The 72,089-nt window shown below is 46.4% G+C and overlaps 1 long non-coding RNA gene across 1 annotated transcript; it reads left to right on the top strand.

The window, feature by feature from the left end:
- Positions 1 to 41,167: 41,167 nt before the first annotated feature.
- On the top strand, positions 41,168 to 44,235 carry LOC142587528 (uncharacterized). Its single transcript, XR_012829564.1, has 3 exons — positions 41,168 to 41,356; positions 43,109 to 43,318; positions 44,149 to 44,235. It is a non-coding gene; the product is annotated as an uncharacterized LOC142587528 (long non-coding RNA).
- The last annotated feature ends 27,854 nt before the right edge of the window (positions 44,236 to 72,089 follow it).

Here is a 72,089-nt window from a genome sequence, read left to right as displayed (position 1 = left end):
GTTGTAAGCGTGTTTCCAAATATTGTATGCGCGGTTCGCTTGACTTTGCGGAGTGCTTGTGGCCTCTGCCTTTCGGCGGTTTGAGCCACTGCATCTGGGAGTATGAGCCATAGCTGATATAGTTTGTTGTCGACGTTACGTGACGAACAAGTCCCGTGGTCCTTGCCGTAGGCAGCCTCGCTGTAGAAACAACTTGTCGCCTGTGGGAACCAAACCCGCATCAGCCGAAATAATATTGCATTGCTTTACGAATTCAGTTATGACGGTAACTCTCCCGCGTCTACATTCCTGGGTATTTAGGTATGTGTGCAAGATCTAATCTGGGGAATCAGCCAGCGCCGCTTAGTGCCATGGTGGCTGATGCGAAACACTCTTTTGACCAATGGCGTCTCGTAAACTTGCGTATGCATTGCGCATAAAATTTCGCACTGTTCCCACTGAAATTCGCCAGCTGCCTGCTCCTAAATTTCACGTAGTACGTAAACACTTCGGTCAAAAGTATTTTCCACATCCGCCGCCATGTTCATGAGTGGCGCTGGCTAACAGCCCCCCACCCCGTTTGATATTGCACACATATAGAAATTCCCAAAAATGTGGACGTGGCAACAGTCGCCGGCCTAGCTCAATTGTTAGAGCGCACGAGTAGTGCGGAGTGTGTGAGGTCGGCTCCCACAGGCAGCAAGTTCTTTTGAATGCCTAACTATTTTTATGGCTTTCCTACAAGGAAATTCGTCCGTGCTTATGTGTGTCACGTAAGACGAATCACTATAAAGCAAGGTGTATAGAACAAAACAAATTCGATAGGTAAAACTTTAGCGCTGGTGAGTTTCGAAACTATCACCGCGCGCATATATAAGCTTACTGTCTTACCCATTAGGTTAAGCACCCTCGCGTGCCGAAGGTGAATATATCTGAACCATATGAAGGTGTTGCACCGGCGGTCGAAAACAAATGTCAAAGGAAAATATTCCCTATGAAGGCTTTGTTAAAAGACGTGGGGATGGTGTAATAAAAGCGATCTCGAGAGTCCCATGTAGGACCGACTTGGAGCATTGTATACATCAGGAAAATTGAGACATTGCGAAACTTTCTTGCAATACACGCCACATTCCCGATGCGTTTGTGTGGGCGCGGGAGGCAGCTTCAGTTGCGACGTTCCTTCATTGACCCAAGTGCGAGCGATCTCTGAGGGTTCATGCGCTTCACGTCGCGCAACAGACTAATAAGAGGTCAGTCAGTGGGCTTGGATTATAATGAGTGATAAGATTTTATATGGGTCTCATCGCCGTTGATAATGGTTCCAGGTGGATGGATAAGGAGCTAAAGAGTCATAAGGCTCATAATGATCGGAGCAATTCTGATAATGTTAATAAGCACCGACCAGTGTTGATAAGGATCGCATGAAGTCCTATAGTGTTCATAAGGGCCGATAAAGCTTGATAAAGATCGGATCGATTGCGATAAGGTTGATATTGACGGATAAGGGGTTTGTAAGGCATGGATCAAGTCCAATAAGGTTAATAAAGACCGATAACGGTTGATAACATGATAACAGGCCGATGCCAAGGGATTCGTGCCGTGACTCCCGTCACCTACGAGATCGCCCCTGACACCCCATTTGCTTCCCAGTCCAGTGATACTGTGCACGTCACACGACTGAAGCTTTATCACCCTCCCAGTGATGCTACTTAGACGCTCCGGGACGTCGCTTCTGCCGCTGGGGGCTATGCTACACGCGTGTGGCATTTGATTGTTTGAACGAAGCGCCATCACCTGACAAAGCAGAAGGAAGAACGAACGGGGCTCGCGCGATGAATCTAACCGGTCAGCGCTGCAACCGCTTTTTTAAATATAACCTATAAGTAGTTGCTCGTCTTACTGACTCGTTCTTCGTGTAACAATTTGCTAGCCTCATCAGGTTTCATAATATTGATTGTAACAGGGGACTGCGTGGAGACGCGCAAGTGCCATAATGCTCACGCATAGTTATACAACTCCCAGAGGAGTTTGTGTCTGAATATTTAGAGCACAGCTCTTAGGCGTCCGCTCCTGGGGTGAGCGTCGGCGTTGTTCCTCGTAACAGAGCGAACGAGCACAGTGAAGGATGAAAGCGAACGTAGAGCAGAGCGGGAGATGAAAGAGGGGATGGCGGAGATAGTGCAAGAAGGAAAGCGGAGGACGAGGGTGCAGTGAAACCTTGAGGCGGAAAGCTGAAGGGGAGGGTATGGCGAAAGCGTGAGAACAAAAGCGTAGTGCCGCCTAATACGGTCTTTGGGGTGACGATGGCTACGATGCATTAATTGCAGTAGCACGCGTCCTGTCGTCCTTCTTGTCCGTGGGAATCGAGTGCTATGACCTCAGTTACTGCAATGAACTAACTAGCCCAAATATCTGCACTCGTGGATGGCTAGCAGATGGTGCCAGGGTGGCGCGTCTCGTATGTATGGAAAGCAAGCGCTGCATGAGCGGAGGTCTTTCTGCTGCGGCTGGTGTGTATCTTGACCACGCGTTATCCATGGGCTGCCTCTCGCAATCTCCACATTAGCGATGTGGTCGCGCCATGCTTCGCTCCGCATGCAACGTGCAGCACGAGATAGATTGTCCACGCCAGCCAATGTATCACGAAATGAAAACACGTATAGAGTTGCGTTCAAATTTCGTATTAGGGAGTATTGTAATTGTCGGGGCTTATTCTTCGTCCACTTTAATTTTTTTTTGTCTCGAGATTTCTATGCTTCAATTTAAATAAACAAAATTGCTGTACGCCTTCCTTTGTCCTATTGCTAGTTGGTTTTATGTGGTTGTGACTAGGAAAAAAATATACAGATCTTACTCACATGTTGGAATCTATGTGAAGCGAGACTCTGTAAGATGGTAAATAAATAATTGCGAACTAACGGTGATGTATACAATTGTCTTTATTTTCATGCTAATAAACAGGCCAAGATGCTTTAAGTAAGTCTGAGAGCCGATATTATATATTCGAGTTTTATGTAGCAATCCTACGTATTGGCACAAGCCCCTTCTGGAGGAGTGGCAAAGAACCAAGTGGAAGATACTCAACATGGGAAATCAGGTCTGTGGTATCCTGAAAATTTAAGACAGTGTCATGAAAGGGAAAATTGCCATCGACCTGAATGTCGCACGAAACTGCAAAGGAAACCCATGGGAATTTCTCATACAGAGACTCTCTGAGAAACTCGCACAGGTTTTCTTTGTAGCTTCTTGCTACAGTCGGGAGGATGAAAATTTTCTCTTGCATGGAAATCACTGAGTGGTTAAATCAAAGCAAATAAATGGTGAAACAATGCTTTTTATATATTTCACAATTCCCTTTAAAGATCGGCATGCTTTAGAAATTCCTGTGATTCAACGTTATATGTTCAGGTTTTAACTAAGAAATATTTCTGTTATGGAGAACATAGCTGGAAATACCGTTGAAACCTGAAATTTTATACGTGCCACTTCGTGGGTACCTTCATGTGCTGTTGCGTTTATGTTAGCATAGCGTATTTTTTTGCGCATGCCATGGCTTTCTTTCTTGGCCGTCCTCGAAAATGCTGCTTGTGCCCATTGAGATGTTACTCCGGGGCTGTCCTTCAAATAGTTTTCTGCAATATGGACATTTAGTTGTATAGGTTGTTTTCTGCTATTAGCTTTGGAAACTGTTTTTATGTATCTTGTCATTTCACGGTCGTGAACTGCTGATCTCCGTTTGTTTCACATATTCTCTTAAGCCTATGAACTTCTCTTTCTGATCTAACAGCTTGCCATATATTCAGCAAAAACATTTCCCACTTTCGTGGTTGGTGATTTTGGCAGCTTCCTTGGTCCTTACAGTAACGTGTGCAAGCCCTATGTAGGTGATTTAAAGCCTGAACTAAAGGCTGCTCTAAAGGACTGAACAGTTCCAACGCACTGACGCATGAGTTCTCTTACATCCTGATGGCTTTGCTGCGACGTGTAAGCTTGGTAATCAGCTAGTAAACTTGTTCGCTTCTATGTTCTATCTGAACCATCAGTCACCCTACAAAGCTGCTCAGTACTGCTATTACCGCCTGGCATACCTCGCCTGTCCAACCATCACCCTGTCTTTTTTCGGTTGTGTATTGCGAGTAAGATTAATGTGGTGTCACCATTGGCGCGTGGACGTTGTCATTGCTGCGTGATCCTAGTGCGTGTGTCGGCACTCCGTGTGTCAGAAGATGATTCTGCTACCTCATCCCGTGACTTAGGATGTACTCAAAGCCCGATGGCACGAGCGCTTTCGCCATGAGGGACGTGCACGGTAGTTTCGCTTTACGGAGGAACTGAACAATGCGCTTCAATGAATTCGCATTGTTCAACGTAGGGAGCCACTCACGTTCGTTAGCCGAGTCTATGTGAATCAATGAGGGCGCGATGCCACCTGTTCACACGACACTCGCCTCGTGTGGCGAGTATTGCTCTGGTACGAGGTCGTTCCGGCTGCCGATCTATCCTGTACTTACAGATGTGTGTGCTGGCCGCTTGGAAGAAACCAGTGTGGAGACAGTGTTTTCGTGAAGCCTCCCAGTTCTGCCCAGATTGCAAGGGCAGGCGACGTTCTCTTAGTATTTAAGGAACATTTTTCTCGCTTGCTTTTATCTGATGGGTTTTGTAGTGGAGAAGCTGAGTTTGATGCACACGAGTACAATCCTTCTGTGCAAGTATTCCAGTTGTATCTGAAGACTTTAACCATTTGCTATGAGCTGGAGTCTCGGTTGAAGAGTTTTATGGAACAGCGTGAGCCATGACTGCTGCTTCAGCTCCTGTTTCAGACGCTATGCCAGCAACATTTTACTACACTCTCTTTGCCGCAATCAAAGTTCCGCTGCTTTCCATTGTAAATGCTATCCTGATAAATGGGCTCCAGCCTGATTCCATCCGGGAAGGCCGCGCCGTACTCCTGTTGAAGCCTGACAGTGTTGCACCATATCGGCACTTGTGGCGCTCGATAACACTTCTGAATGCAGACTACAATTAGTTGCCAGTCTTCTTGCAAAATCATTAAACATCGCGTTGCCAATGATTGCAAGTTTAGCCCAAACTTGCAGTGTCGGCCGTTACGGTTTTAGGGTACTGCGTTGCTCCGGTTTTGCTGCAAGTTTTGTGTCCATGATAGAGCGCCATATGACAATGTGTTGCTTCTAGTGAGAGGCCTTCTTAGCCACTCTTTCTCCGTTACCCGTGGAATTCGAAAGTGATGCGCTCTATCAGCGAGCCTTTTCATACTGTATCCTAATGCCCTCTTGTAAATCATTATGGATCGTCGACCCATGCGTGGTTTCTCGCTTCCGGGTCTACTTGAGATCAAACTATCAATGCACGCAGGTAACGTCCTCCTTATTCTAAGGGGTGGCGATGGTAACCTAGGCTTTCCGAGGTTATTGAATAAATGTGGAGCCTTTTCAGGTGTTCGACTGATTGCGGATGAGGGTAATGCGATGCCCTCTGGGGATTATGGCACGAATCTCCCATGAGGCATTCAATGGATAGACGGAGTGAAAGTTCTGGGCGTCAGCTTTCTAACATTAGGCGATGAATCTTGGTATACGTGAACAGGCCTTCGTCAGATCGCGGAACGGCGACTAGAGGTAGTCGCAAGATTTCCGTTATCTTTTCCAGAGCGTGGTTCCATGCCAAATTTAGTATATGTCCTGTGTTGTTTCAAATGGCGCCCTTGGTCCGTACACCTAGATGTTTTTGCGTCAGTTTACAACTGCATGCGCGTCATTCTCTGGTCCAGAAAAACAGCGCTCGCATGTCGTACGGCCTTTCTGCTACCTTCAAATAAGGGTGGTTTCTGCCTTTTTGACCTCTGAAACATACGACGTATAATTGCTTTGCGCGGTATGCTAAATTTAATCACCAACAGGGCCTATCAGGGAAGAAGCCTACTGATATACTTTCCATGGAAACGCTTCATTTAAGCTTTTACAAGTTGATAATCAGTCAACTCCGTCTGCCGATGAGGCTCCGTAGTTTTACGATGACGTCATTGCAGCTAAACGATGCCTTGTAAATTTCTTCTCTGTTGTTGACACGAGGCACACTCTAGTGCCTTGACTGTGTGAAAAAGATTACAAGCGGCGGGCGTTGGCCTCCCAAAGCTTATCGCCAGGCGTAAGAAACTTCGCGTGGCTGCGCGGTTGGCAGCTTCTGCCTATGTATGACCGCCTCGCGGCCGGGGAGGGGGGAGGGGGAGGTAGGTTGGTGCTGTGTCTTGTGCCGCAGTGCGGAATCTAAGAAACGTTGAATCACGCTGTATTAAGTTGTGCAGTTGCATCACCTGTCTTGTGTCTTCTGAGCCGTATGTCCTCACTGCGTTCCAAGGCACGTACCAGGACACAGAATCAGTTTATTAACTTTCCGTCCTGTGTTAGAGCATTGGTAACCTGTAAAATGCATGGTTCTGAGAGGCCGGACAGAAGGAGCCATATACCCCCAGCTGTTGCGGCTGCACACGCTTGTCATTGAAAACGTCGAACAGCGAGCTTGCGGTACTCCGGGAGAAAAAGATTCTCCGACGTTGGTCAACACGCCTTGGGATAATGAGGAACAATCGTGTGTCGTTACCCATGTCGCACTATTCTTCAGACCAGGGCACTGCACACAATTGTTTGTGTTCGCAACGCCTTTCTTTGCCCGTATACATTTTATTCCTGAACTCTCCTTCAAACTATTGTGTGCAATATGGACATTTCGTGGTATTTTCATTTCTACTAGTGCTTTTAGAGAACTCTGTTTTCATATGAATTCTCATCTCCCGAACCTCTGCTGATTTTGTACGTTCTGGAAAGTCTATTAAACTTCTCTTTCGAGCCCAACAGCCAAGCACCTACGCGGAACTTGTACAAGTATGGAAAAAAAAAAGCCTGGCTTTAAGATCGGCCGCCATGCCTCCTCGCTCACTAAATATTGAAGTCACTGTTTGTTGTTATTTTTGCTGTTTTGTATCCGGCGATGCTTATTAGTGCGATAGGGTAGGTTTCTCGTTCATTTATTCAGACCATTATAATTCTAGTATCGTTGGGTGGAAAACTTGGCACAGGGATTGTATATAGAATTTTTTTTCTATTACTTTTTCCAAGAATAACACCTTGGCTCTGAAATCAAGAATTCTTTATGATTTATACTCGCACATTGAAGATTTTAGTACACACTTTTCTCAAAAGCTTCATAAGTCTTGAACTTTGAAGCATTGATTTGTTAGAAATGGGACGTCATCCATGCCGTTACTATACCCTTAAAAAAGGTGCCACGTTAGCCTTCTCATCCTACAAGAAAACTGGTGTAAGCAGCCATAACAAAGCGCATGCTTTCAACATGCCCATGCCGTGCTTTGTCCTTAGTTTGAATATTGTTTGAAAAGATAGTTGCCTAAAGCAAAGCGCAGAACCAGTTCTGTCAGTGTGGAATACTTTAGGCGATGGCAATAGCAAGAACAAAAAAAACATCACTGACAATTACGATACTCCCTAATGCAAAATCTGAGCGGAGTTCTGTACGTGTTTAGATTTCGCGATGTATTCAGGCAAAGAGTGAGAGAGACATGCAGCAGAGTTGGTGACCTGCGGGTCAAGCGGGTCGGCTTTTGTACGTGACTCGCCGAAGCTACCAATGTAATCAGTGGTGCCGCGTAGCTTCCAGAAAGTACTGCACAATTCGCGTAGCGCATGCAACAAGAGTACAAAACAACCGCAAACCACGACAATCGAAACAAGCGCGATCGAGGCCATACCAACCAAACCAAACAAGCGTGAGTGACATTTGGTGCGAGCAGAGAATAGTACGAAACGAACGTTCCACCTGGGACCAGTTACGAGTACGCATCGAGCGGCTGGGCGGATTCACATTACGCCGGTTTCCCGAACACACATCGCTGAACGGGGCACTCTCATTGGTCTGCGCCGTTCGCGGCTCGCGTTTTTCATATCCCGCTCCGCGTTCGCTCATTCACCTTTCGCTGTGCTCGTTCGCGCGGTTACGCCGCCAACGCTCGCCGCTGGAACGGACGCCTAGGAGCCGCGCTCTAAAATCCAGTGTCCACATCTCGATTCATATAGATTCATTACTTTTTTATTATTCGCATATGCTGGTGTTCTATTGTGGAATCCGAGCAGTACCGCAGTGATGTCTACTGCAGAAAAATGCGCAGACAGGGCTCAATATCTTTAAGACCTGCTGCGAAGTACATTGGTGTTACAGCTAATAGTTTACCAAATACGCCCCTCTACCAGTTAGGCACAATATTAATTAGAACGCTTATGCGTGTTTCTGCGCGGATATCTCCGAACTGATGCGAGTGATTAGCTACTGTTAAGCAATTATCAGTTCACTATTGTTCAGGTTCAATTTGAAATTGCAGTATCTGTCCTAAAGGTATTATTTGAAAACTTACGAGAAAACAAAGGCTACAGTGTTAATAACCAGTGACATCCCAATCGTTTCCTTGACTACATTGCCGCTGTAACTGTTTTATTAGAGCATTATTTTGCAGGGAGCGGAGTGAGGCTGCAATGTCTTGGGTTTATACGTCGTATGCGTTCTTTTGTCTCTTTATAATTTTCACTTAAGGGAAGTACACTTGGCTTGCAGATGCCATCTTTTCGAACCTCTTCTTTCTGAAAAATCTGGCACTGAAAACGCTGACTTTTGCGCTCTCTTCCTTTCAAGAAAATGAGAGGACGCAAAGTTGGGCCTACTTACATAGCAAACGCTTTGGGAAAGACACGCTTCGGCCTACAACTGCCCAGTGTCGCGCCCTCGAATACAAGCTCTATAATATGCATAATACAGTCATGCACGTAATCCGTTGGCAATAAGTATTTGCAGTGGTAAATAAAGAGTTGAGCATTCATTGCTATCCAATGCTAATTTGTTTGCCACGTGTTGCCAGAGTCCGCGTTCAAGCCAATCTCGTTCAACCATTTCAATCAGGTGTCGAAAATTTATAGTTGAATGCGTCTCATCGAACTGTCATGTCGTTCTTATGAGCGAGAAAGATAAGTGGATTTGAGGGGCTCAATTGCTGGTTACTAATTAGGAAGCAATGAAAACAGAAAAAGTGTCCGACAAGCTAATTGCTTCGTTTAGTTGAAATATCGCAGACAGCCGGCCAAAATGAAGCAAGAAGCTTGCCAATAGACTCTCGTATGTGATATGTCGTATTTCGACTCTGACCACTGGAGGCTGCCATAGTCGACACCCTCCCTATGCAATGATCGTGAAGAAGGGGTACCGAGGGGCGTCTTTCTTTTTTAGTCAAAACCACATGAAACCAATAGACAATGCTGTCGAAGAAAAAGATAAGGGAAATAACTGGTCTTTCAATTGCAATGTAGAAATTATCAGTTAAAAGGAAAGGAAAGCCGATGAAAAGACAACTTGCCCGAGGTGGAAGCTCAACCCGAGCCGCATTACGCGTGCGATGCTTAACCGATCAAGCTACTGCAGCGACAAACCAACCGCCTACTTTCTTGGGTATCTTGTGTCTTCGTACAATATTAGCTCTGCAAATGTTAGGCAGCACTATTCCTAACAGAGGCGATCAACGTGGAACTTTCTTTGAACCGCAGGCGTCACCTGGTGAATTACATTAGGGACAGGTATCAGCCAAGTGAACTCTAGTATGCCCTTTTCCTATACGTCTCACATCATCGACTCTGCCGAATTCGGGGACCTTACTGTGCTATGAGCAAGAAAGATAAGAGCAAATAAGAGGCTGGTTATTTTTGTTAGTCACTAACATACCAGGTGACCGACAATAAAGCCTGCAAAACATAGGGGAAAGGAATTTCTATTCTTCATTGAAACGCAGAAGTAAAAAGAACTAAATGAAAATTATACTGAGCAGTAAGATTGACTTGCTCTTCCGAACACACACTACTCAGTTACTTCACTTAGGGAGGCAGCTTTCGACTTTTGCGCCACTTTCCAATTGTTACGGGCACATTTTTATAACCACTTACTAAGTTCCTTGCTACGCTCCCGGAAACCCTATATTGATGATATGCGTGGATGATGCCACTTTCTTTAACAGCTCGAGCCGTCGTCAGTGACACTACCGTGGCCAAACTTCTCGAGATTTTCCGGAAGCAAGAGGGAAATCGCGTCGATCTACAAGGGGTTTCGGGCCATGTCCGCAACTATGAGTACGATCACGTCACAGCGTCGAAATTCAACGTGTCCCGACTGATCAGCCATCCTCAGTTTCGGCGCTACTGCCTTGCTGGTAGAGACGACATCGTGGAAGTCGACTGCACTTTTTCTGCCAAAGTATCGGCACTATGGTGGCTACGAGGTAAGGGGCTTTAGTATGTACTCCGTGGTGGAGGTTGACCACGATGTTATGTCATTAAAAGTTAGTACGAGCAAATTTGATGTAGTTACAATCCCCTCAGACTCGCGCCTGAGAAATATTGCACACGGATGAAAGCGCGCTCCGAATTTAGCATTTTCGTGGTGCAGCGTAATAGAGGAACGCTTTCGCAACTTACGCATGCAATCTAACTTTTGTGCTTTGTGTTCAGACAAGCACAAAATACAGCTGTACCAGTTGTTAAGCGAAATAATCTAATCTGGTGCTCTTGTAGTGCCTGTCGCATTTAATTCGTGCACGCAGGCTGATGGCAGCCGCCCTAAGTACGATTCCCTGCAGTTTTGGATGTTGGTTTTTCAATATTTTGTCCCGGAAGCGAATATCCTACTTTTCCCAGGGAATACGACATATGATTGCAAAAGCGTGAAGCACATGCAAAATAAGGCCAACACGAACTTATTTCGGCGGAGTTTACCTTAACCTGAAACTATTCCAATACTTTACCAAAACTTTACCTAAAATTACATGGGATACCTTGCAAGGTATCCTATGTACTTTCAGGCAAAGTTATGTACATACTCTGATGCACTACAGGAGGGTTGCTTTTCTTTGTGGATACACACATGTAAACGCTAATTAATACAATTCGCAAGTCCTCCATTCACTGCTCAATTCCCAGCCGTTAAACTTGTGGAGCCTGAAAGGAAAGCTCCAATGCATGAAATGTTTCTCGTCTATTATGCAACGCAAATCCCATCGGCTGCTCTGCTGTTGAGCGGAACATGACTTCTTTGTAGCTTTGCAGCTGAATTCACAGCGCATCTGTCGTGTCCATGACGCAGACGTTCATCAAGTAGGCGAAGCCACGGCGGTTTTATGCAGTTCGTGAACTCATTAAACGTGTGTGGTGCAGACCTTAAACGCCACTAAAACAGCGATCTCTGAGCCAAGGCCACCGTTGCGGCCCTGTGATTTTCGCAGCAGCAGTGACCTGTGTTGAAATAGGCACAGGTTTACGGCTGCACATTTGAGAGGTGCACTATTAGAACGCGTGGGTGCGCAGTCACGCAAAAGGAGTTTACGGCAGGAGCGGTTTATGGCTAGGTGCCTCACATACGGCCGAAAAGGAAAGAAAAACGGCATGGCTCGACATGACGGTGCGCATACGACTGTCTTCACGTCAATCGCACGGCAACATCTGTCCCATTTATCTCCTTTACAGGAATTGAACTGTGTTGCATACTTTCGATTTTCTTCACGTCACCTCGGTAACGAACTGCGCGGGTGTTATATCGACGGTGTTCTTGAAGCGGTCATAGTCAAGTCATAGCCATCAATGCTGATCCATCGCGGTGCCGTCGCTGTGGTAACGCACAGGTATTTCGCCATGTCACTTATCTGGACTGTCGTGGCTTCAGGCAACATGCGCCAGCGTATGCGTTCTCATTCGCTCGTGGCTGCTCACGCCTTGAACGATTGGAACAACGACTGAGGGCCGCAAACGTGCGAACCCAAGCATGGAACGAACACTTTTCACGCATTTCGTCTCGGCTTCGCTCGTGGGAGATTTCGCCTTGAGCTGCCGCATTAGTGCTCACAAAGGAACGGGCGCAAGCGTTTCCATAAGCGTATTAAAGCGAAGCTGCTTTACGAACCCTAGCGAGCTTCCCTGACCGCGACTGCCGCTGTCATGTCCAATAGGAGCTTGCTTCTTATCGCGTAGCACGTGCGTGCGAGAGCTTGTGCGCGCTCGCCAGTTTCCAGTACGCCGCGGGAGCAGGAACGACACTGGGAAAGTAATGCTATCTTCGGTTGGTCGTTTCTGAGCGCTCTGGAGCGCTCTCGCGAGCTGCGTTGTCTTCGGCTGGTTGAAAGAGGGTGCGCGCCCTGCGTTCGGCTGGTTCTTCTCGATTGCTTTCCTCTATCTTGGAGCGCTCTGAGGCGCTCCGAGCCCTGTCGGAGCAGTCATCGAGATTGAAACGTCATCGCAGCGCCGCGTCGCTGCTGTAGGCGACGGGCCACCGTAACCTTGGCAACCTAGGCCACTGCATGCTGGCGTCTCGACGAACGTTCGTCCCGCCGGCAAGTCTGCCGGTTTTTCCGGCAGCGCCGGGAGCTTTGGATAGGCGAAACATCGGACGTTGGCAGTAGTCACGTGGTTTCGCATCAGCAATTTGCTCCTCCGAGAGCGAGTCGCACGTTTGGCTTGCGCGCTTGTCCCCTACCTTTGAGCTCGGGAAACGACCGATCTACCCGACTCTGCTTCGGGGCATACAGGCGACCAGTCGAAGATACCATAAGTCTTTCGCATCACACTGCTCTCGCCATACATCTGTTCTCACCGTCCTTACCTGCAGAAACATCACCCTCACCTTCGCCACATCGTTTTGCCGATGTTTCACACTGCGCATTCGCATGAATTGCTCTTTGCACTTCGGCGTATGTTGCGAATGGTGCAGCGCATGCGCATTAACACGGCAGCGCCTGAACGTTGTGGCAAATAAGGTGCATACGCGTCAAGAATGCATGAGATGACAGGTTGCATACATGGTAATAGAGACGATGGCATGCGTCGCATTTGATGTTCTACATCATTTAGGTAAGCGCTTCACGAAAGCTTCAATTAAAGGAGATTTCAACGCGTGCGTTGGGCTTGCATAACTTTTTTCTCCCTAGTGCACCCTTGTCGATCGATACTGCTGTCAAAAAAGCTCAAACAGAGCCGAAGGGCGCCACTTGTTTGAGCCGAATTTCACGACAACCACACATGTAACCGTCATAAGTAAACACCGAACAGAATCTGCTCAGCGGGTAGAATTACACTGCATCATAAGAGGAAGCGTCAGGCACACCTACTTCTTAAAACCTTCGAAACAAACAAGAACGATGTGGCCCTGCTAGTCACGCCGTACTAAGGCAATCGCTGGCTGTGCTCCCTTATAAAAACGCTCGCATCAATTACTAACCGAATGCTACTGTCGTATAAAGGTTACACAAATAATGTGCCTCGGAAAGGTTGGCCAACGTTTGCATTGGTAGAGCTAGCTTTGTGAAAGGTAGGATCAACTTGGTAAAGGTAAATTCCCCTATCGGATCGTTGGCAAGCCTTTCAGAGGCGCTTTATCACAGCGTATGTAACTTCTATACCATAATGTGCTACTTCGTCTGAAGGCCTGTCCTCCTCTTCTGGATTTCGGATAACCGATATATAGTAACTGCTTGTGTGAAAGTTAACTAAGGTTTTAGTAAAATCAGTTAGTAATGGGGCTGGTTATTGCATTTACTACAAAATGGAGGCGGGGCACACGACTAGCAAAGATAGTCAGTTTACGAGCCCTAAGTAGTAAAACATCGGTACATAAAGGCACTTGGTGCCCACAAAGTGAGTGGGACTTGTTTTGCTTACAAGGGACACTTGTATTGCTAATAACTAATTAGGTCACGTCTATATTAAAAGCCAATTCTGAACACGTACGCGAAACAAAACGACCGTTCCCGGGTTGTCTAGTGATGTCTATAACGCCATTAAATAATGACACGCATGTAAGGGTCATGCGTGACAGGAAGGTTAGCTTGCGTGTAATAAACTGCACGGTAAAGAGAGTAACAAAGAACAAAGAGGAACAACACATCTCACAATGCATCAGGTTGTATGAGCCATTGCTTAAGGAAGTATGACCCATGCACAGACGAAGAATCGCAAGCGACAATGGTGGGCAGATGCTGCTAACAATGCCGCCGAGCAAAATAGAGACGCGGAACGCAAGCGACAACGGTTGACTGCGGGCATACCGTCACTGACGTCGTTCTCTCCGTCGCAGCCAAACGAGTCTGTAACCTCATTAAGAAACACAGAGACGTGACCAATACATAAGAAAACTTTAATTAAGCATCGCGATTAACCCAGTGATAAACACACGGGCCACACGTTTCAGCTTCGCTGGTTAACCATCTGTAAGGAGTGCTTGGGCGGTAATTTTTTGGTAATTGTTTAGAGGGAATAAATTAGAGGGAACATATCTGCGTTCTTTTATCTCACCCAAAAAGGCCATGTGGTATCAGTGAAGAGCCACGAAGCATCGGTGAAGACTAAATGGAGGAATGGGATATACGTTTGTTTTCCTTTTTATTGCATTCTCTTATCCTGCTAAATACCAGCAATGTTTTGCTCAGTCCTTCATCACACTTCATTCCTTTACCGCCCTAGCGTTAGGCAGACGCTGGCGAAAATATTGCTTTGTTTTCGAACGCCTCAAATCAGTGATAAATAAATAAGTCAACATACTCAGAAACACAAGGCAACACACACGAGTCGGGCTTACACAAACTCTGAAATGTACGTCATGTCAGGGCGTATTCCATTACTTTAGGGAACGCGTGTGCATTCCCGCACTGTCGTTTATCATAAAACCATCATGATCTGTTTGAGGGCGTCAGTTGTCCGTCTTTAGACATCTTGAGCGATTGCACACGCTTAGTGATTGCAATAAACTAAGTATGAAGTCACGCACTTCATTTTTGTTTTTCGTGCCTCGATCCTTTTCATGCCAGCAGTGGTGCCAACGTCGCTTCTCTGTCATGTTTCTCAAGAATCTAGGGTCCTCGAGAATGGCGCATTTGATAGCAGCAGCGTTCCTTTGGAACACTGAACTCCAAGAATCAATTTTGTTTGTGTGTGTGCGTGCTCCAAGCTCTTGAAATCCCTAACTTTATTGCAATAAAACGAGACGTGACACTCTATTTTGCCTACCTATATTTACAAAAAAGACCTTTAATTATTAGGGTAGAGGCTTGGGCAAGTTGGTCGTGGTTCGTAACGACGGTGTTATCACGTTTCAATTACCCGAATCAAACACCTTACGATTTCTTGATAGGAAGTCGTTATTCACGCCTACACACATTTGCTGGATGTTAGAAGCGGCAAACCACTTTCGCCTTTTAGCTCGCCACGCTCAAAGTTAGTTACGAGGAGCATCACTAACCTTTTCCTTGCCAACGCCCTCAAGACATCTTGCCCCCCCCCCCCCCCCCCCCACAATGCAAAGTAGTTTCATTCAACAGGCGAAGCGCCTGTTGTAGAAGCCAATTATTCAGTTCACTTCCTTTCTTCGGTGGCTGAACAGTTGCTCCAAGTCGTGCAACGAGGAGATAGGCCCGAGAAACGAGACATTTCTGAAAAGAACCGGCCTGTCGTTCAGCCGTATGTGCGCAGCATTCCGCACAGGTTGAAGATTGGCTAAGGCAATAGAGTGCACGGGGTTTTCTCGGCTCCAAAAAAACTACAGAAGCCATGAAAGCGAGTCACCGTACCACGCGCTAACTTTTCTTCGTGCTCCATGAAGCACAAGTCAGGTTTTGTCCCGTGCGTAGAAGGAGTCATCTACTCGATCCCACTCAAGTGTGGCGAGATTTATTTTTGCCGAACTGGCAGATGCCTGAACGACCACTTGCGCGAGCACCGAAACAACCTGTACAATGCCAAGATTCCCCATACAAGGTGCCACCCTGACTATCGTGGCATTCATTGCGGGGACCTTAAATGTACCTCATCCTTCATCAGCGCGGGGTAGATATTATGTTTGTACAATCTAGCACTCATTGGAGAAATCATGCAAGCGTAGTACATTCACAATCTAGGTGAGTGCCGCGTAAGCACCCTTTCAATTGATCGGTCACGACCTGAGAGCGATTACCAGGCCGAGCACATGGCAATCGGAGGCGCGTTAAGTGATTTGACTTATCAATAATATGCTGGTTCTGCGTATCCCTCTTTCTTGTGTGTTTTCTTGTTTGCCGCGTATATACAGGGCGTTCAAAATTAAGCTTTATGGTTTTCTTAAAATTAGGCACTGGGAGGAACGCGAAGTAAGTGAGTGAGTGAGTGTCAACTTTATTATGGAACGCGAAGGGCTACTTGTGCAAATAATTTATGCTTCCAGGGGGACGCAAAGTGAGCTGATAATTACCGCTGTCAGCAGCTCAATTTACTAAAGTTGAATTATTAACGTTTCTGTTTACTTGAGTAAGCGGGTATGCTTGCATTGAAACCATAGAACCAGCCGTGTTTCTACACAATATAAGTTGGAAGATTTCTTCTAGCGTGCTTGTGCTTCGAGATATACGGCCCCAAATTTTAATTGTCGTTTGCATAATTACGCATTCAAGAGAGTAAAGATCGGCGCAAAGCTCCTCCCGGATGTGACGCGGCTGTTGCGTGCAGCATTTAGTCTGACAACGAGGTGGAGGCATTGCAGAGATGACAACTGTCCCCCTATCCAAAAGTTATAGCGTCAGATGCTAAATCGCGTGTGGCACACGCCAATTCTTCTGTTGTTTTATGCAGATTTCATCACAAGCGTGGTCGTCTGGAAATTCCGCGGGCTGCAATGCCGTTTTCATTTTTCAATCTTCACACTTGTGTACTCCATTGGGCACATGTTGCAGTGAAAGGCATTAACACGTATAACGAAGTAACGGATGTAATGAAGTAATTTTGTCTTCCCCTTCAATTTCGTCATAAGGAGGTTCGAGTGTATTAGCGAACGCAGGCGGCCAAAGAATGGAAGGACCCACGACCGAACAAAAGGCTTTGTGAATTCTGCTCCATGGTGCCCAATTCACATAAGTTATTTTACGTAAGAGAGTTTTCTGATTCGCCAGTGTTTGTGCGCTTTCCATCAATTGTTTAAAAGACCTTGCAATATCTGCGTGTGCTTGTGTTCCCTTGTTCACCAAGTCGCTCACTTAGCGGCATGGTCATCACAACAGCGGCCAATCGGACAAGGTGTCTATGCATGACGACCATTATTTATAAAACAGCTTTTTACTCCGGTATAGGGCACGTATTCAAAAAACGTTCTGATTCTAGAACAGCCTGTTCTAGCCATTCGTAACATTGCCTGTTCGATGACCGACAATGGCAAACAACACTTGCGAACAAAAAGTTCTGTCAATACCGGGAAAGGTGTTTCTAGGACGACTGTTTTTGTTGTTACCAATTCCCTAAGTGCCTCATAGGTCGAAAAATCCGTCGTCCGGCGTTATTGAAATAAACTGACCGTCCGGCGTTATGGTACCAAAATTCAATGATACCAAAATTGATGCTGCCACTCGTGACCGTTGGTCGGACTCGAACCCACGACCTTTGATGGGAGTCGACGCCACCACAATTGGTGGGACGAAAATTCAGTTGCACCAAAATTGATAGAGCCGCCATTGAAGGTCTTGAATCCATGACCATTGGTGTGAGACGAACCCACGACTTTCATGTTAATGCAAAGTTGATTAAAGGGGAACTACGTTGTGGGGTGTGGCGACAAAATAAGGGTTAGCGAGTCAATGCGGATCTGCTCACAGTGGTCGAACGACCCTAAGAAAGCCGACAAACCGCATCAAAAACGAAAGTGAGTGCAATGGATGACCGTCCCTTGTTCATGGCTACCATCGTTGCGAAATACCGTGCGGCGGCCCCTCGTTTGTAAGCGCACAACAGTCTTGTTCCTAGCTTCGGGCGACCAGTTACAAGTTAGAGTTACAAGACTGTAGCTTTGAATTTACAAGGCAGGCTCGAAAGTATCATGTAACAGTGCGCTGACCTCAAACTGCTGACGCATTTACATAGTGCAGGTGGATGCGGACGAAAATAAAAGGAAGGCAGGGGTATCGACCGAACTTGTGGTGGGTCACCCGGTTTTACAACTCTTTACCGTCGGCGTCGATCACGACGCAAAGCGGTGTCGAGTGATGTGGTCCGCATTCTCCGCTTTTGTCTGTCGCGCAGATTGGCCTTATAATGAGATGATAAACCAAAGAAACCACCTGCTATAAAGATCGAAAAACCATCCTGTTTTCAGGAAGAAAACCTGACAGCAGTACTTTCTAAGCAATACTTTCTAACCAACTACTAAACGGAAAACCCCATTGGTATTTCAGACAGTTCACTATTTCTTCACATTCAGCGGGGAAAAGCAATTAATTATATTTGACAGATATATAATCGATAAAGATATTTTGCGGACCTTCGTATGCGAACTCAGTTGCTATCAGTGGTATCATACTAAATTGGCGTTCGCTTTAAAAAGAGTAGAGCAAACTATGCATCTCGATTCATAAGTACCTAAGTTACTGACAGCTAGCAAGGTTCTTCATAAGTAATCTGATTAGCCTCTTGAGCATGTGAAGCACTGTGTCTTTTCCCTAAGCTTTGGAAGCATAACAGCTTGTGTTAAATTTTTTCGTATTCTGTATTCGAATAGATATTTAGCTTTATTTTTTCTTGGTTCGATTCCAAATGTGATATTCAGCATTCGCACTCCTACTAATAACAATTAGATATCATACACCTTGATATTTAAAGTGCAATTATCGCAGCAACTTTGTTGTCAGCCACTTCTATGTAAATCTTTGCCGAAAAAATAACTATTTAGTAACAAATTCAGTATTTTGGACATCGAGGCAGTTGTTGCTGACGCATTTCCATAATGCGTAGCTTATGGTGTGATTTTTTTCAGAGCATGCAGAATATTTTATGTATTACCTGTGGGGACATCTGATACAAGTCTAATTCCTGAACTCGGTTACTAAAAGATGCACGAGAAATCAAGATAGTTAAGTGGCTAATTAAAAAGATCACTAATCAAGTTTTTAATTACTCTACGCCTAATATTGCAACATATGAATTAGAGCAAATTGTCATGGGGACATACGTTTCGCGATATTCATTCAGAAAGTATGGGACCAAATACATTGGCGTACCCGTTATCTTTTTACTACAAAGTTGCATAGGGTTAGCCGATGCGCCTGTCTGTCGCCTGTACGCAGAAATCTCCACGGGCGCAACGCCATGCGTATATGCGAAAAAGAAATTGAAAGAAGCACGCGATTCACTTCGTCCGTAGTGACGTCGTTGCTTTGCTTCGCAGCCAAGAGCGCGCGCAGAAGTTTCTCTCCGCCTTCAAAATGGGTAGGTCACGCGTCGTACGTACTCGTGAAGAGCAGGCAGCTTTTGATCAGCAGCGTCGCGAGTCTACGCGGTGCCGATGTTGCAGCCTGCGCGCAAGAACAGCTTCGTGCAGCCCAACGCAAACAGCGACGGCGTACCGAGGACTTGGTGGCCTACCGTGCCTCGTGTAATGAAACATCGAAATTGAACTACTGATAAACAGCGGGGCCAAACGTTTCACCTTCATTCTTGGGCGGTGATTTTTTCTTGAATCCACAAACAGACATTCTGGTCAAAAACTATATGAAATAACACTGCATTACGTAGCAAGTTTTACGGTGCAAATCTGTTATCACCGGAGCTAATGTTTTGGGGATATTGCCTCAGGTTACCACCGGCAACACTTCGTAAATTTCATCATGTACCGTAATTTAAGTGATTGGTTATGGAAGGTACTTTGTTAAACTTTATTCCTTATCCAAACATGCAATTCTGCTTATTTTACAAATAATCTCGGCCTCTTCAAGAATCCAGTTCAGCTATGCGAACTATGCCATCTGGCAGAAGCTATGTTTGAATATATTATATAGCGTATTAAAAAACGAGGACAACTAAGCACTTCTTGTGAGTGGTGATTGTGGGAGGATTATTGTTCATTTGAATGTCGCTGAACAGTTCTTCGAGTTAAGAACTACTCGAGGAAAAGCGGACGCACTGAGACGCTTGGCCAAAGCTTGGCGCCCTTACGGCTCGGCCTTACCGAGGCGCAGTTAGACCGCAGGCGTGAAAGAGCGCGTACAAGGAACGCGTGGATAACACAGGCTTTCGATAGCGAGGGTGCCGTGGGGTCGACAAGAAGCCCTCTCCCCTCATACAACACGTGACGCGCTATAGCAGCAGCAGGTGTTCCCTTCGCCCGCTCTGCTTCATCAACGCGCGATGGTGACGGAGCGTCGCAGCCAATGTCGGGTACCGTTTTTAAAGCGAAAGCATTACTGGCCTCGAACCTGCGATTTCGCCGTGGCGGTGCTTCGAGGAGGCAGATGACGTCACAACGCGCATCTCGCCACAAGTATTTCTCTCTCTCTCTCTCGCTCCCTAGTCGCTACTGCGCAGCGCATGCGCCACTAGTAGCACCTAGCCACAAGTGTTCCGCCGCTGCGCAGCGCCGCGCCTTTCGTCCGCCGCCGTTTGGTATGACGTCACACAGCGTTCCTCGTCATTGCGTTCGCCTCCGCTAGCTTCGCCAGCTGCGTCGCATGCCTGATAACATGTCGGAGGATTGAAAAGGAGAGCTCGCGTGGGTCGCAAGCACAATTGAGGCGGCAGTATGGACGGCGACAATTCTGATAAGGAGGAGGAGGCCTGGAATCTACATCGAAACGAGATGAAGAGGAAATAAATCGCCCAGGAAACAGAGAAACAGCGCACTGAACGACTGGCTAAACGCCGCAACATAGCTAGACAACCAGACTAACCTGGACTTGCAATTAAGATTAACCAAGGCTAACCATGCTTTGCCTTAGCTTTCGCTACGTATATCCGGCATAGCCGAGCTAAGCCACTGGCAATTTTATCCCTTGTGCAGACGACAGACGCCAAATTTCTTTCGCTTACTGGGTCATTTGGTGCATCGACACCAAAAGTGCCTTGCGCTGCCACTTGTTTCATAATGTGTCTTTTTTATGTCACCCCCTTTTATGTCACGATTGTATTATTTTCTTGCAGGCAACAGTGGTTCATTCGATGCCCACATCCAAGGCGTCGGAATGGTGGTTCGCTACGTCGTTGGCCACAGCGAAAGCGATGGAAGCGCGTGGCTTTGCACTAACAATGTCGACGTCTGTGGCGTGGGACGTCCCAATGTTACGATGAGAGTATATGACGGAAACCTCGACGTGTCAACTATACAAGCAGCTCGCAAAATGCTAGAAATCGAGGAACCGCGCCTTATCAGGAAAATCAAGGCAGTCCTTAGACGCGAAGTTCTTGCCTGTGGTGGCAGTTTGCCGTGGCACGAGCAGAACTTGCAGAAAAAACACGTCGTGCGGCGGATTGCTCTTCAACATAGCTTTGTTTAGTTCGGCTATTGAACCCGCTGTTATTCCAGAAACACAGTTGTGGTAGGTTGCGTAACTGAAGACATTCGGTGAAGTTTCTCTTTGAACAAGAGGAAGGCTTACAGATCTCTCGTGCGAAGAGCTTTCGAACAGAGTTCGCATGCAAGGACCCTTAGGTCCAGTGACTCACCGTTTAAGCACTCCGGCCAAAGCTTACGAGGGCGTCTGTGGCTGATGACATTTTAGTGTAGCCAGCGACAGCAAGTTCCGAGACCCGAGCAGAGGGAAACTACAGAACTGCAATTTTGATTTATCAATTTATCTGTTAGCCCGAAGATACTTATTTCACATTTATGTCATACTAGAGCCTTTGACGACTTTGAGTTTTGCATAGCAAATAGTTTTAACTTCCCTACTAAGTTGCTCTAATCGACAGTATCACGACCCTCTGTACTCGGCTGAAGAGCGCCGGGAATCCTTCTTTTTTGTTGGATGAGCCTGCTTGTGCACGCGGCCCTGTAATCGAATGGTGTGCCGAGGCGTCCAGCGAGGCGACAAGGTCGGCCGCCGGCGGGCATCTTAAAGAATTATTATAAGCCTAGAATGGGCGTGGCTCGTCGCAACCTCCTGCATCTGCTCACTTGTACCTAGAAGTGGGGAGCCAGCTGGTGTAGTACGGTGATGTACTGGGGTTCCAACGCAGCTAAGCGACCTCAATAAAAAGAGAAGAGGCATGTAGATACAGTTGGTCCCTCTTTTCCAGAGCGATCTTTGGTTAGCAACATGAAAACAACACTGAAAAGAAGAGAAAGACCGTTCTAGGTGGGGCCCAAAGCAGCTAGCCTTGTTTGGAACGCAAGCTTTAAAGCTCGGTAGGAGGGGGAAGCTCGCACCATTTCGCTTCCAGCAGGAGCTTCAAAGCTACAATAAGAGTTTCATTTTAACAATATTTTCGCGTCCATATTTGAGAAGTGGTGCTTTGGGCTTAGCTGTAAAGAAACAGCAGATCACTGCTGCGCAGACAAAGGTTGTCATTTTGCTTTCGCGATTACTACCTGTCTTTGATAAGGTAGATTATAAATATTTTGTGGAATCTTACTTTATGCGTCTGCCCTTTTACGTTGAAAAACATGAATATTCACTGGAAAAGCACTTAATAAACAAAACATTTTGTCATGGTCCAAAGCTGCTTGCACATCATAAAATATTAATGGTAAGAACTCTCTTGCTATGGCTATAGTTATGTAATTCTATAGCTTACATGATTAAAATTATGTAGTCAACGTTATTCCGCTTTGCAATTTCTGTTAACGTATTTTAGCGAACACACAGGAATAGCTATTGCATTCGTCAAACAGGCTTTTATTTTTCATCAATAGTACTTTCGAATAGCAAAATTGCCATATACTTTATTTATTTTTTTAGTGATTGATCGATTACACGGCCCATCCGGCCCATTAAGGCTCATTCACACCGGTGACTGACCGCAGTAGCGCGAGCAAATTCGTCGCAAAGCGACCAGTCGCGAACGGTCTCAAGCAGTCGCTATTCTCAAAAAGTGACTATATCGGGCCAGTCGCTCGCTGCTCAATTTTTCGGTCGTGTGACCGTGGTCGCAAAATGGATAAATTATTCAGCGGCGCGCCGAAGGTTGCGCTATCAGTCTTTTCACCTGGCGTCCCACTGCGTCGCGCCCAACTCAAAGTCCGCGCCACCACGGGCGACCACAAGACACCAATTACAGGCCAGCATAGTGATGCTGGTGCGCAGCAGTTCCAGCAACGTGTCGAATGTACGCGGTAACACTTGCCGGAAGTTAAACCGCAGTGAACGAAAGCACAAACATTACGAACCGATTCCAACGCCCCAACGCGAACTAGAAATTACAACTTGCTCTCGGTAATTCTCCTCGTCGTGCGCACGGAGTTCGGGCAGGACGCGGCCTGCGTTGCCGGCCACTAATAGTGAACGGAGGCACTGGGGCACCCACTAGAGCCGCTTTTTTCTTTGGAGGCTTCCAAGCTGCCACAGCTGACTCCACTTCAAAGCACATCAGCACAGAGAAGACGTCTTCCTCTTCGCTCTACTTGAAACCCATGGCTGTTGCCGAAACGCGAAATCGGCGAAGTGCGCGCGAACTGGGTGGATCCGTAGAGCTGTCGCTGACAACGATAATCTCCGCGATTGTGACTTGCAGGTCGCGCTCAGCCGGGCTTGCCGCTGGGAGTATCGGTCACATTCAGTCGCTTTTTGCTTACCAGTCGCAAATGGTCGCACGATCTCCTCAAGTCGCCGGTGTGATTGAGCCTTTGTTCTTATAATAATATATTTGCCAATCATTGACCGCGGTATAGTTCGTTTGACAGCTAGAAAGTGAGTATCATAAGAATTCAACAAACACTGACACCAAGGACAACATAGGGGAAATTAGTTGTACTTAATAAATGAAATAAAGAAACAATAAATAATGGAAAATAAAGTGGTTGAAAAGAAACTTGCCGCAGCTGGGGAACAACCCCACAACCTTCGCATTACGCGTGCGATGCTCTATCAATGGAGCTACCGCGGCGTCGTTTCCCCATCCATTTTTGGGGAAATTTATGTTTCCTTGTAGAAACGTGGAAGTGCCGGCGAGCGCCACCACTCACAAACCTTAGCGGTGCATGTGAAACATCCTTTCTGCCGCAGGCGTCACGAGAATGTGATCTTTTTGGGTGAAGGCAACCGGTCAATAAACTCACACATGCTACCTGAAGGCATCAATGTTGCCGGATTTGAGACCCTCTTTATGTAATGAACGAGAAGAAAGGGGGTTATTTGAGGGGCCCGATTTTGGTGAAGGGGAGGACTACAAGGTCTCCGTGAGGCTGAGGCTCGGCTCACCATAATCTTGAGAACCTCGTATCAACCAACTGCTGGGTGGCGCGCAAGATCTCCCAGTTCCCGCTGGAAGGCAAGGATCACCAGCTCAATGCTTACGTGGCAGCCGCGGACGGAGTCTCTAGTGGTGTTATTCATGGTACTGACCCCAACACGGTGTTCGAAGAACTCATGCATGGCCCACCTCCGTTTGCGAACCTAAGGCGTTCAAATCGATCGCGCCCGCATACTTGAGCAAACCAAGAACGCAGTGATCATTAGGCATTCCGTGCACCGATACGTGTACTATTACGGGAAAGTGAGACGGAATGGTTTTCCTACAATTGCACGCGACAAGTCGGCAACGTGTGCCAGCGCATGAGCCACCGCCCCAACGTTGGGCCTACCTCTAATGTCAGGGTGTGCCACACGTGTGGGACTCATTACCGCTGAAAGAAACACGACTGCACTCGTCATTGTGCCATATGTGGGAAATCTCACCTCATGGGAGCCCTAGAGAGCAAGAAAATATCAAACATTGGCAACTCAAGACAGACAAAAAGGAAATGGCACGGCTCAGCCTAGCGAACCATGGGTCTTCTTCACCTGCCTAACGTCGCCTGCAGTGGTGCCGCTCATACCGGGACAACTCATAAAACAGCCGCTCCCACTCCACGTCAGGGTCCAGGCCCAGGGGCCGGAGCCTGACCGAAGGCGCCGCGGCGGGAGCAGGCACTCCCGACTGGGTAGAAGGAGAAAGAGAAGCTGAAGACTCCGAGCAACGATAAGCCTTAGGTGAGCTGGGCTAAGCTTAGTGCCTCCCCTGCTCAAGTATAGAGAACACGCATACAGAGAGACAGTGGCCGAAAAGAGGCAGCTAGAGTCAGCGCTGCCTTTGTGTGTCTGCTTCTTTCTACGTCCTTGTTCAGTTGCGCTTACACATTCTATCATGGATTTAAACTAACTAGCCCGTCAACATGTTTTAACTAAATTAACCAGCACGTTTTCACGCGCGCCCAGCTAAACATGAACACACATCGATCGATTACAGCGGAAACTGTCTGTGAAAACGGTGAAGTTAGGGATCGCGCCAGCAGCCACAAGCTAATTGCTCTGTGCAAATGTCGCTTCAACGCGTACGACACTTCGAAAGAACAGCGCATACAAAGCTACCAGCACTACGAGCACTTTGCAAACATCGCAGATCGCTTTGAAGATGAGGCCCGCGCGGTCGCGCACTTTAGTCAAGTCGCAGAACGCTTTGAAGATGCATGAGCACCGGCAACGCGTCCCTACGGCGTCCGCCAAACACGTCTACACCGGGCGCGTGGTCAACACCGTAGTAGACGTCGTGGCTGTCTCCACTATGTACGGAGCGGCGGACGAGGTGGACATCGAGGCACCGTAGCAGCCGCTGGAAAAGAACGCCCCTGCTCCCTCGCCTCACGCCCCTGCCTCGCGCACCGCAGGAGAGGGCACGCATCCGGGCCGCCTTCATTGCTCGCGCACGCTCACACCCTTTCATTCATACGGAACCTCAAGTCGACGCCGACAGCGACTGCACAAATGCGCCTAGAGTGTCCATATAATTGCTATCGCAACAGAATAGCATCACGCAGCAAGGCGACGCGGCGGAGGATGGGTGGAGCCTAGCGTGGGAGAAGTAGCGGCGCGGCCAGGACACAATTGGTGTGACATCGTTGCTCTCCAATAAAAACCCGTGTGCTTGCTGCGGCGGTCTTCATTCTCGGAGTGAAAAAAAAGCAAATAATGTCTCATTGAACTCCGCAGAGTGGTCGTTCGTGGTGAGACTCCTCTCGGCGAACGAGTGCGTTGAGATGCATGGCGTGTTTTGATTTCGCCTTACCGAGGCGCACTCGGAACGCGGGTGAGAGCTTACGCGAACGAGGAACAAGGGTAAAAAAATAATGTCTGGCTCTGCTCACGCCAACACCAGAAACCAGTGGACATGGTCGAAGTGCAGCAAAATAGACTAATGGCATTTTCCGCTGGTCGTTTCTGAGCGCTCTAGAGCGCTCTCGCGAGTGGCGTTCTCTTCGGCTGGTTGAAAGAGGGTGCGCGCCCTGCGTTCGCCTGGCTCTTCTCGATCGCACTCCTCCTTCTAACGCTCTGAGGCGCTCCGAGCCTCGTCGTCGCTGCAGTCGTCGAGATTGTAGCATTGCCCGCAACGTCATCGCAGCGCAGCGTCGCTGCTGTTGGCGATGATCCCCCGTAACCTAGGCAACCTAGGCCACTGCATGCTGGTTACTCGACGAACGCCCATCCCACCGCCGCATCCACCGCCTTTCCTGGCTGCGCCGGCAGCTTTGGATAGGCGAAACATCGGACGTTTGCAGTAGTCTCGGGGTATCGCATCTGCTATTTATTCCTCCTCCGAGAGCGGGTCACACGTTCGGCTTGCGCGCTTGTCCTCTACGCTCTAAAAATGGCCAGGCTTAGCTTGGTTAAGCCAAGAATGCGTTGCATATTGCGCGGTCAGGTGGTGGCTGCGGCCGCGCGCCAGTTGGGGCCCAGCTCTTCCTCCGTGACGTCACACGCCGGCGCAGCGCCCCGAGCGGGAGGAGCGGGAGTCAGGTGGTGGCTGCGGCCGCGCGCGACCGCGCGAGTTGGGGCCCAGCTTTTCCTCCAGCTGTCGTGACGTCACGTCACGTGGTTGCGCTAAAGGTCAATGGTGCCGCGCCCAAGGGCTGAACTGAATGACTGCAATATGCAACGCATAAAAAAATTTTACACCATTTGGATTGTATTTTGCCCCCAAACACTAATCGTCATCTTTCTTGCCTGCATTTCCTTTTTCTAACGCCGCGAGCCCGGTACTTCCTAGTCACGAACGGCTTTCGTGTTTTCAGCTTGACACAGCATTCCCGACAGGAAAGTAGCGAGGGCCGAGCTTTCAAGAGAGGTGCAAGCGAGGCAGATGACAATTATTGCTTGGGGACAAGGTAAGCCCGACAGGGTGTAAACTTTTTTAGAGTGTACCTCTGTGTTCCAAGAACGCCGGATCTGCCCGACTCGGCTCTGGCCGACCCGCCTCCATCCCCCGACTGCTTCGGGGGATGGAGGCGGCCAGTAGAAGATGCCATTAGTGTGCAGCTCAGCACTACTTTACTGGCCTTCCCCCATTTCCGCTGTTCTGGTGTTTGCGAGGGCAGAGTCACGCATAGTGTTCTTTTTTCTTTTTTTTTAGCCTGGCTTGAGTGTTTTGGTCCGGCGACACCAAAATTGACGCCGACACGGGTGAGGCAACACAAGCTTCGCTTGAAAAATAGAATAAATTTGAGAGGAAGAGTTTAGCGGTAGTGAGCTTCGAACCGACGACTGCACGCTCAAAAGCCGAGTGTCTCACCCACTATACCACAGCGTCCAAGCGTCTCAACGTGCCGGCGAGGAGTTCAGAACTCGAAGGACGGCTCAGCGGCGTTCAATTGCAAATCAATACTTACGTGTACTGGGATGTTTTCTTAGAAGGCATTGCGGTGCGCATGAAATAAGAAGGCTTCATCTATATTGAGACTCTTGTGCGTACATTTGCATAAATGTTCTTGTTTGCATAAATGCATTCTTGTTTTTTTTTCCTCTGCATATGCCGTATTTGCTCTCGTACGACAGGATGTTGTTATTTGATGTGTTCAATTCACGAGAGAGCCTGAACGAGTGACAGTAAGGCTGAATGGACCTTCCTCAATGGTATTTTAATACGCCGCTTTCAGTGAACCTGGTTGACTAGAATTCTGGTGAATGTGAGTCCAAGCGAGCCGAGCTGTGTAAACCTTCTGTAAGTTAGAGTCTGAGTGAGCCCTCAGCGAAAAATTCGGCAGCACGTTACCCTATTTTGACACGTGAAGACGAAAGCCTGCTAAACTTTTGGTAATGCATTAAGTTATACGACCGGAGCAGTTTGACTTCTTGATAAATATAATAAGACGCAATGTGAAGTACAGGTATTCCAAGCAGTTGTCTGCGACCTTCAGCCTCCTTTCTACGTTGCCATCTCGCATCGACGCGTTGCTGCTTTCGCATTTCAACTTCATCTCCTTTTCGACCCTTAGCTGCCGCATCGTGCGCTCATATAGCGGCTTAATACTCGCGCCAATGACGTTTATCTTCGACTTTGCGTCGCATCCACTCAGCAGGAGAAAGCAGCACTCGCCGTCGAGCGCATTGCTCCCACCACTTCGCACGTCGAACCTCGCTCCTCGCTAGGCGAGCATCCTTGACCATCACTTGACCAGCGACAGTGAGGGGAGAGGAAAGTGAGAGGCTGGGCAGACCGCACACTAACACAGAAATAGCTGTATCTTTTGGGGGGGAGGGGAGAATGAAGCAGCATATTGCGAATTTTGGTAGCCCTTCCCGGCTGTGCGCTGTTCTTTTAACGCGACAGCGTTAAGGAGCTCGTGTCGCGGAAAAGCCGGTGTCGTCGGCGTTGGTGTCGGCGTCCGCGGCGTTGGCCGTGAGCGATAAATCCCGGCAGGCACTTCATGAATAAAAAACAACTTGCAAGATGGGCTGGGTGGGAATCCAACCAGGGTCTCCGGAGTGTGAGACGGAGACGTTACCACTCAGCCACGAGTTCGACGCTTCAAAGCGGTGCAAAAGCGCCTCTAGTGAAAGCGGTGTTGCCTTAGAAATGAGCCGTAGAAAGTTATACTGCGGTGTATATCGGTAATTATGAACATGTAACTTACAGAAGTCGCAGTTACACGAATAGCGAAGTGCGTTTCCGCTACATTTCTTCAGCGCTTTCCGCACACGCAGAGCCATCTTGCGGCAAACACAGAAGACCCCCTCCTCTCAATGTACGGCGCTGCTCCGACAGGTGGCGCGCCACGCGCGCATTGGGCAGCACGTTACCCTATTTTGACACGTCAAGACGAAAGCCTGCTACACTTTTGGTAATGCATTAAATTATACGACCGCACGACGCACGGCTGAGGAATATGCAAGAAAGTAAATGGGCTGGGAGAGTGTTCAGGTATCTGTACAGGCAAAACATTGATTCACAGTGGAGGAAAAGAACTAGGAAGCTTACCAGCAAGTATGCGGCCTGTGGGGTGGGCAACACAGCAACAAAGAAGGTCAAGCGGAAAGTTAGAGAGGCTGAATTAATCTCATGGGTGGCGGCAATGGAAAAGAAACCTGCCATAAGTAACTACTTAAGAGGAAAAAACGAAATCAGGAAAGAAACCATTTATGATAACTCAAAGGGAAGCTCATTACTTTTCGAAGCGAGATCGGGATGCCTTAGAACACGCACCTATAAAGCGAGATATAAGAAGGAAGAAGAAGCATGTGCTTGCTGCGGTAAAGTTAGGGAAACGACGGAGCACATTTTATTAGAATGTGAGGACGTCTACCCAGCGGTCGATTTAGGCACCACTGGCCTCCTTGAAGCCCTTGGGTTCAGCGGCAGCAGTGGTAAAGCAAACAGGTCCGCAATAGACATTAGTAAGAGGCGATTGGAGGATTGGTGGAAGAAAAGTAGGGAAACGACAAAAGACGGAGACATACAAAAACACAGTTCGCAATAGGGGATCAGAAAATTTGTGTTAGTTCATAGTGTTTTTTTTTCTTTTCTTTTTTCATTGGTTAACCTAGGTAGGATATCAGGCAGCATAGTAGCAAGAGCTTGGTGGCGCAACCCACCGCCCCGTTCCAAAGGGGACGCTCATAGCATCCATCCATCCATCCGGGGTTGTGCGGAGACAGGTGCGAGGCGCGTCGCGTCCCGGACTCCTCTCCCCTGACGACGTTTCTCCTTGCTCCCTCACGGGTTGCAGAATCAAGCGTCCTTCCATTCTTTAGATCACTAGAGTGTTTCAGTTGAGCGTGTTTACGCTCCGCTAAGCAGATAAGCGGAGCGGAAGCGCGAATGCGCATGCGCCGTCCGCTTAGCAGTAAGCGGGCTAGGGGAGCGAGGAACACGGTCCGCTAAGAAGCTGTCTGAGCGGAGCGTGTTGCGCAGCGGTTTGGCTAGCGTTGGCGTCGGAAAGGATTGGATTGGATGCTGAAAGCAAGCGCGCTGGCTATCACGTGGCGTTGCCCAAGACGGCGCTTTATTTTTCATTGGATAAAATGGACCGGTAACGCATTACAAACGCACGTCTAGGTTCTTCATGAAGAAATAAGTTTTATATAGACATATATACTATACAAGAGTGATCAATAGGTGTTTTTATTTTATTTCATTACCCTGAATTTGGCCAGGGGGCGCTGCAACTACGAAAGGTCCGCTTCGCTACGCTAAACGTGTAACTAAAGCGTGAAAATTGGTCGCCGCTCCGCTGTGGCTTAGCGGGACAGCACGGAGCGGAGCGTACCGTAAAGACGCTCAACTAAAACACTCTACTATCTGTCTATCTCTCTACCCGTGCCGATCACGACATTTGGCTGGCGTGCATTGTTTCCCCGGGGCTCTGAGACACGGAGCTCATTGGTTCGTTTCGCTTGCTCAGGCGCACGTTTCGTTGCCGTGCCGAACGCTCCGTTGCTCGACGCTCACCGCGTCCGATGCGGGGCGCCTCGTAAGTGATTGCTGCGCCGTAGCCCATTGTCTTACACCCCTTGGCGGTCGACGGGAACGCTGTCGCGTTCCACTCTTGAAGGCGAAGCTTAAGCGTCCTCTAATTTTTTTTTTCTGAGTCGAACACGGCGCCGCCCAGCAGGGCACCGACTTTCCTGTGCAAGTGCTCGCTTATTTTTTTGTTCTTATCGGTTACAGAACTGTAAAGTGGAACTAAGGCATGGAAGGCTGAAAAGAAACCAGAAATTTGCCTAGTTACATAGGTCGGCAGTCTGAGAGAATACTCAATCAAACTCACCCACCATAATTTTTCCAGGCCCCGCACTCACTCACGTTCGCGCTCACCTCCACTCACACTCACTAGCACTCACTCATTTTTGCACTCACCTCCACTCACACTCACTGGCACTCACTCGCACTTGCACTCACCTGAATTCACACTCACTCGCACTCACCTCCACTCACACTCACACTCACTGGCACTCGCGCTCGCACTGCTCTCCATTCATACTGACTGGCACGCACTCGCACTCACCTGCATTCACACTCACTGGCACTCACTCGCACTCACCTCCACTCACACTCACTGGTACTCACTCGTACTCGCACTAACCTCCATTCACACTCACTGGCACTCACTCGCACGCGCACTCAGCTCCATTCACACTCACTGGCACTCACTCGCCCTCACCTCCACTCACACTCACTGGTACTCATTCGCACTCGCACTCACCTCCACTCACACTCACTCGCATTCGCACTGCTCTCCATTCACACTGACTGGCACGCACTCGCACTCACCTCCTTCACACTCACTGGTACTCACTCGCACTCACGTCCATTCACACTCACTGGTACTCACTCACACTCACCTCTATTCACACTCACCGGCACTCACTCGCACTCACCTCCACTCACACTCACTGGTTCTCACTCGCAATCGCACTAACCCCCATTCACACTCACTGGCACTCACTCGCACTCACCTCCACTCGCACTCACACTCACCGGCACTCGCACTCGCACTGTTCTCCATTCACACTGACTGGCACGCCCTCGCACACACTTCCATTCACACTCACTGGTACTCACTCGCCCTCACCTCCATTCATACTCACTGGCACTCACTCGCCCTCGCACTCCCTTCCATTCACACTCACCGGCACTCACTCGCACTCACCTCCACTCACACACACTGGTTCTCACTCGCAATCGCACTAACCTCCATTCACACTCACTGGCACTCACTCGCACTCATCTCCACTCACACTCACTCGCACTAACCTCCACTCGCACTCACACTCACTGGCACTCGCACTCGAACTGTTCTCCATTCACACTGACTGGCACGCACTCGCACACACTTCCATTCACACTCACTGGAACTCACTCGCACTCACCTCCATTCACACTCACTGGCACTCACTCGCCCTCGCACTCCCCTCCATTCACACTTACTGGCACTCACTCGCACTCACCTCCACTCACATTCACTGGTACTCACTCGCACTCTCCTCCATTCACACTCACTGGTACTCACTCGTCCTCACCTCCACTCACACTCACTAGTACTCACTCGCACTCGCACTAACCTCCATTCACACATTCACACTCACTGGCACTCGCACTGCTCTCCATTCACACTGACTGGCACGCACTCCCATGTATTCTCACTCACTGCACTCACCGCCACTCACACTCACTGGTACTCACTCGCACTCGCACTCACCTCCATTCACACTCACTGGCACTGACTCACACTCACCTCCACTCACATTCACTGGTACTCACTCGCACTCTCCTCCATTCACACTCACTGGTACTCACTCGTCCTCACCTCCACTCACACTCACTGGTACTCACTCGCACTCGCACTCACCTCCATTCACACATTCGCACTCACACTCACTGACACTCGCACTTGCACTGCTCTCCATTCACACTGACTGGCACGCACTCCCATCCATTCTCACTCACTGCACTCACTCGCACTCACCGCCACTCACACTCACTGGTACTCACTCGCACTCGCACTCACCTCCATTCACACTCACACTCACTGGCACTCGCACTTCTCTCCATTCACACTGACTGGCACGCACTCCCATGCATTCTCACTCACTGCACTCACTCGCACTCACCTCCATTCACACTCACTGGCACTCACTCGCCCTCGCACTCCCCTCCATTCACACTCACTGGCACTCACTCGCACTCACCTCCACTCACATTCACTGGTACTCACTCGCACTCTCCTCCATTCACAGTCACTGGTACTCACTCGCCCTCACCTCCACTCACACTCACTGGTACTCACTCGCACTCGCACTCACCTCCATTCACACATTCACACTCACACTCACTGACACTCGCACTCGCACTGCTCTCCATTCACACTGACTGGCACGCACTCCCATCCATTCTCACTCACTGCACTCACCGCCACTCACACTCACTGGTACTCACTCGCACTCGCACTCACCTCCATTCACACTCACACTCACTGGCACTCGCACTGCTCTCTATTCACACTGACTGGCACGCACTCCCATGCATTCTCACTCACTGCACTCACTCGCACTCACCTCCATTCACACTCACTGGCACTCACTCGCCCTCGCACTCCCCTCCATTCACACTCACTGGCACTCACTCGCACTCACCTCCACTCACATTCACTGGTACTCACTCGCACTCTCCTCCATTCACACTCACTGGTACTCACTCGCCCTCACCTCCACTCACACTCACTGGTACTCACTCGCACTCGCACTCACCTCCATTCACACATTCACACTCACACTCACTGACACTCGCACTCGCACTGCTCTCCATTCACACTGACTGGCACGCACTCCCATCCATTCTCACTCACTGCACTCACTCGCACTCACCGCCACTCACACTCACTGGTACTCACTCGCACTCGCACTCACCTCCATTCACACTCACACTCACTGGCACTCGCACTGCTCTCCATTCACACTGACTGGCACGCACTCCCATGCATTCTCACTCACTGCACTCACTCGCACTCACCGCCACTCGCACTCGCACTCACCTCCATTCACACTCACACTCACTGGCACTCACTCGCACTCGTCTCCATTCACACTCACTAGCACTCACTCGCACTCGCGTTTTTGAAATGAGTCGGAGTGTAATTGAGTGAGTGTGCCGACCTCTGCCTAGTTATAAATAATGACATCGACAATAGTTTCACCCAAATAATGTCAAGAGATCTTTACACTTGGGAAATACACATCAATCTTGCTTGAAATATCAGCTTCACTAATGTCCTATTTGCATTGTTTGTGTGTCTCCTATGATTTGCTTTCTCACATCTCATTTCTCAGTTGTATTGCCTCAGCATCAAAAAGGCTCCTGAAAATAACGTGTTTCATTGTCATTTTTATGTATGCCTTGTGCCTTGTCGTCCACAGCAGCGAAAGGCTGCTATACCTTAATGGTTTCGTAAGCCAGCTTTCATTGCTCTGGAGTTATAATACCGTCTGTAGAACGCCACATAGTTTCACAGTCACCTGAAAATACCACATTTGAGTCACGGGGTTTCTACGACACGGCCTGAAAACAGGGGAGCTTACCTGGCAGATGGCTTTTTTTAGCTTTATTAAGCAGGTTACACGAGATTCATTTCACGACATTCATGCCATTGTCTGAAAGTTCTTTAACTACCGTAATCCTTAAACTAAAAAATTAGCTTGACCATATTGTTCCATGGTGTTCGTCCAATAATTTTATTATCAATCCTTCAGACTCTCAATTCATGATTTTTTGTTCTAGCCAAAGAATACTACCTGACTTGCCTGAGATAACTCTAGATGGTCATCACATTCCCGTCTCCGGCTATGTATCATTTTTTGGCATAAAATTAGATTCTAACCCAAAGTTTTCTCAACACATTGCCTTCATAAAGAAAAAGTGTACCTTCAGTATTAGAGCAATAATCAAATCATGTACATACATCTCTAAAGACGCGTTCTTAGCATTATACTTTGCCTTTATTCCCAGTGACATTAATTACGGCATTGTTTCCTGGGGAAACACATATAACTGTCATATCTCGCTGCCAACTGTCATATCATTCGCTGCGATAAAGCTGTGGAATGATTTACCTGTGAGCATTAAATCTTCATCCTTTCATACATTTAGTCATGCCCTTAAGCTGTTTTATGTCTGTAACTCAGCTTCCGTCCTTCATTACAATACAGTTGCCATTTGTATGCAGTGACAGTTTTTTAAGCACTATAGGCTTGTACACAGACACTTTGTTTTCGTTACTTTAATTTTTATATTTTGTATTTTCGCGATTGTGTGATTCTTTTAGTGAGCTTGCTCTTCTTTATTAGATATCTACATTGTTATTATTAACCGATGGTCCCGTGCAGTCTTTGACATTGGGACCCTCAGATGTGTATTGTATCTCCCCAATTCGTTCTATTTAAAAGATAAACTGAAACTGAAACTGAATGGTACCAAAAATGACGCTTTAATGTATCGTGATTTGAATATTCGTAAAAACGAGAGCCTAAACTGAATCACCCTTGTAAATTGTAGGCTCAGGACGACTTTCGGTTGTAGTGAAGAGAAAGCCAAAGGAGCGGAGCTTCTTCACATATGATTGTGCGACAAGTATTACGCTAATGTGACAGCGCTTTTGGCCACTGCGGTAGGGGAAATGGCGGTAATTAGTAATTAATGTATCATATCTAACTGTTTATGTTTTCTTTATGGGCTATATATTTTTTTCAACGAAATGATGCTATAGATATTGTTGTCATTGGTATTACAGGGTGTCCCACGTAAATTGAGTCGCACGTTAATATTACGCAAACGCCACGTAGGTGGACAGAACCAAGGCAATGTTATTTGCCGTCGCTTAGATATACTCATATTATTATTTTTTTCACTGATGTTTATTAGATAATTAGTCTAAATTATTAATCAGCTCCTCAAACATTATAAATAGCTGAAAAGTGTCGACGAGAAAATTGTAGAGCAACGTGAAAAACTCTGGAAACAGCTTTTCGTTCCTCAACACGTGCTACAAAGAAGTGTTTTTTCAGAGCCTGAAAGAAGCCCGCAAATACACACGCAATTTCACACGCACACACACAAATTGCCTCGAGCACAATTGCTCGAGGCTCTTTGCGTGCATAAGCAAACACAGTGCTTCCTACGTGGCTTGTAAGGTATTCCTAACTCAATTCATAAATGAATTATGTAATAATACTCGAAACACACTAATGAGTAAGATGTTTATATTGTTTGTTTGCCAGCCTATATGAACTGCAATGAGGATGAGGGATTATTTTCAGGAGAGCTCTAACATGAGCGCGCTTTGGCTCCATACCCTGCTTTTCATTGCACAGACAGTTGTCCGCGAGTATAGCGTGCTACAAAGCGGTTATTTCGTCAGGCCTTGTATGAAGTTTGTTGAAAGTGCTTGAAAACGCTGTGGGTGAGCTTACCTTGCATACTTAAAAGGTGTTTCTTTTGCCGTTTCTTCAGGTAATATTTTAAACACGGAACCTCTCTTGTAGCAAACTGGAATTCTGCAACAAACTGCCACGCCATTATAATAGTGAAAGGAATTTTGATAATGCAGTCGTTCTCCTCCTAGAAGCAGCCAAGCAGCCAAGACTGGACAGGCCTCTGGCCTGCCTTGCTTTTGCTTTTCTTTTGCTTCACTTAAAGGTGCAGAAACAAAAAATTGCCCGCCCGCAGAGAATCAGCTTGCAGCTCACAGTAGCTACTCCATTTCGAAGCGCAGCTGAAGTGAGCTGGAAAATGAAATCCTGGAAGGAAGCGGCTCTGCGTGGAGTGGTGAAAGCGAGTAAACAAAAAGACAAGAAACAATGACTAAGCAGGGGTTCAAAGAAGGAACTCCGAAGGCGCAATCTCACGCAGAACAAGAGCGCGTTTCTCTACGTACAAGTGCGATTCACCAAAAACACAATACGCCGCGGATGCACCTAAGCGAGACGGCTTCCACCGCGTTCAATAGTGGCGCGTTCCGCTCTCTCTATGAAGGCGCCCCCTTGCAGGATTGAGGTTTCTAGATAGCACAAACAAACATAAACCCGGCTTTTCGGGCGTCACGGTACCGTCATGGCTGCGCCTGCCTTAACCTAACACCCCTTCCTTGAAACCTTTCCCTTTTCGTTCCTCCCTCTCTCTCAGTGTCACGCTGCGGTCACCAAAGAAAATATAAATGGACAATAACTTCTCCATAATATTCCAGAACAAAAGATAGTATATCTACATGACCAAGGGTGTGGCTGTTCATATATATATATATACAAGAAAGCCGTGGTGAACACGAAGCACTGAAATTGCTAGTCATCGGCAGTTTACCGGGATATTGCCTGCGCCGACTGCTGCATGAAGAACAATTTGCTCGCAATATGGTGCCAGCTCAACAACCATCTTCGTAATCGCTTTAAGCGCTTCAAGAGTACTTAGAAGGCTTTATAGGTGCTTTCATCCCGCTTAATGAGCATGTCATAAATGCCTTTATCGTTCCCCAGTGAAATTGATTTTTTGGTGTAAACAATCTTCATTGTACTAGCATAGAGAATATTAATCTGGATGCCCACACGCGGCTTTTCATGAACCCGAAATAAGATAAATGAAGTCAAACAAAAGTTATGGGCATTTACCGGCCAAAGCCACGATCTCATTACGAGAGCACGCCGTAGTGCGGGACTCAGAGAATTTGAACCACCCGGGTTTTTTTTTAACTTTCACCTCAATTGAAGTACAGACGTGTTTTCGCATTTCGCTCCCTTCGAAGCGCTGCCGCTGTGGCCGGGATTCAACCCCGCGACTTCTTGCTTGGCAGCCCAACACCGTAGCCGCTAAGAAATCACGGCGGGTGTAAATGACTGAAGCCAGCTGCTACTCAGAGTCTTCACCTGTGATTTACATATCTGCCGAATGACTGATCACTTTTTAGGTTCTGTCCATCATTATTTATTATTGATAAGCCACTCACCCCTGTACGCGCCAACATTTGCATGTTCAGTCATCTCGTTCCAAGACGAACTGCTTATGCAGCTGTTTGCACATTTCTCCAATTTAGCAATTCTGCGAACCCGTCAACAAACGCAGTCGGCGGCACTCCTTCTCTAAGTGTGAAAACAAGCGGTGAGGAGTGCGTGGGAGTTAGCTTGAACATGTGCGTGTGCTGATGATCTTCACTTCGATTGGTGGCCGTGCATATCCACCTGTACTCCCTTTCTCCCATAGCAGAAAACGCTGCAGAAGCTATATACATCGAAACATTGCACGGACATCTTTCGATGGCATGTACACGTGACCCTGGGAAGCGTGGTCACGTTGGCGATACTCTTGATTGTCCGTTACTTTTGAAATGTTTGAAATGCGTTGATATTGTGATGCCTACAAATAAAATGTACTTGTGAGTGTGCGCCGGTGTGTGTGTGTTCTTTTTTTTTTGTCCGTGTAAAGTTGTACTTTTTTTCACCATGTATCCTTAGAAAGACGCCTAAATGCCAGTTCTCGTGAAGCTATGTAAGTTGTTCGGTCCAGAAAACGTGACGCTGCGCGCATTCGGAAGTGAACTGGCCGTTCACCTTGAACGTCTTCGACACAAAAACTTCGTGCTATATCAGGACTGCAACATAGAGAGTTAGCGTTGCGTCAAATAACGTTTTATCTGTGCGCTTCGCGCTACCATTACATGACCCCCTATGTGTCAGTCCCTAATCCGAGTGATGCGCTCTGGAAGTTGCGCAATATGTGCGGCGAGGTAAATGTGTCTTTCCGCTCGCCGTTCTGCGATTGCCAATGAGACCTGCGATGTCCTCTATGTGGAATATTCCTTTCGTATGTTTTTGTGACAGTAACGGATGAAGTGAATGTATGGGACCAAATTAACAAGCCTACTGCGAATAACTTGCTGTCGTTTGAAATGCAGCTACTTTTCGGTGGTGATTGCAAGCATGCGAAATGTTGCTCGATCATCCGTAGCGTCCTGATTTGTAATCAAACACAGTATAAGGCTCCCTGTGACCGGCGAGTGTTTGTGGGCTCGAGTGTGAACACCTCTAGCGATAGTCTGCAGTAGGTTGCCGCGCATAGGCACGCAAGTTATGGTTGAATGGCTGGAGCGGATGATGGCAGCGTCAGGCGTAGTGACAGCGGACGGATATGAGTACTGGACTGTAGGAGTACAACGTGGGCGTGACGGGAGTCGAACGCGAATGCACATGCACGACGGCGCGTATTACGCAGACGGGTAGAGCGAGTTTGCAGACTTCCCATACAAAAATACTTCCTTACTTTCTTTAGAACTTTTATCAACTTCCTATCAACTTTAGTAACATCCTATTGACTTTTACTTTTTAGTAACGTTTGTCAAAAGAAAGTTGGTTGCTTCTTTTCTAACTTCAGTATGTAAAAAGAAAGTTACTAGAAAGTTAAGACACACTATTTTAACTTTTTAGAAACACCATTCAATAGGAAGTCAATAAAAATAATTATGTTCTTAAAGTACATAACCCAAGTTACAAAACATGCATGAATATTATTAAATAAGGTTATAATTATTCAGTGAACATGGCTGGTGCAAGGCAGTCTTGTTTCATGCACAGGTGTAAATTTGCTCAATTTTCAATCAACTTTCTAGTAACACTGGTTACTAGAAAGTTGTTAAAAATGATTTAGTGAGAAATGAACAGATAACATAATCTCAACTATAAATGATCATGCAAAGACTGGCTGCTTTAAAAAAAATGCTTTTTTGCACAGTAACTGTTTTCCTAATTTTTAATCAACTTCCTAGTAACAGATGATAGTAGAATGTTCATAGAAAAAAAGTGCTTCTAATACCGGACGCTAAGAGGAAATATGGTCCCACCAATTCAACATGAGGGCACGTATTCTCGAAAACACAACAGCTAGCGTCATGGCAAGCGTGCATATGAGCGGTGATCATGAATTCGTGCTCATTAGGTGTCAAAGAAGTCCGTAGGCCATGCACCATTGCAAGCAGACGGAGCTGCACGGACAGCGCGCTGATCGGCTTGTGTTCGCCAACCAAAGCGGGAGACACACGGTCCGATTCGCTGTCCGACCCGGCGTCCGACGCGCCGAAACGGCAGCCCGAATCGAGGTGTTTTGCCGTGCCGAAGCGCGGGAACGGACGACTGGCGAGATCGGGAGGCGCAACGCGAGGGCATTTCGCGGGCAGACATCACACACCGACCGTCTGAGCGAGGACGCTCGCTTCGCTTGCACGTTTGCCCTTCGCAACGACTGCGTCGAGTAAACCAATTGTATTTAAGTACGACCGACCTAATGTGTACAGTGTTAATTGTTTTGGCAAAAATAAGCACTCTTCGACGAGCTCGGGCTGGATCGCAAGCGCCGTCGGCCGCAGCGTCCGCCTAGCTATGCCTACCGGCCCTATCGCTGCCTTTAGTGGAGCCGTCAGTGGACAAGGCGCCGTCGTGAAGTGTTCTGTCACTCGCAGGGCGATAATTTTATCGACAGTGTTCGCGTAAAGCGAAGCAGTGTTGTGCAGAGCTGTTTATATTGCGTTTCTCGACGTGGATATGAACTCAAGCTGGGGAGCTGGATGTGGGGGGAGCTCACGGGCCGCTCAATCTTTCGGATGCACGCCATGTGCACATTGCACATGTGCACGCAACGTGTGCCCCCCCCCCCCCCCCCCCCCCCCCGCGAATCGCCGGAGCATGCAGCGCCGCACGTCGGATCGGAGACCGAATCGTACCGCGTGTGTCTGTATAACTCGCTCATCGTTCGGCTTAAGTCCCTGTATATTCTTTATAAATAAGGAAGCCTACCTAGACACTGTAAACCCAACGATTGGGGCCTAAATGCCTGTCCGCCTCCCAGCTACGGCTTCCTTTGAGTGACAAAGTCTGATCTCGAAGGCCGTGCTTTTGCAAGCTGCATGCACCTGAAGCAATTGCGAATCTTGAAGGCAACATCCGCTTCGTTTTTATTATATATACATTTCCTTAAACTTCGTATCACAAAGTACAATATACACACTTTTGGACCCAACAAATCTATTAAAAGACCCTACGAAATGTTATTAGGAAAAAACACGCAATTTTTTCATTTAAGATACATTTTTCTAAAAACTGCAGAGTGGCGCTACGGTAGTATTTGTTTGGTTGACACACCACGTTGGTTGTAGTGAATGCTCCTTGCATTTAGGTGCTCTTTGAGTTATATTTTAGAAGTGCCTAGACAAAATGTGCTCCTTGTCGTGTGCAGTAGCCATCCCGAACCCTCCGGACTCGTGTAACGCCATTAGTTCGCCGTGTGTTTCGAGCGATCCACCAGTGTCGACAGTGAGTGCCCTAGTACAGCGCCCGTCCGAGCTGCCTTTGTTCTGTCGAGCTGCCTCTGCCTGCCCGCGCTCTCGTGAAAAAGTCTGGTACTGGGGCTTCGAATCGTAGTGTATGGAAGACTGTTGAAGGTTGTGCTTTTGTGGAGCTGGAGTTCATCGGAAGTTCTACAGTGCTTGCGCCAGAGAAACGTCGGTGCCTCTGTACCTGTTAGACGAAGGAGCGTTTGCCAAGTCTTGAAAGGTAAGCAAGTTTGGCGCTTGCGCGCATTCTTGAAGCTTATGATTTACGTAATGAGCGTTGTGTAACTAGCTAGAGCAAAGCGCTTTCCTATCGTATGTTAGCCATGTTGCTGTGCACATTTAGCAAGCAATTTCACGAAAGCTTCCTCTCATGTTACAGCGTACTTTCATTCTGCTACCCGCCTTGATTGCTATGCCTGAATGGGCACACAATTATGAAAACACATTGAAAGTTGGTGTTCGTTCGGTAGTTTCCTGGCAAGAAGTTATTCGCTATATAGGCATTCCCGCAAGTACAGTACATCTGTAATGTATACGTCGATGTATCATGGTCTTCGCGCGTTGACACACGATTGCGATGTTTGACGCTTAAGCAGATAGAAGCTTGTATGAAGGTTTTTGTATGTATACAGTTCGGTTTGGAGGTCCGCGTCGCGAGAACCTGTGTGTATTTATGTTCTTCAGTGTCTTCGCGTATTTCTCTTCTATGTTATAGAGCGTATATAGGCCGATATTACAATAACGAGGTTTATTTTTAATCTAGACATTTCAATCAGACGCCGGCCCTTAAAAAACACAGACCAACCAAATCTTAATAACGAGATGTCAGCTCTTGCAATCGTAGGTTACGGCAGTGCGTAATAATTTAAAGACTGCGATTCTATATCACTCTTCTCGCCCACCGCTAACGGCCGGCAGTTGCAGTACGTAGCACGGGCCGGGGCGTCGGTCGAGACTACTAACGAATAGCGAAAAGGAATAGCATCGCTACAAAGTCGCGGTCTTTAAATTATTACGCAAATTTTGTGCACAATGAGATGTTATAAACACATCTTGCATGTACATGAAAAAAAAGTTTACAACAGAGATAACATATATGCATGGGCACATATATGTGTCAATAAAATACTCGAGCCTCTTTCTGCCTACAGGAAAAGAAGTTATGTCTCCTGGAGGGCATGGCTGCTTGCACTAATAAACCTCTAAGGGAAGGTTTTCTCTAATCCGTATTTTTGATATCTAAATGCTTATGTGACATGTCATGTACAAACTGCTTGCATCAATTTCTCATTGGGATGAGCTGTCTAAAATTTAATTTTCAGTAATAATTGCAATAATTGACTCCTTTCACCTGTCTTCTAATGACTATAAAGTTCTATGCTTCTACCTTGACAAACCTTTTATGAAATTAGTTTGATGAGGCCCAATGTACAGGGCTTTCTAAATTGAAGGTATCAGTACCTATTAAAGACTATGCTAACTATGAAAATGCTGCTTCTGTATGTGGCTTATTCGCTCTGTCAGACAAAATCTTTACACCCAAGTGCAGTCAGTAAATTGAAAACTGTATGTCTGCAAAGGGAAGTCAGAATTGTATGTGAAGACAACTGCATCTTGTTTGATAGTTCTCGAGCACAGCTTGGCCCAATACTCGATGAGGCTTGAAGCTTTCAATGTCTGCTAATCACTAAAACAGCACCAGATCTCACTCTGTGTCAAGGGGTGGCACACATTTGCTTAGTTCTAGGCAGATGCATGTCTTTCTTTCGCATTGAAGTTCCCAATACTTTCTAGTCTTACGTAAAAGTACACAGCTCAGTACAATGCATGTATGGTATACGTAAGGCTGCTTTGTTCTTTAAACCGAATCAACAAGAGCAGCTACTTGGGTTTTTGCAAACCTTACCCTATTTCCTAACCATTCCTTGATCATACGTGTATAAAATGAATCTGTGCTTGTATTGTTTCACAGGTAGACATCGGTGGCGGTGTATATGTTGAAAAGGACCTGCTGAAGAGGCTGTGCCTGGATGCTAACAACTCAGGCTTTCACTTCGCGGAGGGCCTCCTTAAAGCCCCTTTTTCAATAGAAGACGTTGAAGGGAGGCGCTTCTTTGGGCGGCTGTCAAATGCCTTCCACAGAAGGATCCGTTGGATTCCAAGAAGGTCAACACCACACTAAGTGTGTGTGTCACAAAGAAGCATCTTAATATTCTTTGTGCAGTTTTCAACAAAACTCCTTTCATGGCAATTTCAGTGCTATCTTAGGGTATACTCCTTTCTTTCCAGCTAAAATAGCTATTAACCTGATTATAACAGCATATTATAATGCAAGCTTTGCCACCATAACTAGAAAATTGTCATTACTGTTGGCATATGTATTTTTGTGATAGAGGCCCTGGTCATATGAATGCACTGATAATATAATATCCTGTCTTGTGGAAAGCTAACATGTTTAGTAACAAGCTCGCTTTGACAATGTCTGCCTGCACAGCAAAGGCATTTTCTAATCTTGCTGTAGAACGTCCATAATGCCTGTTCAACTGCTTACATGTTGCTTGTATCATTTCGTGGTTCTTAAGTGCAACACAAAAGTCAACTCTTCTATGTACCTGTGCCCAAGCAAAGCTGCAGCACAGTTCTGAGTGGCACCTTGCCTTGCTAAGATAATTCACACATGAAACTTCCATGTACTGGTCACAATACGAATATCGAAGTTCATTAAACTGAAGTTGATTTACAGCTTTTGTTTGTAGATGACAATTGGTATGATAGAGCTTATGTGTCATGCATCTGTTGGTGTTACGCACATTCATCACGCTCCCAGCTCTAATGCACTAATTCAGTCATTTCATGCATTTTAGGACTTTGCAAAAAACAGGTGGAGATGTTTAGAGCTCACAGGGTTGAAAATTTGTCTTGTGCACTTCCTTTTTAAGAAACAGATGCATGGTGTGTTGCAATGTCACTGTAGCAAAACTAATATATTGCCTTTTTTCTTCTCTTTTCTAGACTACACAACGCAACATTTCAGCCTACTTCCAGGGCAGCTGGAGAACTCGTCCTCATTACTAGCCCGGGGATATTAAATAGATGTGTTCAAGCACAAATGTAAACCTGTCTTCTTCTGTTGCATGTCACACCTAGCCACTTGGCAATCGCTATTCGCCACAAACAGATAGTTGACAGGATGTTACTAGCAAGTCGTTAGGATATATAAAGGTGGTTAATAAATAGTCGCTGCACAGTTTTTAGGAAGTAAATAAAGATTTTATTCAGAGATAATTAAAGCTTATTTTTGCAATATATAATTGCAAAAGTAATTACCTCTGAATAAAATTTTTATGTACTTTCTAAAAACTGTGAAGCGACTTTTTATTAACCACCTTTATACGTCCTAACGACTTCCTAGTAACATCCTGTCAACTATTTGTCTGTGGCGAATAGTCGACAGGATGTTACTAGCATGTTGTTAGGATGTATAAAGGTAGTCAATAAAAAGTCGCTTCACAGTTGGCACTTTCTACCGACATAAGATAATAAGCAGTCGGTAAAAATTCTATCGACATTTTATATCTATACTTTCAATTCAATATCGGTGGCCAATAGTCGGTAGGAGGTTACTAGGAAGTTGTTACGGTGTCTAAAGACGGTTTATAGAATGTCGATAGGTTCTAGTAACATTTGTCTAAAGACGGTTTATAAAATGTTACTAAAAATTTTTGTAGGGGTTTCTAAACTACCGTGTCCTTTAGATTCCTACACGCCCTTGATTGTAACGCACAGCTTGATTTTCATACTGCAAAAAAAAAAACGTAAAATACAGCGCCTTTCAATGTTCGCTCGGCATGAATTTAGGGTGAGGTAGGGACCATGTATAGTTATATGTTGTTCTCCATTGGAAAATAATTCATTTCAACGTGAACTGCAGTGCGCTGGGCGTCATCCGTCTTCTTTTGTTGCCTCAGTGGCGTTTCATACAACGTGTTCTTTAAACTAATTCCACGCTCTCGTAGCCTCACGAACTCGTGGAGTGGCCGCTAAACTACTGTGCCGCTCAGAGCTGCAGTGACGTATGGATTGAATTAAATTACACAAGTTTTTGATGCCAATGACGTTAGCTTGGCACTATATTGTAGTTTTGATAATGTAGTTCAATGAAAGGCGCATGTTTCAATTTAGCACACTATACCACAAAAGAAACATGTGCTTTAGAGCTGCGTAACTAGATTATTGTGAATACGATTAGCGATGTTAAAAGCTTGTTCACACAATTCAGAAACTTTAACCAAATTGCGACATTGGTGTCGATATATGACAACATAACTTTGGTGTAAGCTGTTGACTGAGTAGTTTTCCTTAACTTCCATATTTTGTTATATATGCATAATTCACAACTGCGGATATAGCTAATTATATGTCGCTTTCTGTTGCTCTAATATTGGTGTTTATTTGTATGTATGATTTCACACCTGTCTATGAGTCTTCGGGCTTGGTGCACATAAATTCAGATAAGCTTGTGTAGGTCTCGGTTAACACTATATTAATTCTCCGTATGCGGTTCCCGACAATAGTGAGACAACTTCTTCCTAACAACTGGAGCCACAGCTGGCACACGAAGAAAACATGAAATTTGAGTGCAACGAATACAAGCTATCGACTCTATCACGGATGCCTTCTCGCCAGTCTCTTGGGGATTTCTCTTTCTTGAACGTGGCAATAAACCTTTCTTGAAGTTTTGTTTTCTTTAGCTTTCATCATTTTCATATAACCTCCGACTTTTCGAGTCAGACCAGGCACACACCTTTGCCGACTGGTGGCGATATATGCAGACACTAGACTTGTATTCGCACGAACATGGCCACCGCCACCACCGGTGTTGTGCAGTCCAACTAGGCGACGCATGCGCAGCTCGCGCGCGGAAGGCGAGAGGGTCACCATACACACAGAATGCCATTCGGTTGCGAAGTCGACGAAGTGGACGCGCCGTCAACGCTGCGCTCAACTGCCTCGGCGGCGCAGCCAGGGCGGGCTTCGGACTTCCGCTGCTAATACTAGTGCCACGCGCGCACGCGCTGTAGGCACACCAGCGCTCTACTGAGCTGCTATTTGCAAGTACAGCCCTGAGCGGAACAAGCAGCAAACGCCAACATAACGTTGTATTTCACCGGGCGCTGAGTAACGCCGGCCTCTTTCCCGTCGGTCTCACGTCGGACACCAATGCGGTGAGACGCCTGCATCGCCATCGGCAGCGCCTTTCGTCCCGCCAGCGTTGTGAAACGCCCGGCAGCTGCGCAGGGCGTTGTTCCTCCTGAGCATCAGGACTTCCCTTGCGCGTTGCATTGAAAAAACGTGTTGCACCTGCGTTCTATAGGAAGAATTCAGACCGAGGAGTCGAAACAAAACGCTAAAACATGCAAATCGCTGTCGATGCTTTTCGCCCCCCTTCTGGCGAAACTGCCAATATTCTCCGGCCGCAGAATATGCAACAAATTCAGCAAATTCAGCACGTCCTAAGAGAACGTGTGCAATGTATGCCGTGCTAGCTTTAAGAAATGTCGCGCGTTTTACCCTGTGTATGCGTACGGTTCGTTCAGTCTTCTTTTTTTAATCTGTTGTGAAGCAAAACAGTTTTCTGTAAGAAAACTGAAGAATTTGTGAATAATAAAGAGGAAACGTAGCTAGCCACGTCTTGCCGTACACTGGCTGATCTTCCTGTCTAAGTTTCACCTTCTGTTTACCGGGAGGAGCCAAGAGTGTTCGATGCCCTTATGAGATGTGCTCTGGTCAAAAACAGCACGACAACACAAATAGCTGAATTAAAAAATAAAAAAAAAGATTTCTACGAATGTTGCACTAATCTTGAGCGCGAGCTGTTGCATGTCATACGTTAGCCGCTTTCGCCATATTAAAAAAGGCGTGGCTGATGCCGCTTTTTTTTTTACTTCAGTGAAAGCGCTCACTAGAAATCCTCTACTTTCCATTTTGAAGATCTGCGTTGGTGCCGAAGCTCTATGTTTAATTTTGTTACGTTATTTTACTACCTACCATATAGTAAGAGTTCCTCCGCTTTCAGTTCTGTTCTATATGCACTACGCGGGCGCTTGCGGAATAGCAAGAATTTGTCTGCTTCAAGTACTGTTTTGTATGCACTTCACGGCCGCTGGTTAAAGGAAACCCGACTTTCGGAGGCACGGCACATTTCGGGAAGCAGTTTCGTAGGCCCGGAAAATCAAGTCCCGGATGTAAACAATCGTCCTCGGAGTTGCACCCTATAGACAAGGCAGAGGAACCCGCGTTTTCCTCAGCTATCACAAGGCTCTGCAACGCAGCGAGCTTAGTACAACAAGGACTTCCTTTCTTTTATGCGCGAGCTGTGCAAAGCCTCAGCAATCGAAAGCGACTACGTGAGCGGATATACTACACCGCATCGTCTTTGATGTTTGCTGTTTCGTCCTGGACTCGCGAGCATGCGTAGACTGATTCGGGTTAAGGCTTAGAGTGCCAGCTCACGGAACAATGTATTCGCTGTTCTTTGTGCGTAGTTTGCACGCGGACGGCCAATGCGAATGCGTAGTATAACGTTTCCCTTCTGACGTCAATAGCTGCTCCGATTGGCGTCGCAAACAATGTGGGAAATTGTGAGCACATAAGACGGGAATGTCTGGAACTTCCTCACCCGCAGACATAGCGCAAACATTCAGAGATAAACAAAAGTAATTGGTGACATACTAGTTGCAGCAGTGGGTTAGGAGCTAGTTTCTTCTGTTGTTATCTGGTTCATATTACAAGGAACAACTTATACGTGTTTTTTTTTCATATTTTGCTCTTACCACTTTTTTGAAGCTATACTATTGTAAACCGTCCTTATTGTGTTATGAATGAAGTGTATGTACCGTCCTGCACATCTTATGCGTAGCCACAGGTTCCTGCCGATAGCTTCCATGAACTTGTCACAAATAGACTGGAATATATCGGGGACAGTGGCTCTCTGACTAAATTTTAATATTCGCAGGCGCGAAAGCAACTCCAGTGTAGCTGCATTTTGCTGCACTTTTCTCTAGTGAACAACGGCAATTGAAACTTGAACGCTATGCTGTTTTATACACTCGGTCTTTAAGACAAATTCTTGGCAGTTGTGAGTTTTGATATTCGCACCTCAGTTATGAATCCTCAAGAAGACTTTATGCATGAGTTAGTCGTGTCGTCCTCTGACGCATTAAGGGGTCCTATAACGTAAAACTATTCCAATATGTTTTTATTCCGATCTCCTGACGTCAAAGTTGCGTAAACACCGATGCAAGTATCGGGCGTTCACCCGCAGGGTTGTCTGAACAGACCAATCAAACGCTCTCCTCGTCTATAGGAGGTCACTTTTGTTTGCTTGATAAACGAATACCATTTCCTACACTGTGCAGCTTGTTTTATCTAATTGGCTCACAATAGGCGAGGAGCACGCTCAAGTGGAAAGGGATTCGATAGGGCCGAGCCAGTGCACTGAAAATCGATGACCGGATGAAGAGGGTGGTGCCAGCGTCTGCGATTGGTCTACTTTCCCTGACTTAGCTTGCGGTGGCCGGTGGAAAATCTCGGTGGCATGCAACGGAACCTTAAGAATGACGGTAAAACGGATCTTCAGCAACGAAGAGTTGGAAGAACGAGGTCGTAAACGTGCTGAAAATGCTCGAAAACGTTACAGGGCCACGCAAAAAGTTTCATAATAAGCAAATAAAACCATGTTTTTCAGCTGGTTTGAGTAGCCAGTGCCTGAGCGATCAGCGGCAGCCACCTTGTATTCCTTTCGGAACGGGGCAGCCTGCGGCTATTCAGAAGAAAATTCAGTTTTGTTTGGCATAATAATGCATCTTTAACGCGTACACGTCACTTTGACGGGGGGAGTAGTCGCAGTTTTGTGACGTAGCGTGACAGGCCGGTGAAGTGAGTGCAGCCCGAAAGGTTTTCACCAATAGCCGAGGGCTAATGGCTATAAAGCATCGAATCAAAATAACTACTTTTCGTGTGTTCGGTCTAATCATGCATAATCAGTGTGTACATATGATATCAGATGGGGAGCTATCGCGGTTTTCATGACGTCGCGTGACAGACAGGTGAAGTGAGGGTGGTCCAGAAAAGTCTGTTACCAATCGCGTAGGGCTGATTGCAGAATTGGAATAAAATAGAATAGTTTACGTTATAGTGCCCAAGGTTTCCGAGTGGTATTTTTATGCTAATTCTGCACATGCTTACGGCAAATATATCATATACCGTTCAATGTAGCACCTCTCACTAATCGCGGCGAAGTCACCTCTCACATTTCAGGCAACATTGTTCGTTCCAAAGGCAAAAAAATCAACCGATGGGTTATAACAGCAACGGGTAACGTCAAATAAGCCAGAATGGAATTTGCAGCAATGCATACTCGATTAATACGATTGCTGTGCCGCGTCTGATCCCGACCGCGGTAGTTGCATTGCGATGGGGACAGAATACAAAAGCTCTCGTGTGCTCCTCTGTAGGTGCGCGTTGAAAAAACCAAGGCGATCAAAATTATTCCTCTCTTCTTTACTATGGCGTGCCCCATAGCCAGTGTATTAGGCAAGTAAACAGAGGAATTTGATTTTTCTGGTATTACATATCTTGCTGTTTCTCGGTAAAGAGCGGATATTTACTTTGAACTCGCCGACCAGCGTTTGGAGCTGTTTTCGCTAGAAGATACATCTCTGTGCCACAAAAAAGGCGATCCGTTTCGCAAACATCCCCCGAAAGCAAATATAAATTATCAGCCAAAGACAGCGTTTGTTTCATGAGAAGAGACACGACATTTGGACAGCATTACACGGCTTTGACATGAAACGAACGCGAGGCTGATATGACAGGGGATTCAGTAGGCATCGTAAAAAGGAGAACTAAATACATTGCTCATGTTCTAATGCGGTGAAACCCAACATCAATCGAATATGTTTCTCCGGGCAGTGTAAGAACGCGGGGTACGAAAAGATTGCCCTTGTATTCTTTTTCTTTCTATGTAACTCCATACCTGGCTATTCTTATGACACGGCGTCCATGCTTACTACGTTGAAGAAAGATGAAATAATGGCACTTGTTGACGACAACTCAGTCGTCAAGGCGAGCCAAAAAGACAGGTGCTTTTTCTCTTTTTCGATGTTTCAGGTAATCCAAATTGGACGACGAAATGCAGCACAAGTTCTCGGCTTTCGTGTGAAACCTGACACGTTTCCACGCGCACACGTTTCCATATTTTCGCTCCACGTAAACAGCCCCGTCGCTTGTCCCTATTTCATCCTGCACAAAGTAGCATTCCAGTCAAAATTTGCGAAAAAGAGTAAATCAGAAATACTTGCTTCAGCGTAACGCAAGAAACGGATTACGCAAAGAAGCTCAGATGAGTAAGCAAAATGAAATTGAAAGTTGAGACCCCAAGTTTGGCTTATGTAACGCGTTCCAATTACAGTCATTCTTGAGAAGCGAAACGTATTTGCGCAGAGCGAAGAAAGCGTAAGTCTGAAATAGTCACACTTTTTGCAATAACTTTTGTAGAAAGGCGAAACGCAGGTCACAGGACTCAGTGAGCAATGCAGGCAGGGAAGGTCGACCACAGAGCCTTTTTTTTCCTCATAAGGTTGTAGGGGCACGCGTGGAGTTAGGTTTCTAAAGGTAGGGTAGCTAACCGGGTTGACCCTGGTTAACCTACCTGCCTTTATTGCTCGCCTGATTTTTTTACTACCCTCTAGGTCCCTAGCTTACTGCGAAATCGGCCTGACTCCGAAAGAATTTGTCCCTCTAAGTACTGAAACATTGTTGTTGAAAACCGAATTTGGGGAACGCTAGCATTCAGGGGGCACAGGAACAGCCCTGTGATCACAAAATAAATAAATAAACTAACAAATAAATAACTCGCTCTATGTTTAAACGAGAAGAAAGGGGGTTAACCGAGGGGCCCGATTTTTGTTAGTCATATCATGAGAAGCCAACAAACACTGACACCAAGGACAACATTGGGGAAATTACTTGTGCTTAATAAATCGAATGAAGAAACGATATATTAATGGAAATAAAAGTGGATGAAAAAAAAAACAACTTACCGCAGGTGGGAACCGAACCCACAACCTTCGCATTTCGCGTGCGATGCTCTACTAATTGAGCTACCGCGGCGCTATTTCCCCGTCCACTTTCTTGGGTATTTATGTGTACTAGTAAACCCTGGGAGTGTTAGCCAGCACCACCACTCACAGACCTTGGCTGCGGACGTGGACCGTCCTTGTTGCCGCAGGCGTCACGAGAACGTGATCTTTTTGGGTGAAGGCAACCGGTCACTAAACCCACAAATCCTACCTGAAGGCATCAATGTTGCCGGATTCGAGGCCCTCGTTATGTAATAAACGAGAAATGCGAAGGTTGTGGGTTCGGCTCCTACCTGCGGCAAGTTGTTTCTTCATCCACTTTAATTTCCATTAATTTATCGTTTCTTCATTCCATTTATTAAGCACAAGTAATTTCCCCTATGTTGTCCTTGGTGTCAGTGTTTGTTGGCTTCTCATGATAACACTCTATGTTTATATTTCAAGAAGTGAGGGGCTGCAGAAAACAAAGCTCAGCTGAGTTTGAAAGAGGCTGCTGGCCCGGCACTGTTCAGCTAGCGTGGTACAATGACCACAACCGCAGGTACACGTAATTATGTGTGCTGAACAGGCAAATATTCAAATATTCACAGATATATACATACAGAGAAAGATAATGCAAAGAAAATGTAGATATACAGATCCATGATGAGAGCGCCTACATGTTGCATTTTGCAAAACAGTGTGAATCAAAGAAACTCATAAATTTAGAAAAGGCCCGCTTATATTAACCTTATAGCATGATGCAAAATCAAGCCAGTCTTTGGAATGTATGCTCGGATGAAAGAGATGAGCACCCGCGTACGTCGTTTTCGTTCCTAATATATGCTGTCTATTAGTGCGCTGCGCTAACTCACTTTCGTCGAGTTCTCTGAAAACTTTCTCTGCCGCCTTTCTTTAGCAGCAACCATGACTATAAATAATGTGGTGGCTGTCTTTCGATAAGGAAACTACGACAATGAGGTCGGCGCCATGATGACCACAACGGACATTAGGTGACAACAAGAGCAATTATCTGGCCATTCGTCGTAGTGCGAAATTCATGAGAACGAGGCAAGCCGCCCGAGATCCCGCACTTGAGGCTTACGATGATGATGATCATTTATTGGCATTGCGGTCGAAACAGGGTGGTGACATACAGTCACCTAGCGTGCTTAAGTTATTCAGATATGCTATACATGCTTTTCATTCTAGCAGTTCCCATAAATAACCTTAATCTTTCTTTTTTCTTCCTCCAAACTTGTATACCTTGTACCGCTACATTTGCCTTTAATAGATCCGCTTATGTCTGTCTCTTCCCTGCTTTTTCCCACCAATGTTCTACACCTCTCTTACTTACCTCAACTGCTGACCGGTTGATGCTTCCATCTCCTTAAATCCGAGCGCCTTCGAAGGTGAACGCTACCTAGTTGTTTCACTGTGTGACTACCTTCACGTTTCCTCTAGGTATTCTGAGTGGTGTCCAGATTTTTGCTACAACAGACATATCCCTCAGGTTGCGAATAGTTGCTCCGATATGCTTTTGTCCTTAAGCTACCATATCGAGCCTCAAAAATATCAAGGCACATTTGTGTAACCTTTCCGTTATCGTACAGGCCTTCCCTTCTCATTTATGTCTTCCCATTTTTATAAATATGCATGGTCCTTTTTTTCTTTCGATTCCTTGCAGCCAATTTACTGTCTCTGTTTTTACTGCTCTCTTTTTAATGAATACTGGTTGTCTACAATTTCGGATACTCTCTATTTTGTTGCCAATTTTCTTGGGCTTTTCCTTTAGCCGGTGTCATCACTTTAAGGTAACGATGATGGTGTGCTTAGGCCGCCCATTTGTTTTCATCCTTGTTACTTAGTCTTTCTTCAAAACTAATTTTTCAATGTGCTCGGTCGACTTCAAAATAGGCCCCACCCATGCCACGTGATACACCTAGCGCCCGCTTGACACCTGGGGCCTTCTTGCGGTAGTTGTCCGCTCGGAACTGCGTGATTTAATGGGCAACCCGCTAAACAAAATTGCTATACAAAATTCAGCCTCTCATAAAAACGCAGATGTTAGACCCTGATATTTGATGACGACCCGTCCAGAACCTTCTCGAAAGTTTGTGCTTTGTCATGGTGGTTAGAGAAGTGAGATTGACGACCGAGCGTAGTTCGCCACTTCTCCGCATCGTGACGCAAAGATGGTGGCGCTCCGGAGCGCGTCGTCGTCCGTGCACTGGAAAGAGTGGTGTCTAGATGATGAACATAGTGTTTTGTGGCGCAAGGGCCAAGTATGATCAAAGAGCGCCAAGCCAGAAGTGGGGTCTAGAGAAGAGGCGTATGTGGGGACATCTCGGCCGCGGATTTCATCTCTGATCCACGCTTTAAATACCGTTCTCAGAAGTGAGAGGAGAGCTGGATGTGAAAATTTTCTATTGTAAAAATACGAGAAGTGCGGTAATTATTTTTTGTATCTTCTATTCACGGGCCTCCTCTGCAGTTTCAGCGGTTTTGAACTGAACTAGTGCGGAGTTATTTTGGAGTTTTGCGCTCTGAACTACTGCGTAGTTATTTTTTTTTTATATTTGGTGCAGTCAAGTATTCTTTCAATCAATTAAGTTATGAGGTTCAACGTCCAGAAGCATTCAACACACGGGCTAGGAGATGCACCAGTGCATCACTCTGGATTACGTTTTCACCACCTGAGGATCTTTACCGTGGGCCCAAAGCAACGTACACGAGCAGTTTGCCGTCCCACTCAACCAGAATGTGGCAGCCACGGCGGATCAACGATAACCAGTGAGCCACCACACCCGCCGTGGTTTCGTAGGTGTTGTGCTGCGAAGCCCCATGTCGCGGGAGGAAATTCTCGCCGCGGCGGCCGCATTTCGATCGGTGCGAAATGCAAAAACTCATCCGTATGGTGCATTGAGCGCGTGATAAAGAGCGCCAGGTGCTCTATAATTATCCTGAATCCCCCACTACGACATGTCTCGTAATATTTTGGTAATTTTGGCAAGCAGAACCACAGAATTTTTTTTCATTTGAGCCATCATGTCTGCTGAGAATTCCGTTTGGAGGGAGGGTGCTGCACGTGGGACAGAATTTACAGCTCCTGCGTAATTAAGTTTTGCTGTCCTTCGCCTTTCCTAAAGCTTAGTGAAAGATCTTTACAAGCGCGGACGCCATAACTAGTAACATTTTCTATGTGTTAGCAGTATGTGAACTTGCCTTTCCTGCGGGGTTATAGGGTGCAGTCCTCAGTTACTTGCATGAAAACTTGCACGTTCTTAATCGAACTTTATTGAGGGTAATCTCGCACAAAGAAAAAATGCGCCCGCCGCGAAACCATTCACTGCCATATCCAGTGGCTAAGCATGATGCAACATTAATGCGATGACAAGCTGCGCATGCGCGTTCACAGAAGTCTCCATGTCGCCATTTGCTGAGGCTTCAGTGACCGCTTGTTTCTGTGATCTCTTCGAGTGTTTGCGGTCACTGTCAAGTTGTGTATTCACAGTCACAAATAATGTTCGTTCGTTTTTATCTAGCATCATAATATGCATTTGAGCGGAACCACCATATTATGGCATCCTTGCTAAACCTCTGTTTGCCGACCACATGGTTGAAATCGCGTATGAAGAACTCTTCCGAAAAGCGTCCTACGCCCACAATCGGTGTCCGCTGCTGCTCTTGTCAGGGCTGAGAAGAATGCTGCTTTAGGCTCCTCTGACTTACATTTCAAGTTTAAGTAAAGGGAGCGAAAAAATAACTGCACGCGCTGATATTCCTCTGAATAGATATACCGCCACTTATTTGGCCTTGGAGTTGAGCTTCCGCTAACCATGCCACTAACCTTTTCGTCTGGAAGCTTCAACATCTTTTAGAAACGCCCAAGCACGCTATAACAGATATCTGTATTTCCCATTGAGCAATTTAAAGGCTACAGATGACAGTTTTTTCATCTGGGTGCTTTATTTATTGCTCGCCGTCGGCCACAAGTACCCCAAGACAAGCGCCGCTAAGCACCTTAGTACTGAGCGCATCATCACTTTTGCGTCATGATGCAGAGAAGTTATGGACTACGTTCCAGAAAGGTCGGTCAGCACACCTACTCCTCTAACCACTGTAGTCCTGTGGTGCGAAAAATCAGGTCCCTGATCAGTTTTCTTTTTATTTCAATGATATCCCAATGAAATAATCAAACCGCTCAAGAAACCGCAGCCTTATTAGCACAAAGCTCCATCTTCATTGTGAAAATACTCCCAAATGAGTACATTTCAAATATCAGGTAAATGTTGATTGATAACTGCGTTTCTTCAAGAATTTCCGTTTTATACGGTGGAGCATGTTCACTTAGGCAGCACCGAGTGAACGGCCTTCGAGAGAGGGTGCCAGGTGTCTCACGTGCCTCATGGCCCTCATACACCTTAGAAAACGGAGGCACGTACGGTTGCGACGATGATGGCGTGAGGACCTAAATGCTCTTCCACTTTAATTTTACACGTCGTGTCAATTCCCTATGATTCGTAAACGATGCGTGAACTGCGGCTCAGCAGCGCCCACCATGACGTAACGGAACGTAGCGACAAACGTAACAAGTATTACTCCGAGTTCGGGACTGTCAGTCGCAGTACAAAAATGCCCCAGCAGCCTTGTTGAGTAAAACTATGGAAAGGGAGACAATAGGCTCATTGAGGGAAATGGAGTCCGCAGCATGACCGACAATCGTATCCTTCGCCCTAAATGAAGTTCATTTTGAAGCTCAGATTAGGCTGCATACAAGTTCACTGCGCCTTTTTACCAGAAAATTACCTTTAATCGAATTGGCGATCCTGCTCTAGCCATGTTGACATCACCAGATATCAAGGCTTCTATTACACTTGGAATAAACTTACTTCTGAATCAAAACTACAATACATAATTACTAAACGAGTTCTTCATAGAACTCTGTTCAATATGTTCTCGGTAGCGAAAGAAAGCATCAATGACGTTCTTGTGAAACGAAACAGTAAGTCTGTTCAATATGTTCTCGGTAGCGAAAAAAGTATCAATGGCCTTCTTGCGAAACAAAACAGTACATTCTTCTCGGCACTGTTGTAGTTCGTAATTATTTTAAATAAGCATAGTAGCATTACCATGACAATCTAAAAAATGCACACTGGTGAACAACATTTAACTCATCGTGGTATATACAACAATAACAGAGATCTGCCTTCTTCTAAAGCTTCTTAAGCTTTCTTTCGTCAAGCTGGCGTAGATACGAGCCAATATGCACATATTTTTGACGCGCGTCCAACGTAGGGCCTACTCGAGCCCGAGCTCCCAACTGAGAGCGATGACAACCGTGGCATGTCTGCGTAGCTGAATAGAGATCCGCAAGGCACACATCATGATAGCAGTGACATACGACACCGATAAACAAAGTATGATAGAATACGAATCCGAAGTGCCTAGCCTTGGCTCTTACAACACCACGGTGCAGTACGGGCGGCTCAGAGCAGCTCTTTATTTTGTCAGTAGCCAGGACATGCTGATATTAACGTCAGCGTTTGCACGGGTTACGGGATGATAAAACAGCTCGTCGCAGGGTTTTCTAGAGCACAACAAAATTCTTGCGTCAGCAGCTTCCGCTAAGCTTGTCGCATTGCGCAAACAATAGTCGACAACCACTCTCGTCAAGCACTGTTTACTGTGTTCATCCCGTTGCAAAACACGCCCGTCGGAGGACCCTAAGAGATGCCAATTTTCGGATTAAAAACACAGCACCGCTTATCTTTAATCCCTGCTGATCGTCTGCTCTCATCCCCATTTAATATCGTGCTTAGTGGTGTAGGTCATCTCGCGTTAGGGTATTTCTCCACTGTTTGGGTGTCATGTATATTCAGTGAGCTGTGAGATCCCTGTGCTTGAAATGCACAAAGCTTGCTTCTTTATTATACGCATTAGGTCATGAAAGTAGGCCATTCGTCAACTTGCGTGAGGTAACCGGTCACCAAAATATCATAGACGACTGTGTCACAAACGAGACACAATGACCTCACTGGTTTTCAACAGAACTTCGAATATGTGCAGCCATGTTTGAATTGAAATCGAAGTAGTCATAAGTGTACGTTGCAAATTCATTTGACCATTTCTGGCTTCTAGGAAACTGTGCCTATTACTGTTCTGCCACTCGCCATTTCTTTCACATATGTGCACTATTTCACGTAATTTACTAACGTTGACAGGGAAGCGCGTGACACTTACATAGTGCTCTCTCTTTTTTTATACCTTGTTGATATTACTGCGACTCACCTTGAAAGTGCAGATTCCTCTTTGTGTAACCCACACCACCGATATTTACCTATTTCACTGTTAGTTCTTGTTTTTGTGCTTTCGATAAAGGCAAACAAAATTGTTACTTGACAGTGGTAGGTGAGTCTCACTACCTTGTGAAAATCTCGTGACAAATCGCGCAAGGTAGAGGAAGTGTCATGAAAGGGAAAATTGTAATCCGTCCAAATGTAACACGAAGGTAATGAGGCTCCTCTATGGCTGTTATATTTCCAGGACAAGGACGAATTTTTTCCTAAACTGCGAAGGCTTCTTTTTTAGAAACGCGTAGCGGTTCTTTTTTGTACCTTCGTGCTACATGTGGGTAGATGACAATGTTATCTTTCGCGAACACCGGTACAATGCTTCGCTTGGCTACTTCTGCAAACACAATGGGGTCACCTTGTAAGGTGAGTGTGAAGCTGCTGTATTCGCAACAAATAAAAATTTATGCGTTTGGAGTAGCGGGATGTTGCGGCTAATAGAACGCTGTTTTTATACTGATTGTTTAGCGCTCCTTATCACCCGGACAGCCCGCGGGAAACGTCTGCAGCGCCTTGCGGTTACTCTTGTTCTTCACTGCAGGGAAGCCGCTCGTAGCGCGCAACCTCCCTGATAAGCATATTACGTTCTTGCGCATGCTGAAATGTACTGCGTGCGCCAAAATTACTGTTACCCACTATGATCGATAATTACATAACAGATTTTTTTTCACATTCGCCCGCATTCTTTTTCAAAAATTTCTTTAATCTTTTTCATTTCTTTTTTCGACCATGTTTCATACTGGTTTGCTTATGTTTAAGAGATTAAAGCGCCCTAGACCCCCTCGACCCGCAATCTCGTCACTGAGCAAGGCCGGGCACGCTCCATAGAGGACGCCACAATTCTATAAATTAACCTCAAAATTGTACCCTCAGCTCTGAAACTGACACATTTAAAGACGTACCCTCGTGGTCGTCGTGTCTCTGTAGCTGCTTCCTGCATTAGAAAAAATTATCAGGAAGAGAATCTAATGCCAGCCGCGGAGGATGATAAGAAGGCTGGACTTGCAGCTGAATGTATTGGCGACAAGAATTAGAATAGCCGCGCGCAGGGACCTCGCGGTATTCCCTTACAAGTTACAGAGAACACGAGACTGATTGGGGAGGGGCAGAGAAAGTGAACATGAAGAAATTGCCGGTTACTTTTGGCCCCGGAAAGCGAATCCACAACATTTCGAAGTTGCCTTCAGCCATCAGAATACTTTCACAGTATAAGCTAGTCAAAGCGCTTCGAACTCTCGCGTTGTTGCTACGACGTCAGGGCTTGTTGATGTAACCAGTTGGACAGTTTCTCCGTACTTCCATGTGGTGTCCGTCATGCTTTGAGCTGGGGTAGCCACCGCTGGGCGTATTCCTTGTGTTTTAGTGACAAAAGGCCAAAGGTCGACACTCACACATACCCAAAAGCTTTTCTAGAGCCTCATTCGCTGCCACGGACACAGACACACTTTGGTTAGTACCACTTCAGTGATCAGAACGTCAAACCCTTCTTCTGTGAGTAGTCTTGGAATCTGCAGCAGCAGGGTGCCCCGGCACAGCAGTTGAAGCGCAAATCAACACCACCACAGTGGTGTCAAACTTTCACGCCTGACTTCATTCCAGCTGAAGAGTGCCCGGCAAGTTTCCTTCCCTGGACCCAAACCAAATGGACTCCTGTGTGTGGGCTATTCTTGAAAGTGAGGCCCGCGCTAATTAGCCTACCGGCATGGTGATCCTAAAGGCGAGCACGGCGATAGGAGCACGGGGAGAAATTTCCTGCAAATACTTTGTCAGCAGCGATAGAAGCGTGCCCAAACTTTTAAAGAGCGTGATCGAAGCCACGAGCGGAAAGACTGAACAAAATGTTTCGTGTTGTGCTTCAGATCTTATGGGTGAATAGCTTGGAAAAAATTTCCTGAGATTTTTCTTATTCTCAAAAATATATTAGGAGTAAAGTTTGTGACAGTATTTATGTTGAATTAGTAGTAAAATCGATTCTCCGCTGGAACCTGTGTGTGATGTTGCCAGCTGGCAAGGGATGCATTGAAGCACTGTCGGCTGCCGTGATTGTAGACATCAACACGTTAATTGCCCTAATTTTTGAAAGGCCTATGCAGAACAACTCGGAGAAGCCACCACGAGCACACTGTTTTCCATTATATGTGTCAGTAGGCAGCACGACATGTCAAGTGAAATCTAGTGAAAGAAGTGGTGCCCTTACGGAAATAATTGCAAATGAAGTTGATGTAAGGAAAGATGCCGCCCAGTAATAGGAACGTCAGAGACAAATGTTTCCGTCATACCGGTCATCATGAAATTAGCAGCTATGTGAGCCGATTTGTAAACAGCAGTAGTGCGCTCGTGTTCCATAGACATGAGTACATGCGTGGTTGAGCGACTCTTCAAAAGAAGGGGTGTCCTTGCTTCGGAGACGAAGCACGGGCTGCAGTGCTACAACACACACAATGTCGCATTGGGGTGGAGTTCTTGATTTTCTATAACAATGTTTGTGAGCAGTAATTCCGGTCTTTGGAGCTAGTAAGTCTGGTCACAAGTGGGGTCACGTGAAGGGACACGCCGGCCGATTAGCTATTACGGATAATGGACAGTAATGTGGCGTTGCTCTGAATACGGAATTGTTGGACATCATAGTGGACAGTATTGGGAGGGTCTACAAGGATTTTACACAGTTTTGATGCATCCGACGAAACATCCAGGTAGTCCTGCAGATAACATAAAATATTGCAAAAATAACGCCCACCAATAAAGCTTTCTTAGAGGGTGTTTAAGTGAAAACCCAGCAGAGGGGCGCAATGCTCAGTGATGACAGAAAACACATAGCTTTATAGAAGAGGAAAATTTCGTGATTGTCAACAGTATAGTAAAGTACAGTTTCCATGACGAGGATAAGAGGCTGCCGTAGCGAATTACACGTCTGTCCTTGTAGCCGTTAGACGAGCGACGGAACTATTCGGTTGCCAATGACATCGCTAATAAATTTGTTAAGAGATGTGTCAGAAAGTGGGCAAACTAGCATCTTTGAGGTAGTGGTTGGCGGAAAAAGAAATCTCTTCGTTAGCTATGCAAGTGACCACTCAAAATCAGCAAAAATTCCAAGTAATAAGCGGTAGTAATAGCATAGGTCGGTAAAGCTCAGAGAGAAATAGTAAAGTTTCTGATGGCGCAAATTTCAGGCTAGACTAACCAAGGAAATAGGGTTGGCTAACTGCAAACGCCCTAACGAAGGACCCGCTTACGAAATACTTCAAGAATGGCCTTCAAAATACGATCATGTCATACTGTCAGCAAACGTGTTTACCATTTATGGTTTTCAGGGATAGAATCCATCATCCTCGTAAATGCTGTGGAGCAATACACAGTGTAAAAAACTTAAGCGTCAACAGGTTGAAGCCGTTTGGGGTGATAAATACTGACTTCTCGCGCTACATTGCATGGAAAAATCATCCGTAGTCTAAGGGAATGTGCTTGGAAGGAGGATACTAGGCTTCGTGCAGGCCGTTCAACGCGACATCGATGCGGGGCAGAGGACATGTAATTACCGTGTTGGTCGCATATCGGTGCTCAACACTAAAGTACCAGCCGCATGGCATCGTTTCGGCTAGGGCTACGTGCAACAACAACTGTTTGAGTCAGAATGCGAGCGTCGATGTCAAGGATAGGTGTCTCAGTCTATAGAACGGTAGGACGTAGCTAATGTGCTTAGCTGGTACATAAGACAGCGCGACTAATTCCCACAAAGACAAGGCACAATAATGTGGTGGCGCCATAAACTGCAGTAGACCTTGCGGCACTGGTGCCACCAAAAGTGTAAAGTTCGTCATCAGGCAGCACTGATCGAGGCGAGTGATGTCCCTTGCAGTGTTAGTTTTTTATGTTTTTTTGATGGCAGCCGTGAGCGGGATAGCCGAAAGTGGACGTGGAGGAGCCCGAATGGCGAGTATAGAAATGAAATAGACTTCATACTCTGCGCTAACCCTGGCATCATACAAGATGTGGACGTGCTCAGCAAGGTGCGCCGCAATGACCACAGGATGGTAAGAACTCGAATTAGCCTAGGCCTGAGGAGGGAACGGAAGAAACAGGTACATAGAAAGCCGATCAATGAGTTAGCGGTAAGAGGAAAAATAGAGGAATTCCAGATCAAGCTACAGAACAGGTATTCGGCTTTAACTCCGGAAGAGGACCTTAGTGTTGAAGCAATCAACGACAATCTTGTGGGCATCATTAAGGTGTGTGCAATAGAAGTCGGTGGTAACTCCGTTAGACAGGATACCAGTAAGCTATCGCAGCAGACGAAAGATCTCATCAAGAAACGCCAATGTATGAAAGCCTCTAACCCTACAGCTAGAATAGAACTGGCAGATCTTCCGAAGCTAATCAACAAGCGTAAGACAGCTGACCTAAGGAAGTATAATATGGATAGAATTGAACATGCTCTCCGGAACGGAGGAAGCCTAAAAGCAGTGAAGAAGAAACTAGGAAATGGCAAGAATCAGATGTATGCGTTAAGAGACAAAGCTGGCAATATCGTTACTAATATGGATGAGATAGTTCTAGTGGCTGAGGAGTTCTATAGAGATTTATACAGTACCAGTGGCACCCACGACGATAGTGGAAGAGAGAATAGCCTAGAGGAATTCGAAATCCCACAGGTAACGCCAGAAGAAGTAAAGAAAGCCTTAGGAGCTATGCAAAAGGGGAAGGCAGCTGGGGAGGATCAGGTAACAGCAGATTTGTTGAAGGATGGTGGGAACACTGCCCTAGAAAGATTGGCCACCCTATATACACAATGCCTCATGACCTCGAACGTACCGGAATCTTGGAAGAACGCTAACATAATCCGAATCCATAAGAAAGGGGACTCGAAAGACTTGAAAAATTATAGACCCATTAGCTTACTGTCCGTTGCCTACAAAGTATTTACTAAGGTAATTGCAAATAGAATCAGGAACACCCCAGACTTCCATCAACCAAAGGACCAGGCAGGATTCCGTAAAGGCTACTCAACAATATACCATATTCACACTATCAATCAGGTGATCGAAAAATGTGCGGAATATAACCAACCTTTATATATAGCTTTCATTGATTACGAGAAAGCGTTTGATTCAGTCGAAACCTCAGCAGTCATGGAGGCATTACGGAATCAGGGTGTAGATAAGCCATATGTAAAAATACTGGAAGATATCTATAGCGGCTCTACAGCCACCGTAGTCCTTCATAAAGCAAGCAACAAAATCCCAATAAAGAAAGGCGTCAGGCAGGGAGATACGATATCTCCAATGCTATTCACAGCGTGTTTACAGGAGGTATTCAGAGACCTGGATTGGGAAGAATTGGGGATAAAAGTTATTGGAGAATACCTTAGTAACTTGCGATTCGCTGATGATATTGCCTTGCTTAGTAACTCAGGGGACCGATTGCAATGCATGCTCACTGACCTGGAGAGGCAAAGCAGAAGAGTGGGTCTAAAAATTAATATGCAGAAAACTAAAGTAATGCTTAACAGTCTCGGGAGAGAACAGCAATTTACAATAGGCAGCGAGGCACTGGAAGTCGTAAGGGAATACATCTACTTAGGGCAGGTAGTGACGGCGGATCCGGATCATGAGACGGAAATAATCAGAAGAATAAGAATGAGCTGGGGTGCGTTTGGCAGGCATTCTCAGATCATGAACAGCAGGTTGCCATTATCCCTCAAGAGAAAAGTTTATAACAGCTGTCTTACCAGTACTCACGTACGGGGCAGAAACCTGGAGGCTGACGAAAAGGGTTCTACTTAAATTGAGGACGACGCAACGAGCTATGGAAAGAAGAATGATAGGTGTAACGTTAAGGGATAAGAAAAGAGCAGATTGGGGGAGGGAACAAGCGCGATTTAATGATATCTTAGTTGAAATCAAGAAAAAGAAATGGGGGAGGGGGTATGGGCAGGACACGTAATGAGGAGGGAAGACAACCGATGGTCATTAAGAGTTACGGAATGGATTCCAAAGGAAGGGAAGCGCAGCAGAGGGCGGCAGCAAGTTAGGTTTGCGGATGAGATTAAGAAATTTGCAGGGACAACATGGCCACAATTAGTACAAGAACGGGGGAGTTGGAGAAGTATGGGAGAGGCCTTTGCCCTGCAGTGGGCGCAACCAGGCTGATGATGGTGATTATGATGAGCGTGTTGTAACTGGCTACGTCCTGGGACGGCAGAATGCCAGTTAGAGAGGTGAACTCCGACGTGCTATCAAGAAAATAAGGACGTGATATCATGGGGGTAAACGTATAGGCTTTTCGGGGCACGCATTCGAGGGAACATATACGAGAAGGAAGAACCGTTGGAGCATCGTTTAGACGATTAATCTCACGCTAAGACCCCCTTCGTCCCGTTGTTGATGGCACATTAAGTTGATAAATCGTCCAGCCGGTGAAGGTCATAAGTGCGTCACTTGAGAACGGCGAATAGGATGACCGGGAAACGTAGACGAGAACGGGAAAGGAATATCCGGTGTTTTGAAATTAGATAAATTGCAGCCTTATCCTCTCTTGCCCGTTCCAGTAAAGCATATACATGTTTTCTCAGAAGAGGGTGAAGTCGGCTGACCTAAGAAAACAGTAATTCGCTGGCAGAGCCGCTAATCCTGCAGTTGACAATTTATAGATTTATAATGGTGATAGGGTGACCATCTATGCAGACTCGGCTGTTACATGTTCCGAAAACTCTACAATCGCCTCCATCAGCCACTGGAATGTTGTAGTAGAGTACAAGTGTGAGCACAATATTTAGGCCGTAGGGAAAAAGGTAACGGCTGCAAGCTTGCAATATTAAGGCTCTGAGGATACACAAGAGAGTTGCGCTGTGGTGACGAGTGGTGGTTTCGGCATCACTGGGGAACACGAGCGATAGTTGTAATAGTTTGTAATTAAGAAAGAGGCGTTAAATTTTACGGCAAGAAGCGAGATTACGTAGTTGTAGCCGTTTTCAGTACAGAGGCGCTAGTGCAGTTAGAATAGTAGAGCAGAAAAAATCTAGCTGCATGGTTTTGAACTGATTTCAGGGCTCTGGCGCGACTTCGGTGCTCTGGTGCGGCTTCGTCAAGCTGTCCATGTGGCAGCTTTTTCTGCATGCTCCTCGCGTTATGTACTGATGCAAATAAACATCATTGTCATTGTCATTGTCATTTGTTTGGTGCGGGTGGTGCATGCAGGTGGTGCAGGTGCGGTGGTGCAGGTGCGGGTGGTGCATGCAGGTTTAGGGTAAGGTCGTATAATAGTTTCACAAGAAAATACATTTAGGAAGTATGGTGCCACTGCGAGGTTACGGAATGTCTATATGAGGGTTCGGCTAGAGGAGTGTACTATGTGGTTTATGTGGTTGGACCAAGGTGTGTCAGATCGGCGCCTAGCTGCTTGATTGAACCAGTAGTGGTTATAGTTGGCTATTTACATAAGTGTGTGGCATATAGTTTTGGCCCCAATATATTCTTGGGCTTCAAGCACCGCGCTTGCAAAAATGAATACAAGTCTTACAACAATGTACAGACAAGAAACAGGTAAGCGACGAAATCTATTGTTTGAGAATAACAATGTGAGGAAAAAGAACAAAAATAAATTGAAAAGATGGAAAGCACCTTCATTTTTACTATGAAGCACCTTTATGACGTTCCCGGTTCATACAATTTGTGCCTGCAGCAATGTGTTGCAATTGCGTTTATGGCCATTGATCCAAACTGTTGCTTAATAATAGTGAAAGCCTTATTTCAGTTTTGCTAGAGGGAAGCCCAATGGAGAAATCCTATATGCGCATATCGAATACGCCCACTTGATAATAATGATAAATGAGCACAAATTATCATGCGCGGATGCGCTAGAAAAACCTGCATGTTCCCTTATATTATAATGGGAGTGTCCGTTAAAATCGCAATGTGCAGTATAAGAACATATGAGGATCACATATGAATAACCCTCGCGTTCTTCTGTATTACACGGGATTTCTTGCTTTGTATAACATGTGGGAACAAAGGTATGGTTATTTAGGATCCCCATTCATTGATGCACTGGACATTGGTATCCCAATGATCTTGCCTCATATGATATGTGGTAACATAGATATTGTACGGGATTCTCGTTTGTACGAGAGAACTCGTTACAGGGCTTATGTGTTTTGTTTCGTTTGATAGGCAAGGAGCCCGGTGAATCCGTACATGCACATGTGACTTAGCTTTTGAACTAGACATATAATAAAATGGTTGCTTTTGCGTCTCTGGAAAAGCGATATGTTATATGTAAGATCAAGTGCATGGTGACTGTTTGTGGCATCCGCCAAAAAGTGAATAGATCGTTCTTGGGCGATATCCTGAAGTAACTGGGCTTCTTTTTCGTCGTGGCACGACACGGCTTTTCATCTTTTGAAATAACTTACGAAAGCCTGCGATTGCTTCTGAGGAATATTGTAGAAGCGTAGAAACTACAAGAGAATTATCACACAGGTGATTTTTTTCTGAATACGCGCGTTATTTGACTAAGAAGAACAGCGCAGGAATCTTACTGCATGGTTCAACTGTAAACGTCATCGGTAAGGTCGGTAATTGTGAGCTGCTTCTTTGGAGCGCCTATATTGTAACAGTGTAGTGACGGTGAAAATCCAGGCGGCAGCAAAACTGTGAGTCAGGAGCTTAACGCGTTATTCGGTTAATTCGGTCCAGGCAAACAAGTGGCACAGCGTGGTGGTGTAGTGGTTTTGCCGGTGCGCTGCTAGGCCCAAGGGGGCATGATTAAAGCCCCCTTACGGCGAGCACATTTTCATGGGGGCGGGGGGGGGGGTATTTGTATATAGAAATACGTACAAATATGTCACTGTCCATGTGCCAGGGCATGCACACGACACGCTCCGCTAAGCATAGTTCTGCTGACCGGAGCACCATTCTTGCGTTATGAGGCGGGGAAGTAGCGCTTCAGGGGGGTTGGTCTGCAGACTTGCTCACCTAGTCGCCGTAACAACACGCAACATCATAGACCGCGTACAGCTTCGAAATATTGATGTACCCAAATGTTTATATTTATGCACTGTGACTTTCGCAAACCACGCTCAAATGTGATCTGCAAGTCATGCGGAAGTAGTAACATGTCGACCCAGCGATTTTACGAGGACACAAGCAGTTCGGTATTATGCATGACAGATATGTAAATAGCAGAGGATTCTTTGCTGCTGGTGTGACAGGATTACACGCCCGTTCTGGAGCATTGGCCAAAAGTTGGCCAATATTCAGAGGCAACTACCCGACGGCTCGAGAATTGGGTTGCGCAAATATAAAAAAATACAGAAAATCAAAGAATCCTTTGTACGTCACGATCTCTTCTAATAAGAGGTATGTGTGCTTTACCAGTACCACTGAGCCGACATTATTTGCACAGGTCTTGCGCGTGAACAATTAATTGATTTCACAAAATAGAGGTGCGGCCACGTCGGTCCGATACCCTGCCTACGCTATATGCCGTGCTGTCAATCTCTTTCTGTATTCTTTGCATTATCTTGGTAACCTATATAATCTGGCTTTGTCTTATCTAATAAGTCTTTGTCTCACCTAGCCCGAGGCACTGTAGCTGACAAGAACTGGACATTTCTATTCGCTTTCTTGAAGACGCAACGTTGCTGGTATGCGATTGACGCAGCCTTCATTGCCGTATTTTGAATACACGAAGGAAATATGTTAATAGGTATAAATATGCAAATAACGTTCATATCGTATGCATCATTTCCCGAAAGTTATCATTTATTGTTATTTTGTCGCCTGAAGCGTCTTTGAAGTAGTTCTCAGGCTGTATCTGGCAAAAACCGCATGTAACGAATGCCTGTTACAATATTATGGCTGTCTGAAAAACGACACCTAGTTACGGTAGCTTTGCTACCGTAACCACCCGAGCGCCTTGCTTTCGCATCATTGTTTAGAGAAAAAACACCATTACTCCATCAGGCATCTGCCACGTGCGCAGACGCAATGAGAGGTAAATTTATCCTTTTGCTCGGCATAGAGAGAGACGTAGCTGGGCCGTACATTTGCTGATCTGAGCGCGAAGTGTCGTGTTTCAGACAGCACATGGAAGCATAGTGTTCATATTTCATTAAACTAAAACCTGTGACCGTCAGGTGAGATGAGGCATGCAAGTGTGTAATTGACCGCAAAAATTTCGAGGCAGCCTACATTTACAGCCTACTTTTCTGCTTCTGGCATGCTGTCCAGTTAGTGCTATATATTCTCTAATGGCAGACAGGCAGCATGCTGCACTATGACGCAGTATATATATATATATATATATATATATATATATATATATATATATATATATATATATATATATATATATATATATATATATATATATATCGAGTATAGTACGTGGAATATCAAATCTCGATAACCTGCAGGAAGCATTACATAGGATGCCAGCATGCCCGAGGACACCACCAAATTAGCTCATTTCACGATTCGGGTGCTTGTACAGCGAAAGCTGTATATAACTGACCTTGCGTAGTTTTTTCTGCGTCAGGCAACAGAAACGGACTTAGAGATTTCTAAAAATGCCATACATAATGGGTCTCAATGTTTGCTTTGTGTGTGATCGCGTACGGGTGAAGTGCGGTGGCGCAGATGTCAAAATGCGGAACCGATGAGAACGCTCGCGGAGAAAAACAGCGTGACGTGAAGGTTCGTCATCGTCATCGTACACCCATTTTAGGTCGACTGCAAGACAAAGGCCTGTCCCTGCGTGAAGGTTACCGTAGTATGTAAACAGAAGAGGTATCGGCGCTAGAAACAGCGGCATTATCGATGGGGCGGACACGTATAGTTCGTGCACCCAAATAAAAACAAGCGTATGAGGAGCGCCGGAGGGAATAGCAACGAGAATGTAAACGGCACCGCCGCGAAACGACCACCAACGAAGAACGTTCCCGCGATGCTGAACAAAAAAAGAAAAACCATCCCGCTCTCTGAAGATGGAATGGCAGCGAAAGCACTTTCCTTTTCGTTTGAGTGCTTTGACTGTCGTCAGCTTTCGCTGCCATTCCATCGTCACCGAGTGGAATGGTTGTCATTTTCTTGTTTCTTCAAGCGAAATTCCTGATGCCTGTTCTTATACGATATGATTGTATGTTTCTTGATCGAGAAATGCTCTCGTCACTTTCCTCGCTGCCGCTCCGTGTCGGTCAACCAGTGCTCACATCGCATTAGAGGTGCCATTGTCCAAGCTAGGTGACGTGATTTCTGCAGCGCGAAGCACCCCTGAAGTGCTTCCCAAATTTTCCACTTTCTTCTTACAGAGGCTGTCTTCTCGCTACAAATGACGAATCCTTTCTATTAGAAACGTAATCGTTTAACGTAGCATGGCAGAAAATTTTCCTATAGCGTCCCTTTAAATTTATTACTTTCGGTACTAAAGGCGAATGCTAAAGACAACGTCGACTGTTAAAATACCATTCCAGAAACGTCGCAGTATTTGTTTTGTGCAACGCAAAATGCTTTTCGAAAAAAATCGCGTGCGAAGCCTGAAGGGTCCACATACCTGAAGCGCCATTCAAGCCGCCGGCGCCCGAACGGGGAGTCGTGATGTCTCATACGCCATCACCGCTCTTCACCGCCGTCAGGGAACAAAGGGGCTCCCGACAGCCGGCGCGACGGTTTTTCGCGCTAAACGGGAAAGCGGGCCAGAAAGCGAGCCGAGAGAGAGCCGACATTGCGAAAGTGGAAGGGTAAGAGCGCGCTAAATAAGAAACAGCACCTTCGACGCTCGTCATGAAGGGCCTCGTTCAACAGTGGCTTCTCTTTGAGTTTTATAGTACCAGCAATTACGGCGCAGCACTACGTGGTAACCAAATTAGCGAAACGCAAAAGTGCGGCCGACGCTTATAGTCAAGCGAAAAGAAACCTTTCGACCGCCCGCGTCGTTGTCAAGGGTAACGTCAACAATTCATTCTTCATAGCAATCAAATAGAAGTGCAGAAGTAGCATTTTTTTCGTGTCACGACGCAATGCAATTATCATTTTCCTAAGGGTACTTGAGTACTTGTGGTAGAATTCAAATGAGGAGTCGCTATGTCATCGAGCTAGTACATAGCTGAGCAGCCTTCTCCACAGTGCGCCGCCGGAGCTCTACGGATCAGAGCAGCGCCATTTAACGTTAGCTGCTTGGCTCGGGTTAGGTGTACACTGCGCGAGCGCGGCAAGGAGGGCCGGGTGCCTGCTCATCGCTTCCTGGTGTAGTCCCCACCTTGCGCGTTCGCTTCCCGTCGCCAATGCGACGTTGCATGTCGTTGTGGCTTAATACGACGCTGCCACGGCGACCACTTCAACGCCGTGATCACACGTCTTACGGGTGCAAAAAGGTGGCCAGGCAACCAACCCTGGCTGCCTCGTTACACGTGCAACTGCCATCGAACGTATATTTGGCATACAAAACGGAGAATTCAGCCAAGCTACGCCGATGGTTCATAGATGGCGTCATTGCCTACGTAATATGGCAACAATGTACAGTGTAATTGAGCGTGTAAATAGACGACCATAAATCATCAAAAAGAGAGAGACAGCAACAGAGACAGCGAATTGGGTGTGTAGAATGGAAAGAGAAAGGGCCTTGGCGATTTGCAAGAATGAAAAGGAAGAGATCAGAATGATAAATCAGTACGATAACACGAAGGGAAGTGCCTTGCTATTTAAGGCTCGAGCTGGTTGTCCAAGGACAGAACATACCTGAGCAAATATTAGCCACAAGATGAGGCATGTGTATGCTGCAGCGAAAAATCTGGAGACGGCTGAGCACATCTTATTGGACTACGAAGGGAGTCAGCCAGTGAGACCCGCAGGTAACATACGCGTTTCAGAAGCGCTTGATTTTCCAGTGGACGGAAGCGTCAACCGTTCAACAGTATTTGTGGACAAAAAGCAGCGCAGAGATTCATACGACTGGATCCGTTACAGGCATATAGGTAGCGGTACAGGGAAAGTGGAGAAGATAAAGAAGTTTTGAGTAAGGAAAAAAAGAATAAACAAATTTGTGAAAGTATGCTAGAAGGAAAAGCACGTATTCAGGCAGGATCGATTACAATGTCTAACCAGCTCGTTTCAAAGGGTGCCAATAAGTCGTCATCATCATATTTAATGCGATGCTTTGCAACTGGTGTTTGTCGAACTTTCGATGACGTCGAAAATCAGTCTTTGTATTGTCGAAGAAGATTTTCGAGCCGTTGCTGCTGACTCGTGGGTAGGCTACTACAGGACCAGACTTCTACGGTGAGTGACGGCTCCCATGTTCAGCCATGCCCGTATTCGCAGGCTTCAGATTCAGGTCCGAGTCCTCGAAAAGTTACCCCTGCGACATTCGGTGCCACTCGCTGTCAGCCTGTCCCTAACTTCCTGTGGGCTTTAGTTGTGCGAGCTGCTGCTGACTGGCCGATTTTCCTTGACATAGTTGAAGCCCGAACTTATCAACTACGGCTCTCCGTCAAGACCAATTTGGCGCAGTGGGGGTCCTCCGTGTCGGTACATCTTGGTGATCACCACGCGTGCTGACGGCCTTAAGTAACCTGATTCCACTTAAGACCCGTCCGCACCCATTAGCCATCAGTCATCAATCCGTTTTCACTCGTGTAACGCCTTAGTACAATGGAGCCTTCTCAAGTCCACCTGCCTTGACGACTAACAACGGGGTCTGCTTTTCGTCTCTAGTTTGAGTTATTCACGTCTTCCTATACGCTTGGGCCCCTCAACGCAAATCTCAAGGTCTCATTGCTCAGCTTCGTTCTAATGCTGCCAAATCGCTTGAGACAATGCAGGAATCTAACCATTCCCACAAAAACAGTTTCTTGTTGGCGCTCTAGTCTTGCTATGGTGATGTCCATCTTCAGAAATTATGCCTTACAGACTGAAAACAGGTGAAACAAGGCCACGGTATCCTACAAGAGCTCGTTAGTTCTTTCGAGCGCCTATCCCGGATGGCGCTGGCCGGTTGTCTCGACACCGCCGCCGACTTCATTGCCACCAGAGTCTCAATAGATGCGATCACTAACCTTGACATCAACGCCTCGTCCTCCTCGTCCACCACTCTAACATTCATGCTCACCTAGATCTTGCTTTGAAGGCACACATAGTAAAATATTCTGTTGCACTGAACAGCGCTTGCTTTTTTTGAAATTAAGAAGCCTCACAAAGCCAAACCTGCCGCTCTGGTAGGTAACATTAGGCCCCTCCGAGTTTGCGCTCCTACCAACGCAATGGTATCAGCCATTATGCATGTCACTGTGTGCGTCATTGGCCTTTGCCGAAGATCTGCACCGCAGGTCGCAGAGGGCAGCACCACGCCTACATCATCAATCTCTTCTCCGGTCGATCAGCCCCTTTACAGATATGCCCAGATTGCAAGTCCAGCTGGTAGCTACCGCTGGGTCCAGCTGTCGAAATACATTGAATCACTAGTGAACCGAGGGGCGGCATTTCATTTC

Source organism: Dermacentor variabilis, chromosome 7 (genome assembly GCF_050947875.1).
Source record: "Dermacentor variabilis isolate Ectoservices chromosome 7, ASM5094787v1, whole genome shotgun sequence".
In the NCBI taxonomy this organism is placed as follows: domain Eukaryota; kingdom Metazoa; phylum Arthropoda; class Arachnida; order Ixodida; family Ixodidae; genus Dermacentor; species Dermacentor variabilis.
Note: the sequence above shows the minus strand (reverse complement) of the source record. Positions and strands in the feature narration are given on the sequence as shown.